Here is a 72089-nt window from a genome sequence, read left to right as displayed (position 1 = left end):
CTACGTCACAAGTTCAAGCCGTCCAACCACTCCAAGTATGATGGCAAGACCGAACCAAGACAGTGACTCAGAATTTACTCACAATCAATTGAATTGGCCGGAGGAGACGATGACATCAAGACCTTGTTCTTTCCCATGGCCCTCGAAACCATGCCTCTTCAATGGTTTGACAAATTGAATCCAGGATCAATCAGAAATTGGGAGGACTTGCAAAGAGCTTTTTGTGAAAATTTCGTGGGTATCATTACACACCCAATCACCCACGTAGAGTTAAAAGGACTCAAGTAGAAAGGAGGCGAAAGTCTCAAAAATTACTATCGATGATTTGGTGAACTACGAGCTTAGGTACATGACATCACCCAATGAGAAGTAATCAAAGCTTTCTCTCACGGAATCATGGCTAGGTGGCAATTCCAAGACTTCGGCAAAAAAAACCAAAGAAACAATGAAGAATTTAGACAAACAGTGGAAAAGATGATTACCGCAGAGGAAAAGACACGAGAAAGATTCCCGGATAGAAATAATCGAGACAACCCGGACAGGCAAAATCCTCGAAACAATAGACATTAGGAAAGAAAACATGGACCAGACAACACCATAGCAGTGATTGACAAATCAAGGAAGTTCTCCAAGCCTAGAAGGTATGACGACATTGAAAACATGCGTTGCCCTTTGCACCCCAAAGGAAGTCACACCATCGGAGATTGCTACACCTTCAAAGATCGATACACAAGGAAATATAGTAAGGACAATACCAAAGAAGGCAATCAGAAAAAAGAAGAAGACAACCATGAAGATAAAGGATTCCAAAAATCTAGGGGAACAGTAGCAGTAATCTTTGCCGGGGTTCCAGATTCCAGAAGCAAACATCAAGAAAAGCTAGCATTACGAACCATCATGGCAGCAGAACCTACTACACCGAGATATCTCAATTGGTCACAGTATCCAATCCAATTTTCAAGAGAAGACCAATGGACTAGCGTAGGAAACGTAGGCCATTACCCACTAGTTCTAGATCCAACTATTGCCGGTATGACTGTTACGAAAGTACTAATCGATGGGGGAGCTAGACTCAACATCATTTTTTTTAGAAACTTAAGGAAGATGGGACTACAACTTGTAGGGATGATTACACCAACAAGCACGCCTTTTTATGGCATAGTACCCGGCAAAACAGCAATGCCACTTGGACAAATCACTCTACCGGTTACTTTTGGGACTCCCTTGAACTACCGTACAGAGTTCATCAAGTTTGAAGTCGCGGACTTTGATTCATCATATCATGTAATCCTCGGGCGCCCAACACTAGCAAAATTCATGGCAATACCGCATTATCCGTACCTGTTACTTAAGATGCTAGGGCCTAACAGTGTCCTTTCTCTCCAGAGTGATTTGAAGCACTTTTTGACTGCGATGTTCAGGCAATCCAAATCGCATCAAAGGCACAAGCCACCGATGGAAGAAAAGAAATAGCCACTGTTGCAGCAGAAATGAGCCCAGAAGAGCTAGAGATACCGGCTAAAAAACCTAGCATCTTAGCACCACCAAAAGAAGCCAACGTCAAGCAAATCGACCTGGGCACCGGTGATCCCTCCAAAACAGCAACCATCAGCGCTCACCTCTCGGCAAAATAGGAACTCGTGCTCACCAACTTTCTTCGGGACAATAAAGATATCTTCGCTTGGAAGCCGGCCGACATGCCAGGGGTCCCAAGAGAGTTGGCTGAGCACAGAATTGATATGAATGAAGGCTCCAAGCCTATGAAGCAACGACTACGATGATTCTCACCCAACAAGAAGGCAGCAATTAAAAAGGAAATTACAAAACTAATGGCAGCCAGATTCATCAGTGAAATCCTCCATCCAAATTGGCTAGCAAACCCAGTTCTGGTATAGAAAAAGAATACGAATGAGTGACGCATGTGTGTCGACTACACAGATCTCAATAAACACTGCCCAAAAGATCTGTTCGGGCTACCACGCATTGATCAGATAGTTGATTCAACAGCAGGATCTGCCCTATTATCCTTCCTTGATTGCTATTCAGGATATCACCAGATTGCATTAAAGGAACAAGACTAGAGCAAGACATCTTTCATCACTCCATTCGGTGCCTACTGCTACAAAACCATGTCATTTGGACTCAAGAATGCTGGTGCAACTTACCAAAGAGCTATCCAAACATGCCTTGGTGATCAGATCAGCGAAAACTTAGAAGCATATGTGGATGACGTAGTGGTAAAGACAAAGAACCCAGATACACTCATTCAAGACCTAAAGCAAACCTTCAAAAACCTGAAAAGATGGAGGTGGAAATTGAATCCAAACAAGTGTGTATTCAGAGTTCCTTCGGGACAACTACTCGGATTCTTGGTCAGTCATCGCGGAATCAAAGCAAGCGCCAAGCAAATTCGAGCCATAACAGAGATGGGCCCTCCACGAAGTGTCAAAGATGTGCAAAAACTAATAGGCTGCATGGCGGCCCTCAATCGTTTCATATCAAGACTAGGCAAAAAAGGGTTACCTTTCTTTAAATTGCTAAAGAAGACAGACAAGTTCAAGTGGACAGAAGAAGCCAACGAAGCTTTCAAGAAGCTCAAGGCGTATCTCACATCCTCACCCATTCTCCCACCTCCGAAGAAATACGAAGACATGATGTTGTACATTGCGGCAACTTCTACTGTGATCAGCACTGCGATTGTCGTAGAAAGAGAAGAAGAAGGGCATGTATATAAAGTACAACGCCCCGTATACTACATCAGCGAAGTACTGTCAGAATAAAAAATCCGGTACCCGCATGTGCAAAAGCTACTCTACGCCCTCCTGATCACTTCACGCAAGCTTCACCACTATTTTGAAAGCCACAAGATTACCGTGGTAACAAATTTCCCACTCGAAGACATCCTACACAACAGAGACGCAACAGGGCGCATATCTAAGTGGGCAGTTGAACTTGGTGCTCTCAATATCGATTTCACTCCACGAAAGGCAATTAAATCTCAAGCCCTGGCTGATTTTATTGCCGAGTGGACAGAAATTCAACAACCCATGTCAAATACCATCCTTGATCATTGGAAGATGTACTTTGATGGATCACTCAAGCTAGGCGGAGCCAGGGCAGGCGTCCTCCTAATTTCTCTAGACAGAAAACAACTCAAGTATGTCCTTCAGATATTATGGCAAGCTACAAACAATGAAGCATAATACGAAGCCCTCATCCACGGGCTACGAGTGGCAATTACCCTTGGAATCAAGATTTACTCATTTATGGTGATTCAGCAGTGGCAATCAATCAAGTCAACAAAGATTGGGACTGCACCAAAGAAAACATGGGCGCTTACTGTGCTGAAATACGAAAGCTCAAAAAACATTTTCAAGGATTAGAAATTCTACACGTCCTATGCGATTCTAATATTGCGGCAGACATCCTCGCCAAGCTTGGATTAGACAGGGCAAAGGTCCCACCCAGTGTATTCATAGAGGAGTTATCAGCTCCCTCTATCAAACAACCCAGTGAGATAACCCCTGAAATCTCAGCCAAAGGCACCCAGATTTTGGTAATCACCACTTCATGGACCCAGGTTTTTATTGATTACATCAAAGAGGATAAGTTGCCAGCAGAAAAAGAAGAAGCTACCCGAGTTGTTCGCAGAAGCAAGAATTACGTACTAGTAGGAGACAAGCTCTACAGAAGAGCCGCATCATCAGGAGTACTCCTAAAATGCATCTCATTTGAAGAGGGCAAAGAGATCCTAGATGAAATACACTCGGGTTGCTGTGGAAATCACACCGCTTCAAGAACACTAGTCGGAAAAGCATTCCACACCGGTTACTACTGGCCAACCGCTTTGAAAGATGCAAAAGAACTCGTCAGAAGATGCAAAGGTTGTCAAATGTTCGCAAGACAAGCTCATGTGCTAGCTCACAACCTCATCTACATCCCACCCGCTTGGCCTTTCTCCTGCTGGGGGCTGGATCAAGTAGGACCTCTCAAGAAAGCAAAAGGCGGTTTTGAGTACATCTTCATAGCAATTGACAAGTTCACTAAGTGGATTGAATACAAACCACTAGCAAAATACAGCGCAGCCAAAGCAGTCGAGTTCATCCAAGACATTATGCACCGCTTCGGCATGCCCAATCGAATCATCACAGATTTGGGTTCTCCCTTCACAGCCGCTGAATTCCAAAGTTGGGCACAAGACTGCGGCTTCAGAATAGATTATGCATCAGTCGCACATCCAGAGGGCAACGGATAGGTAGAAAGGGCTAATGGACTAATACTAGCCAGATTAAAACCAAGATTGTATGAAGAACTAGTGGACTATGGATCAAAATGGATTGAAGAATTACCCAAGGTCGTATGGGGGCTACAGACTCAAATAAGCAGAGCCATCGGATACTCACCTTTCTTCCTAGTTTACGAATCAGAAGCCGTACTACCTGCTGACTTGATCTGGATGTCACCAAGGATAGAATAATATGACGAAGGAGAAGCAGAACACACTCGAAGGTTAGAACTTGACAGTATAGAAGAAGTTAGAGTAAATGCTACCCTTCAATCAGCAAGATACCTCCAAGGACTAAGACGCCACTACAACAAGAATACCTAGTCTCGATCATTACAAGTCAGAGACCTAGTGTCGGTGTTTTGGGTCTGGCAGATCCTCAACTGACTAGTGAAGTGTACTGCGTGTCCCTAATCCTGGATGGTGATGCAAAGAGACACAAGGTTTATACTGGTTCAGGCAATAGGTGCCCTACATCCAGTCTGAGAGAGTGGTCTTGTATTCCTTGCACTGAGGTGCTTGTAGTAGGGGCTTACAAGCTAAGCGAGAGAGGGAGCTAGTCCCAGGTCTCTGCGTGGAGTGGCATGGGTTGCTTGAGATGTTGATCTCTTGCAGTGAGGAAGCGTGTGTGTTATAGAGCGTTGTGCATTGCTTGCCCATGTGTCTGTGTGTCTAGAAGCGGCCCTAGTCGCTCCCTTTCATAGTTGAAGGGAGGCACAGGGGCGGTACATGTATTTGCTACGTGGCGTTTTGTGAGCGGAGGCGGTATGCCGAGCCCTGTAGCTCATCACTATGGCGGCATGGTCGGTGGAGCGACCTTGTCCTCGGTGCACTAGAGCGACGCGCCGGTCACGCCTGATCCTATGCGACGTGGGAGCTCCTGTGGCTTGGCATAGGGTATGGTGCGTACTACACATGATGTGCCGGTCGCTGTGTGTTGACAACGTAGAGAGCCGAGGCCTAGTCGGTGCAGAGGCTGAACCATTGTGGGGGGCTCGGTGGGCATGAGTCCTGAGGCTATAGGGACCCAGAAGCGGATAGCCAAGGCTTAGAGGGAGCAGTTGGTCTTTATACGTCGATTCCGAGGCTACAGGGACCTGGACATGACTCTCCATGCCGTGCTGTCCTTGGAGCAGGGGTTAGGCAGCACAGTGCAGCACAAGCGTTAGTCATGGGCACAGTGCCGAGCACAGCGGCCGGTAACCCCTGCCCCATCCTGTCCCAGACGACATGGCGTCGATGTGACTCATGTCTCATTGGCCACTCCGCTGTATTGAGCCATCGTTTGGCTGACATCGCAGGAGTGGTTGAACGAGTTAGTTGGGCGTGACGTCTTATCAGAGAAATCGGTCAAGGCGGAGGCGACGGGGTTGTTGCCGAGCCGGCCTCGAGCGAGGCGGAGAATCAGTACCTCGTTTGAGGCCTTACGGGTGGGGCCTCGGGTGAGGCGGAGAATCAGTACCTTGTCCAAGGCCTTACGGGCGGGGCCTCGGGCGAGTCAGAGAATTGGTACCTCGTCCGAGGCCTTACGGGTGGGGCCTCGAGCGAGTCGAAGAATCGGTACCTCGTCCAAGGCCTTACGTGTGGGGCCTCGAGCAAGTCAGAGAATCGGTACCTCGTCCGAAGCCTTACGGGCGGGGCCTCGAGCGAGTCAGAGAATCGGTACCTCATCCGAGGCCTCGTGGTTTCATTTTGGGCCGAGCCCGCTTTGGGTGAGTCTAGATATTGTTCGAGGTGGGCAGGGCGGTCCAGCCGAGCCTTGGATAAGGTGGGGGTTTGCTGGTGGTTGTCTCTTGGCTCCGATTTTTACAAGGTCTAAATGATTTTTTTGGTTCTTGCTTAAGGGACCCCTTTTTATGGTACTCGACAGTAGCCCCTGAGCCTCGGGGATAGTGTGATCGCTCTTCCTGAGGTTTTGCCAAGACTTGGCTCGTGGCAGCTCCTAGCGGGATAGTATTTCATACTCGAGGCCTTGGTGGGTGCGCGCGAGCGCACCCACCGGGTGTAGCCCCCGAGGCCCTGGAGGTGTGGATTTATTCCTCCAGGGGCTTTTCTCATGTTGAGCGAGGGGTTTTATCACGTTTACCGAGCCCACGAGTGCGAGTTCGGGTTGCTGGGCCTTGGCTTGGTTGTAGGAAGAGCCCCCGAGCCTCTGCTCGGAGCAAGAGGGCGATCAGGAGTTTCCCTATCTTTTTTGTGCGGCCCTCACGCATCCTTTTTGTTCAGAAGGAGGGGTGGAGTATGCCAGGCTACCCTCGGTGGGCACGAGCAGTGACACCTCTGGTGAGCTGTTATCAGGTAAGTTCGAGTGGAGGCCCATGCCCCATTCGATAGGGGTCGGCTAGCGGTCCAGAGACGCACTCCAAAAGTACCAGAGGGCTTCTCTAGTGGGTCCCAGGCCCGTTCGATTGGCGCCGGGGCTTGGTGCCTCCCTATGGTGGGATCCCATTCAGAGACCTCCCTGTCGGTCTTAGACATGACTTAGGGCATCCCAAGCAATTGCTTGCTTGGGCCTCGGCCATGTACAGGCTTGGTCATAGTCATCCCTGACTCTATTTGCCCTGGGGCGGCTGTCGAGACCTTCGGGGGCCTAGCCTTCAAACCCCTGGACCGTAACAGGCTCGGTGCCTTTTATCGCATTTGCCGAGCCCTCAAGTGCGAGTTCAGGTTGCTGGGCCTTGGCTTGTTTGTAGGAAGAGCCCCCGAGCCTCTGCACGGAGCAAGAGGGCGATCAGGAGTTTCCCTGTCTTTTTTTGCGGCCCTTGCGCATCCTTTTCATTCGGAAGGAGGGGTGGAGTATGCCAGGCTACCCTCGGTGGGCGCGAGCAGTGACACCTCCGGTGAGTTGTTGTCGGGTAAGTCCAAGTGGAGGCCCGTGCCCCATTTGATAGGGGTCAGCTAGCGGTCCAGAGACACACTCCAAAAGTACTAGAGGGCTTCTCTAGTGGGTCCTAGGGCCATTCAATTGGCCCCAGGGGCTCGGTGCCTCCCTATGGTGGGATCCCATTCAGAGACCTCCCTGTTGGTCTCGGACACGACTTAGGGCATCCTAAGCAATTGCTTGCTTGGGCCTTAGCCATGTACGGGCTTGCTCATAGTCATCCCTGACTCTGTTTGCCTTAGGACGACTGTCTAGACCTTCGGGGGCCCATCCTTCGAACCCCTAGACCATAACGGGCTCGGTGCCTTTTATCACGTTTGCCAAGCCCCCGAGTGCGAGTTCAGGTTGCTGGGCCTTGGCTTGTTTGTAGGAAGAGCCCCTGAGCCTCTACGCAGAGCAAGAGGGCGATCAGGAGTTTCCCTGTCTTTTTTGTGCGGCCCTCGTGCATCCTTTTCATTTGAAAGGAGGGGTGGAGTATGCCAGGCTACCCTCGGTGGGCATGAGCAGTGACACCTTCGGTGAGTTGTTATCGGGTAAGTCCAAGTGGAGGCCCATGCCCCATTCAATTGGGGTTGGCTAGCGGTCCAGAGACGCACTCCAAAAGTACTAGAGGGCTTCTCTAGTGGGTCCCAGGGCCGTTCGATTGGCCCTGGGGCCTCGGTGCCTCCCTATGGTGGGATCCCATTTAGAGACCTCCTTGCCGGTCTCAGACACGACTTAGGGCATCCCAAGCAATCGCTTGCTTGGGCCTTGGCCATGTATGGGCTCGCCCATAGTCATCCCTAACTCTATTTGTCCTAAGGCGGCTATCAAGACCCTCGGGGGCCTAGCCTTCGAACCCTGGACCGTAACGGGCTCGGTGCCTAGTTCCTTAGTCTGAAAGGAATTGGGTGGGGGATATTCCCCTCCCATGGGCTGACAATGGTGGGTGCGCCTTTTGAGGCGGTTCCTTGAGGAGATGAAATGGCACCTGCTGTTGCTGTGGTTGGATGCAACGCGACGTCTGCGGATGGGACATTACTATGTGCGTGTGGTTAATAAGGAAGAGGTGGACACATGGGCAGTTTAGTCGGATCTGGATTAACTGCGCTAGATCTGAGGGAAACTTCCCCGGTTTCATCACCCATCTGTTTCACCCCCTTCCCTCCCTCATAAATACGTGACGAGCCTCACCCCGCCCCTCCTTACCTTGTCTGCCTACGTTCGCCCTTTCTGCCCTCGAGCGGTTGCTAAGAATAGAGAGCGCCGAGGAGAAGAAGGGAGAAGGGGGAGGAAAGGAGAGAGAGAGAGGGATAGCGAGAGCACGCCTTACCACCAAGCCACATTCTCCACCGCACCCATGGCCGGCGGCACTGTTGTCGTCCAAGTAGATCCTTGGGGTCCGTCCGATGTGTCTGCGACGACGCTACAGTCGCTCGTCGATGATGGTCTCCTCCGCCCGTTTACCAACCCCAACAGACTAGAGTGGATTGCTCCGGGGGGCAAGCCGGAGCCGAGGCCATGCGATGGATACATCATGAGCTTCGTGGCCTTCCACGAGCGCGGTCTCGGCTTGCCGGTGGACCTATTCATGCGGGCGCTCCTGCATTACTACGGCATGGAGCTTCACAACTTCAACCCCAACTCTATCGCGTAGGTGGCCATCTTCGTCGCCATCTACGAGGGGTACCTGGGCATCACCCCCCACTAGGAGCTATGGCTCCACTTCTTTCGGGTGGGGCTCAACACCAAGCCGGCGGGCACGATGGGCATGCAGAAGGCGTTGAGGGCCGATGGCTGCACTCTCTAAGTGTGCTAAGACAGGTAGCCCTTCTACATCCCAGCCTAACTCACGTCGTCCAACCGCCGCTAGTACAACAGCTGGTTCTACCTCTGCAATGATGACGGTGGGCTTCCCCCCTATACCTGGTGGGTTGTGGAGAGCCAGTCGAAGAGGTGGAGGTACGGCGTCCTATTGGTTGATCAGCCCAAGCTATAGCCGCTCCTGAAGGCACTAGAGAGGCTGCGGAGCTATGGCCTTACGGCGGCCGTGGTTGTGGCAGCGTTCCACCACTGGAGGGTGCTACCACTGATGGCTCGGTAGCAACGCCTGTTCGAGATGACACCGGGTGAGCCAATCGACGGCATTCGATTGTCTGCCGTCGCCCTTTCTAACGAGGAGGTTCTACGTCAGGTGAGAGAGATGGTGGAGGGGCGGCAGAGGAGCAGTGATCTGATCGCATTGCCGATGCACCCGTCATGGGGGTACATCTCTCTAGTGAGTCACGCACCGCTGCAGCCCCCGAGGCCTCCTTGCTCCTTACATTTTCAATCTATTCCCTTATTTGTGTTTGTCGTTCCTGCAGGGGATGAGGGACGTGCGAGCCTCCCCGTCGCCTATTCCCGAGGACGCAAAGCGGCGGGTGGCGAACAGGGTGCATGCTGAGGCATACAAGGAGTGGAAGGATGCCGAGGAGGCAAGGTGCAAGAGGAAGAGCCTCGAGTGCGATGAGCTGGAGAAACGTCACCGACAGCAGAAGCATGATGATCTCCCGGTGGAGCCATCTCTGTCACAGTCGTCGACAGATTCTTTGAGCGATGACGACGAGAGCAAGGTGGGGCGGGGTCCTCTGGACCATCTCCTAGATGTTAGGGGGACAGCGCTCGGGGCGTCGGCGAGTGGCCCAGTGTCTCCAGGAGGAGGAGGAGAGGATGCCTTGGGGCTGGCGATCGCCCGCCCTAGGGCCAAGGCCGATACGCCCGAGACACGGGCATTGGGGAAGCGCGTCGTCAGCCCGATGGGCTTGACGGCGGAGGTGGAGCGGGTGACGGCGGGGGCAGCCCAACCGTCTCCGTAGAGGGCTGAGGAGGCACTAGGGTCCGATGAGGGCCGACCGGCACCGACGGACACGGGGGCCATGCCACCACCGCTGCCACCACCATTGCAGAGGATGAGGGACGCAGTGCGGAAGTTATTGTGTCCCCGCTTGAGGTAAGTGCTTTGTCAGTGGAGTTTGTAGCATCTTCCACTCGTTCTTTGGTTGTATGCTAACCAAGTAAGCATTTCGTCTTTAGGCGGAAGCGTCAGGCGGAAGCGCCTGCCCTAGCACCATGTAAGGCGCTCAAGGTGAGCACTAGCTCCACCGCCCAATGGGTGGTGGAGGCGCAGGCCACCATACAGCGTGGCGCGGTGTCGGCCAGGGCCGACCTGAAGGAGCCGGTCGCCCAAGGAGAGGCTACCGATGTGGCCACGAAGCCAGCGGGGGAGGAGGTGCCTACGCCTCGCGAGGCCGAGGCCCTCGAGCTAGGTGAAGTTGAGGCCGAGGTTGAGGCCCCTAGGACCTCTGAGGCTGAGGTGGCAGAGGCCGGGGCTTCCAGGGCTTCCAAAGCCGAGGTGGCAGACATCGGGGCTCTGAGGACCACCGAGGCCAAGGTGGTAGAGGCTAGAGTTCTCAGGACCACCAAGGCCGAGGTAGCAGAGGCTGGCTTGGGGGCGGTGGAGCCGGTGGCCCAGGATGCGGAGATGGAGGTGGGGCAAGCTTCGGTACCGCCCCCGGTCCAAGACCTACCGCCGTCACAGGAGAGCGCCCAGGAGGTGGAGGTTCATTCAATCTCCTCCGATGATACTTCCTAGGGGAAGGAGGTGGCGAACACCAAGGTGGCCAGCACCATGGAGCAGCCAGCTCCGACCTTTGGCAAGGGGAGCTCGGCCCTCGTCCGGGTACAACCCGAGCCCCGTGTATGGGATAGCCCGCGTGTCTTGTGGCGGAGCCAGGATGACCCTGAGGGGGAGCCTCTGTTTGCCCTTGAGGATGTGGCCGAGGGGGGGGGGGGGCGCTGGGGCTCCTTCGAGCAATTCTGCCAGCTGGCGGAGCGGTCGCTGTGGACAGCGCTATCCATCGTGGCTGACGATCTGCCCGGCGTTGCCTAGGTGCGCGCTTTCTTTCTTGGTGCTGTGTCGTCTTTTTCTGAGTTTTCTCGCAGTGCTCGACCTCTATTCTGCCTATCCAGGAGCTCAAGGTCTAGTCCCTTAGGAAGTTGATGTAGATCAAGGAGCTAGAGGAGGAGTTGACCTGGGTGGCCGACGAGCGGGACACCTTCAGGTCTCGGGCCGAACAAGTGGAGGTCTCTGCCAAGGCCGTCGCTGGGCAGCTGGGGGCAGAGCAGAGCATGCACCTGCTGACGAAAGGTGCCCTAGCAGAGGCCCTCAAGGTGGCCGAGGCCTCCTGGGTCGAGGCCTTAGCCTAGAAGGAAAAGGCCGAGGGTGAGTCCTGTTGAGCCGCGCCCCTTATTTTATTTGTTTTTCTTGCGTTCGACCCCTATCTCCCCGATGTGACGCAGAGCTGGAGAGGGAGGCTTCTAGGGTGGCCGAGGCCTCTTGGGTTGAGGTCCAAAACTAGAGGGAGAAAGCCGAGGGTGAGTCTCATAGGCTTACGCCCCTGTTTGGCTTGTGTTTCCTTCGTGCTTGACTCCATTCCGCCTGTCTTGGCACAGGGTTGGAGAAGGAGGTCACCCGAGCAGCCGAGGCCTTCGTCGCAGGGCAGGCAGTGCTCGAGGCTGAGATCCAGGAGCACAACATGCTGTAGAGCGCCACCCATACCGCTTGTGAGTCCCTAGAGGTCGGAGGGGTCGAGTTGGGTAGCTCCCTCGGTAGCCGCTTGATCACGTTGAGCGTCCGAGTCCACGAGCGGCTTTGGGGGGCGCTGCATACGGGCGTCAAGCGCGCCCTGGCCGTCGTTTCCTCGCACTACGCCGGCATCGACCTGGAGGCCATCAGCGATGGTTATGTCATGGCTGAGGATGACAAGAAGGCCGAGGAGGAGGTCATGAAACTGGTGGAGGCGGCTGAGGCCCCTGGCACGGCGCTGGCCAAGCTGTTCAAAGAGGAGGTGGTTCCTCCTACGCTGACCGTCGACACTGGCGACTCTGAGCTTTGACCTAGGCCAAAGGGGCCATGTAAATAGATTAGGACTTACATTATTGTACCATAACGCTTGTGGCCGTCGAGGCCTTTTTAAAGTACTTATGCGTATACGCTTTTTAATCATTTTTATTGTATTTCTGAGCCTCTGCCCTCTGTTTCGTCTTTGAACATATCTCTTGCAAAAAATTCCTCGGAGCCAAAGCTGCCTCTCGGGCAAAAGGTGGTGAGGGAGTTGCCGTAGCATAGAGGCATAGGCTGTCTCGCAGCTCGGCCGGCCTTTTGGCCCTGAGATAGACTTTTGGTCCTTAGGTTTTTTACATTCGATTTGCCAGAGTATGCGAGAGAGTTTGGCGTAGAATTTTTTCGAAAAACGACTAAAAACGGTGACTAGGACTTGGGGGGTCCCCCCTTCAAGCCCCCGAGGGAGGCTCGGTTCTGCAGAGGCAGAGCCGAGTCTCCCTTATAGCGTTATCGTAACGCTGATCCCCCATCGATGGGCTCGGGGGGTTTCTCAAAAAATTAGAATAACTAAAGAACGCTTCTTTATTGTATTTCGAGAAACAATTTTGTCGGGTACCATAAAATGGGGTACCCCGAGCGTATACCAAAAGAATCACTTAAACCCCGTTAATAACAGAGCCAAAGGGGAACCGATTCTCCGTCCCACCCAAGGCCCCACGCATAAAGCCTCATACGAGATGACGGTTCTCCATCTCGCTCGAAGCCGGCTCGGCAACAACCCATCGCTTCCGCCTCGACCAGTCTCCCCGATAGCGCGTCGCGTCCCATTAATGCGTCAACCACTTCCGCAATCTCAGCCGGGCGATGGCTTGACACCGTAGAATGGCCAACAGGACAGGAAGTCACATCAACGCCATACTGACTAGGACCAGGCGAAGCTAGGGTTACCGGCCACTGTGTTCCGGTGCTGTGCCCACGATCAGCGCCTGCACTACACTGTGCCACGTAACCCCCGCCCCGGAGACAACGCGGCATGGGGAGTCTAGTCTGGGTAATCATAGCCTCGAAATCAGCGTATGAGATCAACTGTCCTCTCCGAGCCTTGGCAATCTACATCAGGGTCTCGGCAATCTTGGGATTCACGTCTGTCGAGACCCCATGATGGCTCGGCCTCGGCACCAACCGAGCCTCGGCTTCTCATGTAGTCAAAACACAATGATTAGCATGCCGACCGCCACGCCCGCTTCAAGGTAACACTAGAGCTCCCACGACGCACAGGATTAGATGTGACCAGCACGTCGCCCCAGTACTTCAAGGACGAGACCACTCTGTCGCCCATGCTGCCACAGTAACAGGCTACAGGGCTCGGACATGCCGCCTCCGTTCGCACGACGCCGTGTAGCTAGTGCATGTGTCACCCTTGTCCCCCCTTCAACTATAAAAGGGAGGGATCAGGGCCGTTTCTAGGAGGGGAGATGAATGATTAGGCCTATGCCCACGCAATGAACTCACGCATGAACACACAGACGAATGCTCGAGCTTCCCCGCTGTCTGAGATCAACATCTCAAGCGATCCACGCCACTCCACGTAGAGACCTGGGACTAGCTCCCTCTCTCGCCCTGCTTGTAACCCCCTACTACAAGCACTTCGGTACAAGGAATACAACATCGATCTCTCAAACTAGACATAGGGTGCTCATTACCCGAACCAGTATAAGCCTTGTGTCTCTTTGCATCACCATCCGGGATTGGGAACACGCAGTACAAATTTACTAGTTGGCTGAGGGCCCACTGGTCCGAAACACCGACAGTTGGCACGCCAGGTAGGGGCCTCTATGTGTCAGCTTCGTCATCCCAACAAGTTTAGGATGGCAGACCCCGCACGACCACTGTGTCTTAGCACAGTGGTCTGGTTTGGGAGCCTAGAGTTCATGTCTCTAGGGCACGAGTACGACATGGTACTCCTCACACCCCGAGCCCCGCCTACCGACGACAACGTCACGCACCCACAGCCCAGGCACAGGTGGTGCCCGGGCGGCCGCTCTCATCGCGCTCGCCAGGCACGATGCGAGCGGGGCCATGCCGACACCACGCGAACCTAGGGCGACACGCCACGCTCCGCCGGTATCCCATGCCCAGCTGTTGGCACAAGGTCCCTGGTTGGGGACCTGTCTAGCCTGAGCCTGGACAAGGGAAAGACGCCGGTGGCATGCGGCAACGCCCTGTCACCAAGCTCTGCCCCGCCACCTCTTGAGGAGCTGGCTCCAGCAAAGCAGAACTCGGCGATGGCACCATCTCCGTACCCCTTCGAGTTGAGAAATGCCGCCGCCTCCTATGCTTATGCCTACGCTTCCACTCACGCGGAGCCCTCGGGACACCACCAACATTTTGCCCTCGACTTCGGTACCTCGACTTTGACTCACTCCCACACCGACTCCTCGGAGGTGGACGAGGTGTGGGACAAAGCGGATTTCTCCAGGCTTCGCGACCCTGAAGCCATACGTCGCTTCCTGGCCATGAGTGACTATTGCTTCAGCTACTCTGACTTTGACGACGAAGGTACTTACGATCCCACTCGTGAGTGCTTCCACGTCAGACTCAGGATGCCAAGCACGGGTGATGAGGACAAGGGGGCAGGCAACCATACTCTGCTTCGCCAGGGAACGGGTGATGCCACGCCCTCACGCATTGTCCCACCGACAGCGCGGAACGAGAACCTTGCCCTTGGACAACTTCGATGCCCGGACCTAGAATAGCTCCGTGAGCTTCAGGCCAAGGTCAAGCAAGATCGACTCCTTCTGCAACAGCTCCGAAACACTCTCGAGTAGGAGCAGCAGGGCCGCGGTGACGGCAGAGGAGCCCGGCGGCGGGCTCACGACGTCCACCACCGCATCAACGACGACGAAGGGGGCGATCATCCCCCAATCTTCAATCGTGCTAGCTAGAATGTCGTGGCTGTGGCTATGCTAGTGCATGCGATGCCCGAGCCCTCTACCATGGAGGGGCGACGGGTTCGTGGCGAGCTCAGGGATCTCCTCGAGACCGCTGCGGTGCAGCAGGCCGAGAGTTCTGCCTCCCCGACGCAGAGCCGCCTCGGACCTCCCCTCGGCACCACATCGGCAGGATAGGGAGGCCTCAGTTCGTCCCAAGCCTGCTCGGGCGCCAACAATCAATAGGGTCCCCTTGCTGCACGACCACCTCGACAACCGATGTGAGGCACGAGACGACCACGAGGTGGTCAGCAGGCGACGATGCCACAACAATGAGGGGCCTGCCCGTGGTTACCATCCACACCGCGGTGGCCACTACGATAGTGGGGAGGACTACAACCCCTCTCCTGAACCGCCCGGCCCCCGAGTTTTTAGCAGGGCCATCCGCAGCGCTCAGTTTCTAGCCCGATTTCACCAACCGGCCAACCTCATGAAGTATAGCAGCGAGACCAATCCTGAACTTTGGCTTGCCGATTACCACCTAGTGTGTCAGGTAGGCGGCACGGACGATGACCTGCTCATCATCCGCAACCTCCCCTTGCTCTTGTTGGACTCGTCACGAGCCTGGCTCGAACACCTTCCTCCCTCACAGATCCATGACTGGCGCGACTTGGTTAGGATCTTCATCGAGAATTTCCAGGGCACATACGTGCGCCCTGGAAACTCCTAGGACCTTAAGAGTTGTCTCCAGAAATCGGACGAGTCTCTCTGAGACTTCATCCGGCGCTTCTCCAAACAGTGCATCGAGTTGCCCAGCGTCGGCGACTCAGAAATTGTCCAGGCTTTCCTCTCTGGCACCACCTGTCGAGACTTGGTCCGAGAGTTAGGTCGAAACGTGCCACGCTCAGCTGCCGCGCTCCTCGACATCGCCACCAACTTCACCTTGGGCGAAGAGGTAGTTGGGGCCATCTTCCCCAACAATGACGCCAAAGGGAAACGGAGGGATGAGGCCAATGAGGCCTCGGCTCCCCGCCTCCCTAGGAAAAAGAAAAAGGGTCGCCAGGGGAAGCAGGAGATCCTCAAGGTTGATCTGGTCGTGGCCACGGAGCGCAAGAATCCCCGAGGCCCCATGGGCCCTAGGCTCTTCGACGACATGCTGAAGAAGCCCTGCCCTTATCACCAGGGCCTAGTGAGGCATGCCCTTGAGGATTGCACCATGCTCCAGTGTTATTACGCTAAGCTCAGGCTCCCCGACGATGATGCCAAGAAGAAGGGTGACGGTGACTGGGACGATGACAAGGACGAAGGGTTCCCTGAGGTGCACAACACCTTCATGATCTTTGGCGGACCCTCAGCATGCCTTACGGCGTGCCAGCGAAAGAGGGAACGCCGAGAGGTCTTCTCGATTAAGGTGGCCACTCCCCGATATCTCGACTGGTCTCGGGAAGCAATCACCTTTGATCGGGATGACCACCCCGACCATGTCCCGAATCCCGGGCAGTACCCACTTGTTGTCGACCTGATCATCAGCAACACCTAACTCACCAAGGTGTTGATGGACGGAGGCAGCGGCCTCAACATCCTCTATGCCAACACCCTAGAGCTCCTAGAGATCGACCGGTCGCGGCTCCGGGGTGACGTCGTGCCTTTCCACGGCATCGTGCCGGGGAAGCGCACGTGACCCCTCGGGCACATCGACCTTCCCATTTGCTTTGGCACCCCCTCCAACTACCGCAAGGAGGTCCTTACCTTCGAGGTGGTTGAGTTCAAAGGAACCTACCATGCCATCCTAGGGCAGCCGTGCTACGCCAAGTTCATGGCGGTCCCCAACTACACCTACCTCAAGCTCAAGGTATTAGGTCCCAATGGCGTCATCACGATTGAGTCCACATACAAACATGCATACGACTGCGACGTCGAGTGCATCGAGTACGCCGAGGCTCTCGTGGAGGCCGAGACCCTCATCGTCAACCTTGACCGACTCGACAGCCTGCTGCCCGAGCCCAAGCGTCGAGCCAGGACTTTCAAGCCCGCGGAGGCCATCAAACTCGTCCCAGTCGACCCCGCATGCCCCGACAACCGGGCGCTGAGAATCAGCGCCACTCTCGACATCAAATAGGAAGCTGTGCTCGTCGACTTTCTCCACGTGAATGCCGATATGTTCGCATGGAGTCCCTCAGACATGCCAGGCATACCGAGGGAGGTCGCCGAGCACGCCTTGGACATACGAGCCGGCTCCAGGCCAGTGAAGCAGCGCCTACGCCGATTCAACGAGGAAAAATGCAGGACCATCGGTGAGGAGGTGCAGAAGCTCTTAGTGGCCGGATTCATCAAGGAAGTATCCCATCCAGAGTGGTTGGCTAACCCCGTGTTGGTCAAGAAGAAAAATGGGAGGTGGAGGATGTGTGTAGACTACACCAGTTTGAATAAAGCCTGTCCGAAAGTCCCCTTCCCATTACCTTGAATCGATCAAATCGTTGACTCCACTGTGGGATGCGAGACCCTGTCTTTCCTTGATGCGTATTCTGGTTACCATCAAATTAAGATGAAAGAGTCCGACCAGCTCACGACTTCTTTTATCACACCATTCGACATGTACTGCTATGTGACTATGCCTTTCGGCCTCAGAAATGTAGGGGCCACATACCAGCGGTGCATGACCCAGGTCTTTGGTGAACACATTGGGCGAACCGTCGAGGCCTATGTGGACGACATCGTGGTCAAGTCCAAAAAGGCCGAGGATCTCATCGATGACCTAGAGATAGCCTTCAAATGCCTCAGAGAGAAGGGCATCAAGCTCAACCCCGAGAAGTGTGTGTTCAGGGTTCCCCGAGGCATGCTCTTAGGGTTCATAGTCTCGGAACGCGGCATCGAGGCCAACCCAGAGGAGGTCTCAGCCGTAACCAGCATGGGACCAATCGGAGACCTCAAGGGAGTGCAGAGGGTCATGGGATGCCTTGTGGCCCTGTGCCGCTTCATCTCATGCCTTGGCGAAAAGGGCTTGCCTCTGTACCGCCTCTTGATAAAATCTGAACGCTTTTCTTGGACCCCTAAGGCCGAAGAAGCCCTCACCAAGCTCAAGGCACTGCTCACCAGTCCTCCCGTCTTGGTACCGCTAGCCAGGGACGAGGCCCTCTTACTCTACATCGCCGCAATGACCCAAGTGGTCAGCGCGGCCATGGTAGTGGAGAGGCAGGAAGAGGGGCATGCTTTACCCATCCAACGACCTATCTACTTCATCAGCAAAGTGCTCTCTGAGACCAAAACACGCTACCCCCACATCTAGAAGTTGATCTACGCTGTATTCTTGGCTCGGCGCAAGCTGCGTGACTACTTTGAGTCCCACCCAGTGACCGTGGTATCGTCTTTCCCCTTGGGAGAGATAATCCATAACCGAGAAGCCTTAGGTAGGATAGCCAAGTGGGCCGTCGAGCTTATGGGGGAAGCCTTGACTTTTGCGCCTCGGAAAGCGATTAAGTCTCAGGTCTTGGCTGATTTTGTGGCTAAGTGGACCGACACCCAACTGCCACCTGCTCAAATTCAGAATGAGTGCTAGACCATGTACTTCGACAGGTCCCTGATGAAGACCAGGACAGGCATGGGTCTGCTCTTCATCTCGCCCCTCGGAGTACACATGCGCTACATGGTTCGGCTCCACTTCGCCGCCTCCAACAACGCAGCCGAGTACGAAGCCCTCGTCAATGGCTTGCAAATCGCCATCGAACTTGGGGTACGACGTCTCGACGTCCGGGGTGACTTGCAGCTCGTCGTCGATCAAGTCATGAAGGAGTCAAACTGCCTTGACCCCAAAATGGAGGCATACTGCAAGTTGGTACGTCGCCTAGAAGACAAGTTCGATGGTCTCGAACTCAACCACATCGCACGGAAATACAACGAGGCCGTGGATGAACTGGCAAAGATGGCGTCGGTGCGGGCTCCAGTCCCGCCAAACGTCTTCGCTAGAGACCTCCACAAGCCTTCCATCGACTATGCCTCGGTAGTGGAGGAGAGCCCACCGGCTGAACCCACCACAGGTCTCGATGCCCCCTCTGCCACCGAGACTCCTTCGACCGAGCCCGAGGTCATGGAAGTCGACATGGAGACTCCCTAGACCGACCAGGAAACGGACTGGCGAGTCCCGTTCCTTGATTGGCTCGCTCGAGGAGAGCTTCCTAGTGACAAAACCAAAGCTCGACGACTTGCGCGACAAGCCAAACTTACATCCTCTGCAATGGCGAGTTGTACAGGCGAAGTCCATCTGGCGTCCTCCAACGATGCATCACCACCGAGGCAGGCCAGGCCCTACTTGGGGACTTGCATGCAGGGGCTTGCGGGCACCATGCGGCGCCTCAGACGCTCGTCAGAAACGCCTTCCGCCAAGGGTTCTACTGGCTGACGACGGTTGCTGACGCCACCAAGTTAGTACGCTCCTACGAAGGATGCCAGTACTACACATGGCAGACACACCTCCTAGCCCAGGCCCTCCAAACCATCCCCATTACATGGCCGTTTGCCATGTGGGGGCTCGACATGGTTGGGCCTCTACAGAAGGCCCTCGGGGGCTACACCCATCTGCTGGTAGCAATCGATAAGTTCTCCAAATGGATCGAGGCTCGCCCGATCAATCAAATCAAATCCCAGCAAGCGGTGCTATTCTTAACTGACATCATCCACAGGTTCAGGGTTTCGAACACCATCATCACCGACAACGGGACACAGTTCACCGGCCAAAAATTCCTAACATTCTATGATGACCACCACATCCATGTGGCCTAGTCAGCCATAGGACACCCAAGGACAAACAGCCAGGTAGAACGTGCCAACGGCATGATCCTATAAGGCCTCAAGCCAAGAATTTACAACTGGTTGAAAAAGTTTGGCAAGAAATGGCTCGCCGAACTCCCGTTGGTCATCTGGAGCCTGAGGAACACTCCAAGCCGAGCCATGGGGTTCACACCTTTCTTCCTGGTCTATGGAGCTGAGGCTGTCCTCCCCACTGACTTGGAATATGGTTCCCCGAGGCTACAGGCCTACAACGAGCAAAGCAACCGCACCACCCGCGAAGATGCCCTCGACCAACTAGAGGAAGCCCGAGATGTGGCGCTACTACATTCGGCCAAGTACCAACAAGCCCTACGACGCTATCAGGCCCGGCGCATTTGAGGCCGAGACCTAAAGGTAGGCGACCTAGTGTTGAGGCTAAGGCAGAGCAACAAGGGCCGCCACAAGCTGACCCTGTCGTGGGAAGGACCATACATCATCGCCCAAGTGCTGAAGCACAGGACCTACAAGCTAGCCAACGAGAAGGGTGAAATTCTCAACAACGCTTGGAACATAGAATAGCTATGTCGCTTTTACCCTTAAATTTCCAAGCATTGTATACATTGTTTCTCGAAATACAATTTAGAAGCGTTCTTCAGTTGTTTTAATTCCTCGAGAAACCCCCCGAGCCCCATCACGGGCCTCGACAGTATGATAACATCACAAGGGAGACACGGCTCTGCTTCTGCAGAACCGAGCCTCCCTCGAGGGCTAGATGGGGGATTCCCCCTAAGTCCCACGCACCATTTTTAGTCGTTTTCAAAAAATTCCTACGCCAAACTCTCTAGCACGCTCTGACGAATCGGTTGTAAAAAACCCAAGGACCGAAAAGTCTGTTCCAGGGACAGAAGGCCGGTAGAGTCGCGAGACGGCCTACGCCCCTAGGCTATGGCACTCCCTCACCACCTTTCACCCAAGGGATGGCTTAGGTTCTGAGGAGGTTTTTTGCAAAAGACATCTGATCAGGGACAACAGAGGGCAGAGGCTCGGAAATACAAGAAAAATGATTAAGAAGCACGATTACTTTAAAAATGGCCTCGACGACCACAAGCGTCATGATACAAAGTTAATCCCAAGTTTATTTACATGGCCTCTTGGGCCCAGGTCAAGGCTCAGGACCTCCAGCATCAGTGGACAGTGGGGGAGGGACCACCTCCTCTTCGAACAGCTTGGCCAGCATCGTGCAGGGGCCCTCTGCTACCTCCATCAGCTTCGCGACCGCCTCATTGGCCTCCTCATCATTGTCGGGCAGGACGTAGCCATCGCTGATGGCCTAGAGGTCAACGCCAATGTAGTGCAAAGCGATGACGGCCAGCGTGCGCTTGGCACCCGTATGCAGTGCCCCTCGGAGTCGCTCGCCCACTTGGCCGCTCAACGCAATCAGGCGGCTCCCGAGAGAGCTTCCTGACTGGACCCCCTCGACTTCCAGGGCCTCGTAGGTGGTACGGGCAGCGCTCTTCAGCACATCATGCTCCCCGATCTTGGCTTCAAGCACCACCTACACTGCGGCGGAGGCCTCAGCTGCCTAGGTGACCTCCTTCTCTAGCTCTGCACCAAACGCAACAGAATGAGGATGAGAGCAAAAGAATACAAGCCAGAATAGGGGCGGAAGTCTACAGGACTCACCCTCAGCCTTCTGCCCCTAGCATCGGGCCTCGACCTGAGAGGCCTTAGCTTTCTCCTTCTAATGCTGGGCCTTGACCCGAGATGCCTCGGCCTTCTCCTTCAGGCGCTGGGCCTTGACCCGAGCAGCCTCGGCCGCCCTGGAAGCCTCTCTCCCCAGCTCTGTGTTACACTAGGGAGTTAGGGAGCGAACACAAGAAAAGCGAATAAAACAAGGGGAATAGGACTCACCCTCGGCCTTTCCCCTCTAGACCACAGCTTTGGTCCGGGAGGCCTCAGCCACCGTAAGGGCCTCATCCAAGGTGCCTTTCGTCAGCTGGTGCGCACTCTGCTTCACCCCTAGCTGCCCAGCAAGGACCTTGCCCGAGGCCGTGGCTTCTCTAGCCTGGGACCTGAAGGCGTCCCGCTCACCGGCCACACGGGTTAGCTCCTCCTCCAACTCCTTGACCCGCACCGCCAGAGGGGTGGCCTGCTCCTAGGCCGTGGCTGCCTTGACCTTTGCATCGGCACAACAAAGGCGAAGGTCCTCCACCTTCACGCTCCGTGCCACCAGAAGTTCGTTGGCGTCGGCAAGCAGGCCCTTCTGCCGCTGGAGCTGGTCCTAAATGTCCCTCTCCCACCGGAGAAAGACCGACTTCTCGAGGGACTGGGTCTCGAGCTCCTAGGTAAGCAGAACATGGGTCATTCACTACAAGAAAACTCGGAAAAAAACAACACCACATGAGAAAAGAAAGCGTGAACCTGGGTGACTCTGGGTAGATCATCGGCCACCACGGACAGCGCCATCCGCAGTGACCGCTCCGCCAGCTGGCGGTATTGCTCGAAGGTGTCTTAGCGCTTGCCCTCGGCCACATCCTCAAGGGCGAACAGAGGCTCCCCCTCAGGGTCATCCCGGCTCTGCCATAGGACACGTGGGTTATCCCACCCGTGGGGCTTGGGTCGTACCCACACGAGGGCCGAGCTTCCCTCGCCCGAGGTCAGAACCAGCTGTTCCATGGCGCCGGTCACCTTAGCGTCGACCGCCTCCTGCACCCAAAAAGTATTATCGGAGGAGATCGGATGGACCTCCACCTCCCGGGCGCTCTCCCACAACAACGGCAGGCCTTGAACTAAGGGTGCCACCGAGGCCTCCGCCGCCTTCATCTCCACTTCCGGGGCCGACGGCCTCGCCGCGATCACGTCAGCCTCGGTGGTCCTAGGGGCTCCGGCCTCCGCCATCGTGGCCTCAGTGGTCGCGGGGGCTCCGGCGCTCACCGCTGTAGCCTCGGTGGTCTTGGGTGCCCTGGCCTCCATCGCCTTGGCCTCGGAGACCCTAGGGGTCTCGACCTCCGTGGCCTCAGCAACTGAGGCACCTCGGCCCCATCCGACTCACGGGGCTCACCCTCATGGGGCGGAGGCACTCCCTCCCCCGTCTATGTCGGGGCTGCCTCCGCAGCCCCTCCTTGGGTGGCCAGCTCCTTTGGGTCGACCCTCGCCGACGCCGCGCCACGTTGTAGGGCGCCTTGTGCCTCCGCCACCCAGTGGGCGGTGGAGCCGGGGTTCACCTTGAGCGCTTTAAGGGGCACCAAGGTAGGCACCTCCGTAGGTTGCTTTTGGCTAAGGACAAAACACTTACAGGGATATCCATCGGCGCCGGTCGGTCCTCGACGGACCCCGATGCCCCCTCAGTCCTCTACGGGGGCAGTTGTGTCGCCCCCGCCGCCACCCGCTCCACCACTGCCGTCGAGCCCATCGGGCTGACGGCATGCTTGCCCAACGCCCGCTCCTCAGGCATGTTGGCCTCGGCCCTGAGGCCGGCAATCGCCGACCCCGGGGTGGCTCCTCCTCCTCCTAGGAGCACCGGGCCGCTTGCCGATGCCCCAAGCACCGTCTCCTCAATATCAGGGAGATGGTCCAGGGGACCCCGCCCCATCTCGCCCTCGTCATCTCCGTCCGAGGCATCCGTCGATAGCGACAACGATGGGGACTCCTCCAACGGGAGACCGTCCTTCCTTTGCTGCCAGCGGCGCTTATCCAGTTCCTCGCACGCAAGGATCTTCTTTGTGCGCTTCACCACCTTGGCGTCCTTCTGTCTTTTCTACGCCTCGGCGTGTGCCTGGTTGACCGCCCGCCACCTCGCGTCCTCAGGAACGGGCGGCGGGGAGGCTCGCACGTCCCTCATCCCCTGCGGGAATGGCAAACACGGATAAAAGAACAAGAAACAATGAGAAATGGGGAGGCCTCGGGGGCTGCAGTGGCACGTGACTTACCAGCAAGAGGAACCCCCATGACGGGCGCATCACGAAGGGGGTCAGGCCACCGCCCCTTAGCTTCGCCTCCACCGTCTCCCTCACTCGGCGAAGAATTTCCTCGTCAAAAAGGGCGGAGGCAGACATCTGGATGCCCTCGATTGGCTCATCCGGCCTCATCTCGAACAGGCGCCACCGCCGAGCCATCAGCGGCAGCACCCTCTAGTGGTGGAAGGTGGCCACGACCATAGCCGCAGTAAGGCCGTGGTCCCGCAGCCTCTCCAGCCCCTCCAAGAGCGGCTACAGCTTGGGCTGATCCTCCCTCGGGACGCCATACTTCCACCTCTCCGGGCAGCTCCCCACAATCCACCTGATGTAGGGGGGAAGTCCATCGTTGTCATTGCGAAGATAGAACCAGCTCGTGTACCATCGATGATTGGTTGATGCGAGCTAGGCCAGTATGTAGAGGTGCTGACGGTCCTAGCGCACTTGGAGAGTGCAGCCGCTGGCCCTCACCGCCTTCCTCATGCCCGACGTACCCGTCGGCTTGGTGGTGTGCCCCGCTCGGAAGAGGTGGAGCCACAGCTCCCAATGGGGAGCAATCCCCAGGTACCCCTCACAGACAGCAACGAAGATGGCTGCCTACACGATGGAATTGGGGTTGAAGTTGTGGAGCTCCACGCCATAGTAGTGCGGGAGCGCCCGCATGAACCGGTTCACCGGAAGGCCGAGGCCACACTCGTGAAAAGACATGAAGCTCACGATGTAACCATTGTGAGGCCTTGTCTCCGGCTCACCCGACGGAGCGATCCACTCTAGCCTGTTGGGGTCGGTAACCAGACGAAGAAGCCTACCGTCGATGAGCGACTAAAGCATCTCCACGATGACGTCGGATGGACCCCAAGGGTCCGCCTCAATGACAACAATGTCGCCGGCCATGAGTGCGGTGGAGGGTTCGACTACGGCGGTGAGTCCCTCTCTCCCTCTCTCTCTTCGCCTCGCCTCTCTCCCTTCTTCCTCCCGGGGCTCTCTGCTCTAGCGATGGCTCAAAGACGGCAAAGCTGATGCGGGCAAGGTAAGGAGGGGAGGGGCGAGGCTCGTTGCGTATTTATGTAGAATGAAGGCGAAACGGACGGGCGACAAAATCAAGGAAGTTTCCCTCAGATCCGGCGCGGTTAATCCTGATCTAATTTTACCGCCCACATGCCCACCTTTTCCTTATTAATCGCGGGAACAGTTACGTCCCATCCGCTGACACCACGTCACGTCCGACCGCTGCAGCAGCAGGCGTCATTTCGCCTCCCCGAGAAAATCACCTCAAAAGGCACACCAGCCGTTGTCAAGCCGATGGGGGAGATATCCCCCCCCCCTATTCCTTTCAGATGAAGGAACTGGGCGCTGAGCCCATTACGGTCCAGGGGTTCGAAGGCTAGGCCCCTAAGGGTTTTGACAGCCACCCCAGGGCAATAGAGTCAGGGACGACCATGGGCGAGGCCACATGGGGCCGAGGCCCAAGCAAGCGAAACGCTTGGGATGCCCTAAGTCGTGTCCGAGACCGACAGGGAGGTCTCCGAATGGGATCCCACCGTAGGGAGGCACCGAGCCACCGGGGCCCAGCGAACGGCCTCGACACCCACTAAAGAAACCCTCTAGTACTCTTGGAGTGCGTCTCTGGACCACTAGCCGACCCCTAGCGAATGGGGCACGGGCCTCCACTCAGACTCACCCGATAATAGCTCACCGGAAATGCCACCGCTTGCACCTATCGAGGGTAGCTTGGCATATTCCACCCCTCCTTTCGAACGAAAAGGAAGCGCAAGGGTCGTACGAAAAGCCAGGAGAATCCCTGATGGCCCTCTTGCTCCGTGTAGAGGCTAAGGGGCTCCACCTACAACCTTGCCGAGATCCAGCGACCCAGGCTCACATTCAAGGGGGCTCGGCAAAACAACCCCTCCTTCTGAGCGAAAAGGACACGTGAGGGTCGATTCAAAAAGTCAGGGGAACTCCCGACGGCCCTCTCGCTCCATGCAGAGGCTAGGGAGCTCTTCCTACAGATATGCCGAGACCCCACGACCCAGGCTCGCACCCGAGGGGGGCTCGGCAAACAAACCCTCACGTGTGAGGGGCGTACAAAAAGCCAGGGGAACTCCTGATCGCCCTCTTGCTCTGTGTAGAGGCTCGGGGGCTCTCCCTGCAATTTTGCCAAGACCCAGCGACCTAGGCTCGCACACGAGTGGGCTCAGCAAAAAACCCCTCCGTCCGAACGAAAAGGATGTGCGAGGGTCAAACAAAAAAGTCGGGGAGACCCCTGATTGCCCTCTTGCTCCATGCGGAGGCTCGGGGGCTCCTCCTGCACCCAAGACAAAGACAAGCGACCCAAGCCCGCACTTGAAAATTCGAGAAAATGTGACAAAGGGCATCGAGCCCGTTATGGTCCATGGGTTCGAAGGCTAGGCCCCTAAGGGTTTCGACAGCCGCCTAGGGCAACAGAGTCAGGGACGACTATGGGCGAGCCCGTACGGGGCCAAGGCTCGAGCGACCAAAACGCTTGGGATGCCCTAAGTCATGTCCGAGACCGGCAGGGAGGTCTCCAAATGGGATCCCACCGTAGGGAGGCACCGAGCCACCGGGGCCTAGTGAACAGCCTCGGCACCCACTAGAGAAACCCTCTAGTACTCTTGGAGTGCGTCTCTAGACCGCTAGCCGACCCCTAGAGAACAGGGCACGGGCCTCCACTCAGACTCACCTGATAACAGCTCACCGGAAATGTCACCGCTCACGCCCACCGAGGGTAGCCTGGCATATTCCACCCCTCCTTCCGAGCGAAAAGGAAGCGCGAGGGTCGCACAAAAGGTCAGGAGGACTCCTAATCACCTCCTCACTCTGTGAAGAGGCTCGAGGGTTCTTCCTACGATCTTGCCGAGACACCGCGACCCGAACTCACACTTGTGGGCTCGGAAATACGATAACATCCCTTGGTCAACATGAGAAAAAGACCCTGGAGGAATGAATCCACTCCCCCAGGGCCTCGGGGGCTACACCCGGCGGGTGCACTCGCGCACACCCACCGAGACCTCAAAGTATGAAACACTATTCTGCCAGGAGCTACCACAAGTCAAAACCTCAAGAAGAGCGCTCACTCTCTCCCTGAGGCTCGGGGACTACTGTCGGGTACCATAAAACTGGGTACCCCAAGCGTATACCAAAAGAATCATTAAACCCCATCAATAACAGAGCCAAAGGGTAAGCCATTTGTCAAACCCTGGCCTCGTCCGAGCCCGCCAGCTCTCCGCCTTGTTCCCGGCCTCGCACGGGAGGTCTCGGTGGCCTGCCAAACCTCCGCCTCGTGCAAGGCCTCGCACGGAGGGCCTCGACGGGGAACCGATTCTCCGTCCTGCCTGAGGCCCCAGGCGTAAAGCCTCAGACAAGATGATGGTTCTCTGTCTCGCTCGAAGCCGGCTCAGCAACAACCCATCACTTCCGCCTCGACCAGTCTCCCCGACAGCACGTCAGGTCCCATTAATGCGTCAACCACTTCTGTAATCTCAGCTGGGCGATGGCTCAACACCGTAGAATGGCTGACGGGACAGGAAGTCACATCAACGCCATACTGACTAGGACCGGGCGTGGCTGGGGTTACCGGCCACTGTGTTTCGATGCTGTGCCCACGATCAGCGCCTGCACTACACTGTGCCACGTAACCCCCCGACCTAGAGACAACGTGGCATGGGGAGTCTAGTCCGAGTCATCATAGCCTTGGAATCAGCGTACGAGATCAACTGTCCCCTCCGAGCCTCGGCAATCTACATCAGGGTCTCAGCAATCTCAGGATTCACGTCTGCTGAGACCCCCACGATGGCTCGGCCTTGGCACCAACTGAGCCTCGACTTCTCACGCAGTCAACACACAGTGATCAGCACGCCGACTGCCACGCCTGCTTCAAGGTTGTAACACCTCGGGTGTTAGCCTTGCATAACTTGACTTGCATAACATGAGCATGATCATCACGCATTCATAAACAAGCATTTACAATTGAAACATTTGATTGAAACATTTGCAACATTTACTTGTTATCGCATGTTTCATTATCATATGCAACCTTTCTCGTTATTTCATGTCTCCATGTGTATCTGCAAATGATCATGAATGAAAACATGTACTTGGTAGAAGTGAGTCACAAAAACATGTAACCACACTTGGGTTAGCAATTAGAACATTGTTCATGAAAGTCACTTTTCTAAATCAAGCCTTTAAGGCATGTTTCATGTGATTGCACTAACTAACTCTATGAGTGACTACTACATAAAATGATTGAATGACCTTGCAAATTGCTTGAACATGCTTAGGATATCATTATGAACAACTTTGGTATTTAGAGCTAGGGCTAATTTGGTCATTTAGTCATGGTTTGAGTATGTATCATAATTTCAAAGTGACATGTTTGACTAAAGTTGAACAAGGTGCTAGAGACCTTGCATGGAGGAGTTCACTAAAGCAATGTTGTAGTGTTTGACATAAGGAACAACTTTGATTTTTGGGTCTTTGACTGATTTAGCTCCTAACATGTGTGAATTTGGATTTCAAAAATCAGAGAAATCAACCATTTCAACACTTAGCAAATTTTGCTAAGTCATGAACCCTGACAGCCTGACAGGCCAACCTTGAGCATGATTTTTCTCTGTTTCTGTTGCGAATTAGAACAAGTGCCTTGAACAAGTATTGTAGCTGGTACATAGGTCTACAAATTCGGTTTAGGATGTTTGCACAATGGAGCCACAGATTTTTGGTAAAATCGTTTGCGAAACTCGTCGTCAGGCTTGGCATGTCGCGTCTGAACGAACTGAATCAAGCCATCAGTGGCCGACCACCGGTAGAACACGCGCGCCGCGTGTCCGTGGCGATGGCCACATGTTGCCAACGCCCTGATCGCGCAGGCCACGATGCGCCTGGGCGCGGCCTTAACCCCGCCAGCGTCTGCCCGAGCCATCCTGCGCCCTCACTTCACTTTTTCCGGCCTCTCTTCCTCGCCGCTGCAGCAGCCGAGCTCCCGTAGCTCCGCCGTTGCCATAACCGTGCACAAGCTCGCGCCTAGCCACTCCATCGCCACCGCCATAGCTCCACCACCACCCTAGCAGTGCACTGCCTCCTCCCGTGCCCGCTGACAGCGCTTGGTAAGCCACCGCAACGCATGCGAGCTCGCCGGAGTTCCGCCGCGAGCCCCGTCTCCGTGGCCACGTCGCCACCGTCACCCCAGGCCACGTTAGGGCGCTAGATAGCTCCGCCGTAGCTCGGTGATGCTCGGCGCAGCGTTCGTTCGAGCCACCATAGCCCCCATCGACGTATCGCCGTTGTCTAGCTCCGCCGTGCCGCCATGAGCGCCACCGCCGTGCGTAGCCCCGACGAGAGGTCCCACCGAGTGGCTCAGTAGATTCGGCAGGTCACGTAGATCACGTAGTGAAGATGTCACCGCCGGCGAACTCGCCTCCGTCGAGTTCTAGCCGCATCAGTCGAGCAGCGCCGTCGTGCTCTGCTGTGTCTCGCTGACCAGTGGGTCCCGCTTGTCAGCGACACAAGAAGAGAAAGCTAGTTCAATTTTTACAGATTTAAATCCTGATTTCATGTGTTTTGTTATTTTTGTATCTTCAGTTTGGTAGCTCCTAAATTTGTGAAATAAATTTTGTAGTGTTACTTAGGAAGTGTAGTATTTAGAAAAAAAATATGTTTTTAACATTTACAGTATAAAGTTTTGGAGATTTAAATAGGGATTTGAAATGTGCTTTTGAATGCATTCAAATTTGTTTATTTTATATCTAGAGTTCCTGTGCTCCAAAAATTATGAAATTTTTGTGGTAAGCTAATCTTAGCATATATGAGCTCTGGTAAAAATTTGAGGACCAATGCATGGGTAGGTTTATAGGTATAGATTTTTCTTTTATGGATAGTCAATCCTTGCATGAATTTTCATAAATTAATTATGAGTCCAAAATTCATGAAATTTGTTGGAGGTAATCCTAGTACCATATGGATGTTAAGAAAAATAGGAAATCTGTTGCTTGACACTTTTCAATAGGATTTTCCATTTATGCTATTTCAAGCCTTGCTTCCTTGTCATTTTTGTATAGGATGTTCTACTTGGTAAAATGACATGAAATTTTTATAGTAGTCCTTTGATAGCATTAGTAAGGCACTGTAAATTTTTGAGAATTTATTAAGTACATATGATATATGTTTATTATTTAACCGAGATATCTAAATAAAATAATAAAGGCAATTAAATAAATAGTTTGGGCTTCACCATTATATGATCTTAAATGTATTTGGTATGCTTAAACTGTTGGTAGATTCTATGTTGTCAAATTTTGAATGATTACATGAAGTAGAAGTATCGTTACTTTATATTGCATGTTGAATAGTTTCCGGACAGATTCTGTAGTTTGATGAGTTACATGTGGAAAATGATGTGTACTGTAAAAATGGTTAATAACAAAGTTGTAGAGAATTTGATAAGCTTTCCAGAAAGTCTAGGATCACTAGATTTGGATTTGTAGAACTCCAGTTATGAGTGAAACAAGTAGCTGCTATTTTATGGTATAATCAATGCCTTATGGAAGTAGATAATTAAATAACCGAGAAGAGATATGCACCTACTCAATAAACATGATGCACTTGTTAACATATATGCATTCATAATACTTATGCCATATTCATGCATCTAGGATCGGAGGAAGAGATCACGTTGCTGGAATTCGAAGAAGCAGAGGAAGGGAACCAGCAGGAGGATCCGCAAGCCGCAGCTCCCGAAGGCATGGAGCAAAACCCTGAAGAGCTTCCAGATTGTCCTGACCATCGCCCTAATTCCTTTCTGCGAGGCAAGCCCCAGAGCATTATAAGTCTCCTAGTAATTTACAAATGTTTACTTACGTATTTATGATTGATGCATTAGGTTATAAGAGTTGAATGAAACCACTTGATGCATGTACATTCCTTGTCCAAATATTACACCTTTAACCGGTATGGGTCCAGGATCGAATATATATGCTTAGCCATGCTTAGACCGGTAGAAGTCGGGTGATGTCCTGTCACCTACGAGATATAGGTGGATACCGGAGCACGGTTGGCTATATTTGCTATCGTGGAACAAGAACCATGGGGTAAAAGTAAATCGAGACCGGACTGGAAGTCGATAGAGAAGCGACAAGACATGGAGGTCTTGGGTGTGGATTTATCCCCGTCTGTGTCGATTAAGGACCGTACCGTTGTTGGCGCTTCTGACAAGATTGAACGCATGCCTCTCACTTAGCTGGCCGGATAACTCGTTCCGACCGTGAAGCCGAGTAATTCAACTCAGGCCGGGAATTGTTCTGTTGTGTGCTCCTTCCGGGGAACGATCAGACTGAGCCCAAGGGCAGGCTTGGCCTGAGCATCCTGACATCTGGTGTTCTAGATTGTGCGGCGTAGTACGGACCCGCGAAATGTGTATCGGAGTTGTACCAAAGGTGACCTAAGGCTATTGTGGCTGGTAGACCTGGGTTTGTGTTAGGAATAAATTCCCAGCTGGTTGAAATCGATTCGAATCGCCGTCTCTCCCGGATAGTGAGAAACTTGGCTAGTCCCAACATCGTAGCAACTGTGTTATGAAACATGATGGTTCAAATAAAAAGGGAATTACAATACCTGCTATGGTTACTATTGTATGCTTCTAAATGATATACCACATGTTTGGCACAGGATAGTTGCTAACCTAGAAATGGATAGTCATAATTAACCTGGTAAAGAATTTGTAACTGTACCATGATTCAATTGCTTTTATGCAAAAATGTTGTCAAGTTACATCCACTTATACAGCCTTGCATAATCCTTGGAGTCATTTTATTTCTGGTTCATGACGGGTAAGTCTAGCTGAGTACCTCCTCATACTCAGGGTTTTATTTCCCATTGTTGCAGATGGCACTGTGTATCATGGATATTGCAAGAGTTGCTTCTATCCCACCGTGGATGAGGAGTAAGCCTTGCGCAGGCTTCTTTAGTAATTTCTATCTTTGCTTTTGTGGACTGTGATCTGGTTTGGCACTGTATCAAACTATGTTGGAAACTTTATCTTCGAACTTATTTGCTTCCACTTTATTTATCAAACTTGGTTTGTAATAACTTTTATTCAAACTCTAATGACGAAATGTATCTGTGAACTTTATGTAATATGTGGCATGTATGTTGAATCCTGTACGATCTTGGTTGTTGTAAATCGTTTATCGAGACCCGTCGTGGTACTCGACGGACTACCGGGTTTATATGGGTTTAAGTATGACAGTGTGACCACTTGCAGGAGGCCATTATACTTGTACTCTTATAAATTGGTCGGTTCTGCGACAGCTGGTATCAGAGCAAGATTTAACGTTATTTGTCACAAGTGTATTTAAAACAAAAGTTTTTGTTTTCCAAAAACCCTTCTCTAGCAACTATTAGTTATATAATAGGTATTTGAAATCTAAAGTGTGCCAGTGATCACTTTCCTTATGCCCAAATTAAGGACTATTAGGTGGCTATTTAAGTACTAACATGGGGGTTTTTACTTCGTCGTCCATACGGCGTGCTATAGTATGGATACCATTCACTTGAGTGGTAATGTATGGATCAAATGCCTCTACGCCAAGGTAAGATGAGCGTATGACCGCAAGATGTGAGCGTGCGGTCGGGAAGAGTTAGCTTTGGTACAGCTATGTATGCATGCTTGCATGTGTATATGGTACGTATTTAAGTGTGGGTTTAAATTTTTGTCGGGTAGATTGATACGGAAGTATATGTATGGGTATACATATATGGAAGTATTTATAATTACATTCTGCATATTCATTATGGGTTTAGGGCTGAAATGAAATTTTATGCAGGTACACTAACAACGAAACATGTAGCTCGACTAGTTACGCTATTTATGAGAGAACGTATCTATGCCACCGTGTCTACCGTTAGAAACAAATTTTTCCTAAGTTTGTGAGGACGTACGGCACGAGCATGCATCATGTTAAGTTACCATTCACATAATTATATTGTTCCTCCCCTTATAAAATTCTTACTCAGTTATGTAACTCTTGTCTAGTATGGCATTGTCTCACCAATGGGTACATGTTAATGGTGCAAATGGCACGCACCAAGCAGACTGCTCGTAAGTCCACCGGAGGCAGAGCTCCTAGCCGTCAGCTTGCTCCACGTACCCATCAACGTCACACGTTCCTTGGAGAGTTTGGGATGCCTACACTCTTGTGGAGAGTGCTCAGCTATGTAGGCTATCCTGATGGAATGGAACCCCGCTACTTCTGGGCGAATGAGCGGTTGGGAGAAGGTCTCTTAGTTACTGTGGAGGCCATTGTTCGTCCCCGAGGTGACGATTCTAAGTGGACAGGCTGGTGTTATGAGTCAACTGGCAGGACTGCTGAAGAAGCAGCTGGCAGGGCAGCCTTTGGGATCTTAAGGAATATCATGGATCGTTTTCCTCAAGAGCTGGCAGCCGCTTTGGTTGGAGTCTTTCCAAGAGGTAACCCCTCCACTGACTCATGGCAGTAGGCAAGAGGGAGATCTTTGGAGATTGGTGCAGCAGAAGGGCAGAACAGTGACAACCCTGCCATGAGCGCCATGTTCGCAATGATGAGAGTGTTAGATGGAGTTGAAGGTAGCCTCAGACGTGTGTCTGGTGCTCTTGGTCATGCCCATGAGGATCGACGTCAGCTTCAGAGGGAGCACGACACCGAGATTGAGAGGCTCACTGAAGAGATGACTCGGTTAACTCACCAGCGAAATGTAGCCTGGACCAGGGAAGATGTCCTAAGAGCTCGACAGTTTGAGCTGGGACAGCAGCTGGCCAATGCGGAAGAATACAACGATAATCTACATGAAGAGGTTCATCTACTGAACAATCAGCTCCACCCTTATGTCCCACCTAGAGCCGCAAAAATGGATCTAGAAGGGTACGAGGAAGAAGAAGAAGTGGAGCCTGAAGAAGAAGTAGATCCTGAGGAAGGAGATGATCCTACGTCTGACCTCGATAGTGATCATGATGAGGATTAGATCACTTAGCACTTAGTGGAAGGACTAATGTATCACCTTTATTCATGTAATGGACCTATAGTTCGAATTTGGCATTAGTAACCAGACTATCATGTAATGTTGATTAATCGCACGTTTGGATGAACATCAGTGCAATTCCAATCCTTTGTCGGTAATGACGATTTAAATTTGCATGCGTCATGAGCACGATAAGTGGTCGAATTGGGGATGTCATGTTGCGAGAATGAATTGTTATGCCTCTGTTTTTATTGTGCTTTTGAGAATTTTCTCCAGTAATTTCAGTTTGGCATGAGTACCTAATTCACCTGCAATCTCTTGACATCAACCAATAATCGCTTATTGTTGCAAATTCGCAGATGACGCGCACCTGTGCTGGAGCTGGTGGTAGCCAGGATGGCAACCATGATGACTTGCCACCCCCACCACCGCCGTCTGCTCAGGAGTTCTTTACCCAGTTCCTAGGGAGCCAAAGGACAATGGAGGAAGCTTTGCGCCTCATCGCGCAAAACACTGCTCGTGGCCACCCACATCAACCAGGGGTCGAGCCAAATCAGCACAGTACATTCAAGGAGTTTCTGGACACGAAGCCTTCGATCTTTAAGGTGGCTAAGGAACCACTGCAGGCCGATGAGTGGCTGAATACCATTGAGCAGAAATTTCGTCTGCTAAGGGTCATAGAGCACCTGAAAGCTGAATATGCTTCTCATCAGCTGCAAGGACCAGCAGGGATCTGGTGGACACATTTCCTATCATCCCTGCCTGCTAATGCGCGAGTGACCTGGGAACAGTTTAAGCTGGCTTTTAGGGGACACCATATTCCCCCGGGCCTGATGCGCATGAAAGCAGCCGAATTTATGAGGCTCACTCAAGGAACAAAGTCACTCACAGAATATATGCACGCATTCAACAACTTGTCAAGATATGCTCCAAGTTTCGTGGATACCGAGGAGAAAAAGATAGAGAGTTTCAAGCGAGGTTTGGGTACCAAACTAATGAAGACTATGGCAAATTCTAGATGTGCCACTTACAATGAGTTTATTAGTGATGCCTTGACCCAAGAAAACCACAACAACATGCATGTAGTTGCTAAGGGTCGCAAAAGAACATATGAGGCCGATGCATCCGGGTCCTTCCAGTCGAAAGCACCTATCACAGCTAGGCCACAATTCCGTCCACCTGCACCCAAGTTTAGGCCTCCACCACCGAAAGCTCAGAATAATAGGCCACAGAAACCATTCCGTAAGGCGTTCACTATTGCCTTACCAAAAGGAAATGGCAATCAGGACAGCTCCACCAGATTCAGAAGTAATCAACCATGTTTCAACTGCAACCAACTGGGTCATTGGTCCAAGGTGTGCCCCCACCCCAAAAGGAATGGCAACCCAAATCAGAACAATCAGAGGCAGGCGAATGCCAGGGCACGTCAGGGACAAGTGCATTATACCGCTGTGGAGGAAGTGCCCACCGGAGAAGTTGTCACGGCTGGTATGTTTCTCGTCAACAAGCATCCTGCTGTTGTTTTATTTGATTTGGGAGCTTCTCATTCATTTATGAGTCAAGCATTTGCATCTAGACATGATCAAGAAATAATTGAAGTAAGCAAAGGGGTTTTAACATAACTTCAGCAGGGGGAACTGTTGCTACCAAAAAGATAGTAAAAAATGTACTCATCTCGATACAAGGGAGGGAGTACACAACAGATTTGATAATATTGCCGGGGTTGTCGATAAGTGTAATCTTAGGCATGAATTGGATGAAGTATCATGGTGCTCTTATTGACACTAGCACCCGCACTATTATGTTGAGAGAACCCACGGGAGGGAATGCTTTTCTAGTCCCACTCTCCCGCGATTTCGAACCCCAACATTTAGCCTGTGCTATCCAAACCACCACAATATGTGATATCCCCATGGTTTGTGAGTTTCTGGATGTATTTCCAGAGGAATTACTAGGTCTACCACCGGATAGGGACGTGGAATTTAAGATCAAATTAGTGCCAGGTACCGCACCCATATCCAGAAGGCCATATAGAATGCCACCCAATGAGTTAGCGGAACTTAAAGTTCAATTGCAAGATCTATTGGACAAGGGTCTTATCCAACCTAGCTCATCTCCGTGGGGATGTCCAGCCTTGTTTGTGAAAAAGAAGGATAAGTCACTGAGAATGTGTGTAGATTACAGACCACTCAATGCGGTGACCATCAAGAACAAATATCCATTGCCCTGCATAGACATCTTGTTCGATCAGCTAGCGAAGGCAAAGGTATTCTCCAAAATTGACTTGAGATCAGGTTACCATCAGATAAAGATCAGACCGGAGGATATACCTAAAACTGCTTTCTCTACTAGGTACGGCTTATACGAGTATTTGGTTATGTCTTTCCAACTAACAAATGCTCCAGCCTATTTCATGTACCTGATGAACTCGGTATTCATGCCCGAACTTGATAAGTTCGTGGTCGTGTTTATCGACGACATATTGATTTATTCAGAAAATGAGTCAGATCATGAGGAGCATCTGAGGATTGTCCTATCCAGACTGAGGGAGCATAAGCTTTATGCCAAGTTTAGCAAATGTGAATTTTGGATGAGCAAAGTACCTTTCTTAGGTCACATTTTATCAAGAGATGGAATCTCAGTAGACCCATCAAAAGTACAAGAGGTCATGGATTGGAAAGCCCCAACTTCGGTTCATGAAGTTCGGAGTTTTCTAGGGTTAGCAGGGTACTATCGTCGGTTTATTCTAGATTTCTCAAAGATAGCTAAGCCTATGACTAGACTACTTCAGAAAGATGACAAGTACAAATGGACACCAGAATGTGAAACAGCTTTTCACACCCTCAGAACTTTGTTGACTACCACACCTGTGCTAGCACAACCAGACATTGAAAAGCCTTTTGATCTGGAATAGGTTTAGGATGTGTGCTTATGCAAGAAGGGAGAGTAATTGCATATGCCTCTCGGCAATTGAGAAAACATGAAGTCAACTACCCTACACATGATTTGGATCTTGCAGCCATTGTTCATGCATTAAAGATATGGAGACATTACTTGTTGGGCAATGTATGTCATATCTATACTGACCACAAAAGTCTCAAGTATATCTTTACCCAGCCAGAATTGAACATGAGACAACGAAGATGGTTAGAATTGATTAAGGACTATAATTTAGAAGTGCATTACCATCCGGGTAAAGCAAATGTAGTAGCCGATGCACTTAGTTGGAAGTCCCATTGCAACACTGTGGAAGCATTGTTGGAGGATGGATTCAACTTGTTACATCCTGCTGTACTACACAATATCACAATCAGTTGTTCACTGGAGAGCAAAATCATAGAGCTACAGCAGACAGATGTAGGAATAAGTCACATCAAGAGAAAAATGCTAGAGCAGGAAACCAAACATTTTAGATTGGACGAAAGAGGTGTATTATGGTTTGAGGACCGACTGGTGGTACCAAAAGACCGTGAGCTAAGGAATCAAATTTTAGAAGAAGCTCACTCATCCAAATTGTCTATCCATCTGGGTAGTAGTAAAATGTATCAAGATTTAAGAACCCATTTTTGGTGGACTAAGATGAAGAAAGAGATCGTAGCCTATGTTGCTAGGTGTGATAACTGCAGTAGAGTGAAAGCCGTCCATATGAAAACTACTGGATTACTTCAGCCATTGCCTATTCCAGGAAGGAAATGGGAGGAAATCAGCATGGACTTTATCATAGGCCTTCCAATGACACCAAAAGGTCACGATTCAATTTGGGTCATTATTGATTGTCTCACCAAGTCAGCACACTTTATACCCGTGAACACATGGTATATAGTGGGAAAATATGCTGAGATATATGTTTCCCAGATCGTGAGATTGCATGGAGTACCCAGGACTATAATCTCAGATCGAGGACCACAGTTCATAGCTCGTTTTTGGGAGCACTTACACTAGGCTTTGGGAACCAAGCTAATCAGAAGTTTAGCTTACCATCCGCAAACTTCAGGACAGACAGAGCGAGTGAACCAAATCCTAGAAGATTTACTTAGAGCTTGTGTTATATCTTCAAAAGGTTCATGGGAGAAATGGTTACCTTTAGCTGAATTCTCCTATAACAACAGTTATCAAGCGAGTATCAAAATGGCTCCATTTGAAGCCTTGTATGGCAGAAAGTGTAGAACTCCATTGAATTGGATTGAGCCCGGTGAAAGGAGATACTTTGGTATTGATTTTGTCAATGAAGCCGAAGAGCAAGTACGTATCATCCAACAACATATGAAGGCAGCTCAATCAAGACAAAAGAGTTATGCTGAGAGAAGAAGAAGACCACTAACTTTTGAAGTGGGTGACTATGTGTACTTGAGAGTATCACCCATGAAAGGTGTGAAAAGATTTGGGATGAAAAAGAAGCTTTCACCAAGATATGTAGGGCCATACAAAATTTTGGAACGAAAAGGGAAGGTTGCGTATAAGTTACAACTTCCACCAAAGATGAGTGCAATCTTTGATGTGTTCCATGTTTCTTAGCTAAAGAAATGTCTTCGAGTACCTGAAGAAGCTATTGCACCCACCAACATGCAGCTTCAATCGGATTTGACCTATGAAGAAAAGCCAATTCGAGTAGTAGAAGAGATGGAGAGAGTGACAAGGAGTAAGATTATTAAGTTTTATAAGGTGGTGTGGAACAATCATAGTGAACAAGATGCTACGTGGGAAAGAGAAGATTATCTACGAGAAGTTTATCCCGCCTTTTTCCAAGAATGGTAGGTCTTGCAAATCTCGGGACGAGATTTTTATAAGGGGGAGGGGCTGTAACACCTCAGGTGTTAGCCTTGCATAACTTGACTTGCATAACATGAGCATGATCATCACGCATTCATAAACAAGCATTTACAATTGAAACATTTGCAACATTTACTTGTTATCGCATGTTTCATTATCATATGCAACCTTTCTCGTTATTTCATGTCTCCATGTGTATCTGCAAATGATCATGAATGAAAACATGTACTTGGTAGAAGTGAGTCACAAAAACATGTAACCACACTTGGGTTAGCAATTAGAACATTGTTCATGAAAGTCACTTTTCTAAATCAAGCCTTTAAGGCATGTTTCATGTGATTGCACTAACTAACTCTATGAGTGACTATTACATAAAATGATTGAATGACCTTGCAAATTGCTTGAACATGCTTAGGATATCATTATGAACAACTTTGGTATTTAGGGCTAGGGCTAATTTGGTCATTTAGTCATGGTTTGAGTATGTATCATAATTTCAAAGTGACATGTTTGACTAAAGTTGAACTAGGTGCTAGAGACCTTGCATGGAGGAGTTCACTAAAGCAATGTTGTAGTGTTTGACATAAGGAACAACTTTGATTTTTGGGTCTTTGACTGATTCAGCTCCTAACATGTGTGAATTTGGATTTCAAAAATCAGAGAAATCAACCATTTCAACACTTAGCAAATTTTGCTAAGTCATGAACCCTGACAGCCTGATAGGCCAACCTTGAGCATGATTTTTCTCTGTTTCTGTTGCGAATTAGAACAAGTGCCTTGAACAAGTATTGTAGCTGGTACATAGGTCTACAAATTCGGTTTAGGATGTTTGCACAACGGAGCCACAGATTTTCGGTAAAATCGTTTACGAAACTCGTTGTCAGGCTCGGCATGTCGCGTCTGAACGAACTGAATCAAGCCATCAGTGGCCGACCACCGGCAGAGCACGCGCGCCGCGTGTCCGTGGCGATGGCCGCGCGTCGCCAACGCCCTGATCGCGCAGGCCATGATGCGCCTGGGCGTGGCCTTAACCCCGCCAGCGTTTGCCCGAGCCATCTCGCGCCCTCACTTTGCTTTTTCCGGCCTCTCTTCCTTGCCGCTGCAGCAGCCGAGCTCCTGCAGCTCTACCGTCGCCATAACCGTGCACAAGCTCGTGCCTAGCCACTCCTTCACCACCGCCATAGCTCCACCACCACCCCAGCAGTGCACTGCCTCCTCCCGTGCCTGCTGACAGCGCTTGGTAAGCCACCGCAACGCATGCAAGCTCGCCGGAGTTCCGCCGCAAGCCCCGTCTCCGTGGCCACGTCGCCACCGTCCACCCCAGGCCGCGTTAGGGCGCTAGATAGCTCCGCCGTAGCTCAGTGATGCTCGGCACAGCGTTCGTTCGAGCCACCATAGCCCCCATCAACGTACCACCATTGTCCAGCTCTGCCGTGCCGCCATGAGCGCCACCGCCGTGCGTAGCCCCGACGAGAGGTCCCACCGAGTGGCTCAGTAGATTCGCCAGGTCACGTAGATCACATAGTGAAGATGTCACCGCCGGCGAACTCGCTGCCGTCGAGTTCTAGCCGCGTCAGTCGAGCAGCGCCGCCGTGCTCTGCTGTGTCTCGCTGACCAGTGGGTCCCGCTTGTCAGCGACACAAGAAGAGAAAGCTAGTTCAATTTTTACAGATTTAAATCCTAATTTCATGTGTTTTGTTATTTTTGTATCTTCAGTTTGGTAGGTCCTAAATTTGTGAAATAAATTTTGTAGTGTTACTTAGGAAGTGTAGTATTTAGAAAAAATATGTTTTTAACATTTATAGTATAAAGTTTTGGAGATTTAAATAGGGATTTGAAATGTGCTTTTGAATGCATTCAAATTTGTTTATTTTATATCTTGAGTTCTTGTGCTCCAAAAATTATGAAATTTTTGTGGTAAGCTAATCTTAGCATATATGAGCTCTGGTAAAAATTTGAGGACTAATGCATGGTTAGGTTTATAGGTATAGATTTTTCTTTTATGGATAGTCAATCCTTGCATGAATTTTCATAAATTAATTATGAGTCCAAAATTCATGAAATTTGTTGGAGGTAATCCTAGTACCATATGGATGTTAAGAAAAATAGGAAATCTGTTGCTTGACACTTTTCAATAGGATTTTCCATTTATGCTATTTCAAGCCTTGCTTCCTTGTCATTTTTGTATAGGATGTTCTACTTGGTAAAATGACATGAAATTGTTATAGTAGTCCTTTGATAGCATTAGTAAGGCACTGTAAATTTTTGAGAATTTATTAAGTATATATGATATATGTTTATTATTTAACCTAGATATCTAAATAAAATAATAAAGGCAATTAAATAAATAGTTTGGGCTTCACCATTATATGATCTTAAATGTATTTGGTATGCTTAAACTGTTGGTAGATTCTATGTTGTCAAATTTTGAATGATTACATGAAGTAGAAGTATCGTTACTTTATATTGCATGTTGAATAGTTTCTGGATAGATTCTGTAGTTTGATGAGTTACATGTGGAAAATTATGTGTACTGTAAAAATTGTTAATAACAAAGTTGTAGAGAATTTGATAAGATTTCCAGAAAGTCCAGGATCACTAGATTTGGATTTATAGAACTCTAGTTATGAGTGAAACAAGTAGCTGCTATTTTATGGTATAATCAATGCCTTATGGAAGTAGATAATTAAATAACCGAGAAGAGATATGCACCTACTCAATAAACATGATGCACTTGTTAACATATATGCATTCGTAATACTTATGCCATATTCATGCATCTAGGATCGGAGGAAGAGATCATGTTGCTGGAATTCGAAGAAGCAGAGGAAGGGAACCAGCAGGAGGATCCGCAAGCCGTAGCTCCCGAAGGCATGGAGCAGAACCCTGAAGAGCTTCCGGAGTGTCCTGACCATCGCCCTACTTCCTTTCTACGAGGCAAGCCTCAGAGCATTATAAGTCTCCTAGTAATTTACAAATGTTTACTTACGTATTTATGATTGATGCATTAGGTTATAAGAGTTGAATGAAACCACTTGATGCATGTACATTCCTTGTCCAAATATTACACCTTTAACCGGTATGGGTCCAGGATCGAATATATATGCTTAGCCATGCTTAGACCGGTAGAAGTTGGGTGATGTCCTGTCACCTGCGAGATATAGGTGGATACCGGAGCACGGTTGGCTATATTTGCTATCGTTGAACAAGAACCATGGGGTAAAAGTAAATCGAGACCGGACAGGAAGTCGATAGAGAAGCGACAAGACATGGAGGTCTTGGGTGTGGATTTATCCCCGTCTGTGTCGATTAAGGACCGTACCGTTGTTGGCGCTTCTGACAAGATTGGACGCATGCCTCTCACTTAGCTGGCCGGATAACTCGTTCCGACCGCGAAGCCGAGTAATTCAACTCAGGCCGGGAATCGTTCTGTTGTGTGCTCCTTCCGGGGAACGATCAGACTGAGCCCAAGGGCAGGCTTGGCCTGAGCATCCTGGCATCTGGTGTTCCAGATTGTGCGGCACAGTACGGACCCACGAAATGTGTACCGGAGTTGTACCAAAGGTGACCTAAGGCTATCGTGGCTGGTAGACCTAGGTTTGTGTTAGGAATAAATTCCCAACTGGTTGAAATCGATTCGAATCGTTGTCTCTCCTGGATAATGAGAAACTTGGCTAGTCCCAACATCGTAGCAACTGTGTTATGAAACATGATGGTTCGGATAAAAAGGGAATTACAATACCTGCTATGGTTACTATTGTATGCTTCTAAATGATATACCACATGTTTGGCACAGGATAGTTGCTAACCTAGAAATGGATAGTCATAATTAACCTGGTAAAGAATTTGTAATTGTACCATGATTCAATTGCTTTTACGCAAAAATGTTGTCAAGTTACGTCCACTTATACAGCCTTGCATAATCCTTGGAGTCATTTTATTTCTGGTTCATGACGGGTAAGTCTAGCTGAGTACCTCCTCATATTCAGGGTTTTATTTCCCATTGTTGCAGATGGCACTATGTATCATGGGTATTGCAAGAGTCACTTCTATCCCGCCATGGATGAGGAGTAAGCCTTGGGCAGGCTTCTTTAGTAATTTCTATCTTTGCTTTTGTGGACCGTGATCTGGTTTGGCACTGTATCAAACTATGTTGGAAACTTTATCTTCGAACTTATTTGCTTCCGCTTTATTTATCAAACTTGGTTTGTAATAACTTTTATTCGTACTCTGATGACAAAATGTATCTGTGAACTTTATGTAATATGTGGCATGTATGTTGAATCCTGTACGATCTTGGTTGTTGTAAATCGTTTATCGAGACCCATCGTGGTACTCGACGGACTACCGGGTTTATATGGGTTCAAGTATGACAGTGTGACCGCTTGCGGGAGGCCATTATACTTGTACTCTTATAAATTGGTCGGTTCTGTGACAAAGGTAACACTAGAGCTCCCACGACGCATAGGATCAGATGTGACCAGCACGTCGCCCCAGTTCTTCAAGGATGAGACCACTCCGTCGCCCACGCTGCCACAGTAACAGGCTACAGGGCTCGGACATGCCGCCTCCGTTTGCACGACGCCATGTAGCTAGCGCATGTGTCACCCTTGTCCCCCCTTCAACTATAAAAGGGAGGGATCAGGGCCATTTCTTGGAGGGGAGACAAACGATTAGGCCTATGCCCATGCAACGAACTCACGCATGAACACACAGATGAACGCTTGAGCTTCCCCACTATCTGAGATCAACATCTCAAGCAATCCATGCCACTCCACGTAGAGACCTGGGACTAGCTCCCTCTCTCGCCCTACTTGTAACCCCCTACTATGAGCACTTCGGTGCAAGAAATACAAGATCGATCTCTCAAACTAGACGTAGGGTGCTCATTACCCGAACCAGTATAAGCCTTGTGTCTCTTTGCATCACCATCCGGGATTGGGAACATGCAGTACAAATTTACTAGTTGGTTGAGGGCCCGCCGGTCCAAAACACCAACAAATGTATACAATGCTTGGAAATTTAAGGGTAGAAGCGACGTAGCTGTTCTATGTTCCAAGCGTTGGTGAGGATTTCACCCTTCTCGTTGGCTAGCTTGTAGGTCCCAGGCTTTAGCACTTGGGCGATGATGTATGGCCCTTCCCATGGCGGGGTCAGCTTGTGGCGGCCCTTATTGCTCTGCCTCAGTCTCAGCACCAGGTCGCCCACCTTCAGGTCTCAGCTTCGAATGCGCTAGGCTTGATAGTGTCGTAGGGCTTGCTAGTACTTGGCTGAGTGTAGCAGCGCAATGTCTCGGGCTTCCTCCAGTTGGTCGAGGGTGTCCTCGCGGGCAGTGCGGTTGCTCTACTCATTATAGGCCTAAAGCCTCGGGGAACCATACTCCAAGTCAGTGGGGAGGATGGCCTCAGCTCCATAGACTAGGAAGAACGGTGTGAACCCCGTGGCTCGGCTCGGAGTGTTCCTCAGGCTCTAGATGACCGACGGGAGTTCAACAAGCCATTTCTTGCCAAATTTCTTCAATTGGTTGTATATTCTTGGTTTGAGGCCCTGTAGGATCATGCTGTTGGCACGTTCTACTTGGCTGTTTGTCCTAGGATGTCCTACGGCTGACCAAGCCACATGGATGTGGTGGTCATCGCAGAATGTTAGGAACTTGTGGCCGGTGAATTGTGTCCCATTATCGGTGATGATGGTGTTTGGAACCTCGAACCTGTGGATGATATCAGTGAAGAACAACACCACTTGCTCAGATTTGATTCGAGTGATCGGACGAGCCTCGATCCACTTGGAGAACTTATCGATCGCTACCAGCAAATGGGTATAGCCCATGGGGGCCTTCTGCAGAGGCCCAACCATGTCCAGCCCCCACACGATGAATGGCCATGTAATGGGGATGGTTTGGAGGGCTTGGGCCGGGAGGTGCGTCTACCACGCATAGTACTCGCATCCCTCGTAGGAGCGTACCAGCTTGATGGCGTCAGCTACCGCCGTTGGCCAGTAGAACCCTTGGCGGAAGGCATTTCCGACGAGCGTCCGAGGTGCTGCATGGTGCCCGTAGGCTCTAATGAGGACATTCCTAGCATTCACTCATCTTCAAATGAAACTCCACTTGATATAGCTGGTCCAATTACAAGAAGTAGAGCTAAACAATTGGAGAAGGAAATTCATTCTCAGGTGAACGCTAACCTTATGTTTAATAATCAGTTTATGTTGAATGAGCCTATGCTTTTGAGTTCTTGTTCCAATGTCCTTAGGAATGATGCAGTGTATGAACCAGCATGGGATGAAGATGGATTCAAGCCTCTGGACATTTGAACCAAGAAGCCTATGGTGTGCAAGAATAAAATGGTGGTTCACCACCTTTGCATGGAAATGCAACCAGAAGCTAGATGACTGATACATGGTACGAATTCCAAGCATCACCACAGACAGAATACAAGGAGTTAGATGGTGTTCTATATGTGGATGGAAGCGTCTTCAAGTCTACTTTCTAGCCCATCAAATGGCTCATTATTTGGACTTCCCAATAAAGAGTTATGCTCATTTTAGTAACTGCTATCAGAAGCTGAAAAGACGTGCGAACCAGCCACAAAATCCACTGGTGCATACGCATGCTACCATTTACTCCAAGCTGAACATCCCTATCTCTATATATATCTTGTACTAGACAATGAAAGGTTGGATCTTGATTGGCTGAATTCAGAATACACAAACTCGTGGAGTTTTGTTTATGCGTGAGTCTTGAGAGGCTTGCAACACTTGTTCTTTCGATTCCTGATGGAGTTGTAGAACGCCGAACTGTGGTTCACCCAGTTCGTGCCTTCACATCTATAGGGCGTGATTGCGTGGGCTGTTTCGTTGGTATGTGGAAGGGTGATTGTCTCGGTAGTTCGTCGCGTGGACAGCCTCGCGGTGCACTGCCTCTTCACCAGGTCACGCAGCGACAAGTTATCAAGTTCACGGATCCTACGAGAAGATCGGGCCACACAACTTGCTACACGCGTTGCATAGGCGTGTGCGCATCATCTGGTACCAGAGCCTCCGTTTACTCGTTAGGATTGTTCTTGTTTTTGGTAGGATAGAGTTTATATACCTACTGTCCACTAATAGCCAAAAAAAAGAAAACCTACAGCCCAAATTCATACATGCTACTGATTTTGTAGTTTGCTTTATCGAGTTTTAATCCTTTAAGATTTGTCTAGTTGCTGAATTTTTCTTTTCCACATCATTCTAGTTGTTATCATTGTTCTAATCATCAAATCGCTTGCTGCATGTACCCACCCATCCCACCCTTGTTCTGATCGTCATTGCTTGCTGCATATATATAAATAAAAAAACCCCACCCATTCCACCCTTGTTTTTCTACCCGCCACAAATTCCCCACCCGAGTTTCTTGTTTTTGTGCTGCGCCATCCATCTTAGTTGATCCTTATGTGCCCCTTTAGTTGAAAGTTGTGCTGCGTTTGTCACAAAGGTTAAAAGAAAAGATGTATATGGGTCAAAAGAAGGACTGAAAACAACGAGTTCTTGTTCAAAAAAAAGGGAAAGAAAATAAATAAAAGAGAATTGTGTTCAGCACACCACAAAGGGGTTTGGGCAGTAACAAGTTTCGGTTGGTGCAATTGGTGTTCATCTATCCACTTCCTACATCTTGTTCCTTTCTTTGAGCATCTTTTCCTTTATATTCAGCAACTTAGACTTGAGTTCTTGGATTATTATTCGGTTTTGCATTACTACATTTCAGCGCATTCCATTTACATATTACCCCACCAAGCTCCACTTAAAAGCACCGTGAGCTATTGCACCGTAGTCTCTTCACTCTTCCACTACAGATTGCAGCCCTGGTTCTTGCCCTTTCCAGGAAGAGAAAGAACTTGTTCAGCAAGTGGTGAGGGAGTGATTCCACATATATTCCACATATATATTGTCCTATTTTTCCCCCTCTACTAATATGGCAGGATGTGGAGATGGTGCCACTATTTCGGTGGAGCAATTCTAGGAGCTGCGTACACAAATGAATGATTTGATGCAACAACTACAAACTCTCCAATTAAACATGCCTCATAGAGAACCACCACCAAATGAGGATGATGACAATGAGGATAACGAGGCACCACGTCGTGCCGCTGGTCATGGACATGGACGTGGTGGGTTTGGCTATGGTTTTGGTCGTGCTCGGTGCGTTCTAGTTGGAGGTAGAGATTATGATGGTGATGATGGTATGTTGTCCGACATGGATGATCATCGGCATGGTGTCCATCATGGTTATCGTGACCGCCATCGTCGTCGTGATGATGATGGTTTAAGCAAAGTGAAAGTGTCTATTCCAAAATTTAACGGAAAGGAAAGTGTCGATGATTATTTTGAGTGGGAGACCAAGGTTGATCATATCTTTGATTTCTATACTTACCCTCCTATCAAGAAAGCAAAGCTTGCTGCAATTGAGTTCATAGGTTATGCAATCACTTGGTGGAATCAAGTGTCTACTGATTTCCGCCGTGTTGGACATGATCGTATTACTTGGGATGACATGAAACAAGAAATGAGGCGGAGATTTGTTCCTGCCAATTATTCTCGTGAGCTACATTTGAGGCTGAAATGTCTTGTCCAAGGTCATCGTAGTGTGGATGGATATTTTCAGGAAATGGAAATGTGTCTACTTCGTACCGGTATCACTGAAGATGAGGAATCAACGATGGCTCGATTTCTGGTTGGTCTTAATAAACCAATCGTAGACAAGGTGGACATGACTAATTACAACACTATGGATGAATTGCTACATTTTGCAAAAAGGGCAGAACGGCAGCTTGCTGAATCTTATAAGAACCATGCTTCATTTTTAGCTCCTCATAGTTCTACTCCATGGCGCCATTCACAGCAGCACGGGTCAGAGGTGCACACACCTTCATCTCGTGCAACTTCTCGTTCAATTTCAACGTCTGCCAAACATTTTGATTCAAGAGGCAAAGCTGTAAATTCCAATCAGTCTAGCTCCTCTGTTACAGCAGCCCAACGGAAGACAAGCAAGATTGAGTGTTTTAAGTGTGGTGGTCATAGACATAAGCAAGCTGAATGTCCCAATCGGCGTACCATTATTGCACTTGCTGATGGTTCTTATGATTCTCAAAGTGAAGAGGATGAAGAGTTTAACAATGTATTTGCAGACCTAAATCTTGATACTTGTGAGTATTCAGCTGAGGTTGGTACATTTGAGCTAGGTCTGAATTGTTTAGCCATTCAACCTATTCCAACTTTTGCTCACAATAACATGCTACAAGATATTATTTCTCCATCTTCTGACGAGATTACTAGTGCTGATTTTGATGAGTTGCTTGTTGATTTTCTTAATTTGGAGCCTTCTACAATGAATACACCATCTCCTTCTTTGGTGGTTAGGAGAGTTCTTTCCACTCAGTTTGTTGCTGCTGAACAAGGACAACGCCATAATTTGTTTCAGTCCCGATGCAAAGTGAAAGGACAAGTGTGCCATTTCATCATAGATGGTGGGAGCTGCAATAATATTGTTAGTGCTTTGCTTGTTGAGAAGCTTGGTTTGCAGCCACGTTGCCATCCACATCCATACCATATGCAATGGTTGAATAATTCTGGGACAGTTAAGGTTTCAGCCATGATTTGTTTGTCATTTTCCATTGGTGATTATCATGGAGAGGTTGATTGTGATATTGTCCCCTTGCTAGCATGCCATTTGATGCTTGGTCGCCCCTGGCAATTTGATGTGGATTCGGTGCATTTTGGACGGTCTAACAAATACACTTTCATTGCCAATGACAAGAAGGTGGTTCTTGTTCCATTATCTCCAGAGGAGATACATGTTTTAGATATGGCTCGCATGAAAAGAGAGGAATCTGAAAAAAGAAAACTGAGTGAGACCCACAACACTAGTAAGGAAGATAGTTCTAAAGCATCTAGCCACATAAAGCCTCATTCCACTTTAAAACAGCCACACCAAACTGAGTGCTTATTTGTGAGCAGGAGTGATTTGAGAGATGTGACAAACACTGCAACCCCATTCTTTGTACTGTTGTACAAGGAGATTTTACTTTCCACTAACGATTTACCTTGCTCGCTGCCTAGTGTTGTTCTTGATTTGTTATAGGACTTTGAGGATGTTTTTCCTGATGAGCTACTAGCTGGACTTCCCCCGTCATCAAATTGACTTGGTCCCTAGTGCTTCTCTTCCCAACCATCCAGCATACCGCACAAACCTCGAAGACACAAAGGAAATTCAGCAACAGGTAAAAGAGCTTTTGGACAAAGGGTATGTTCGTGAATCCTTATCACCATGTGATGTTCCTGTTTTGTTAGTTCTAAAGAAAGATGGTTCTTGGCGTATATGTGTGTTGATTGTCGTGCTATCAATGCTATAACTGTTCGATATCATCACCCTATTCCAAGGCTTGATGACATGTTAGATGAGCTGAGTGGTTCAACTATTTTCACCAAGATTGATTTACGTAGTGGTTATCATCAAATTCGAATAAAAATAGGTGATGAATGGAAAACAACATTTAAAACTAAATTTGATCTCTATGAATGGCTTGTGATGCCCTTTGGTTTGACAAATGCTCCTTCAACTTTTATGCGTTTGATGAATCATGTGTTAAGAGCTTTCATTGGCAAATTTGTTGTTGTTTATTTTGATGATATCCTAATCTATAGCAGATCATTTGATGAACACCTTGATCATATTCGTCAAGTTCTTGCTATTTTGAGAGCTGACAAATTGTATGGAAACATTGCTAAATGCACATTTTGCACAGACCGTGTTGTTTTTCTTGGATTTATTGTTTCTGCAGATGGAATTCAAGTTGATGAAGAAAAGATTAAAGCAATAAAGGATTGGCCTACACCTACAAATGTGAGTCAAGTTCAAAGTTTTCATGGTCTTGCAGGTTTTTATAGGCGTTTTGTTAAAGATTTCAGCACCATCGCTGCACCCCTCAACAATTTGACAAAGAAGGATGTTCCATTCAAGTGGGGTGATGAACAAGACCAAGCCTTCAATGAGCTGAAAACAAAGCTTTGTGAAGCACCACTGCTACAACTTCCTGATTTTGGTAAGACATTTGAGATCGAATGTGATGCAAGTGGTATTGGCATAGGAGGTGTACTACTTCAAGAAGGTAAACCTGTTGCCTACTTTTCTGAAAAGTTGAATGGTCCACATCTGAATTATTCTATCTATGATAAAGAGCTTTAAGCCTTAGTTCGAGTTTTGGAAGTTTTGCAACATTATTTGTTACCTAAAGAATTTGTCATCCATTCTGATCATGAAGCTTTGAAATATCTAAAAAGTCAAGGCAAACTAAACCGTAGACATGCTAAACGGATTGAGTTCATTGAAACATTTCCCTATGTTGTAAAACATAAGCGTGGAAAAGATAACATTGTTGCTGATGCCTTATCATGGAGATGTGGTTTGGTTACACAATTAGATACAAAAGTGCTTGGTTTGGAATCCATTAAAACACTCTATGCCACTGATTCTGATTTTAAAGAACCTTTCTCTCATTGCATTGCTGGAAAAGGCTGGGACAAGTATTATGTGCATGATGGTTTTTTATTTCGGACTAACAAACTATGCGTTCCAGCCTGCTCGATTCGTCAAGTTATTTTGCAGGAAGCACATGCTGGTGGCTTAGCTAGTCATTTTGGCATAAAAAAGACATTGGACATGCTCTCCGATCATTTCTTTTAGCCACATATGCGACGTGATGTCCAACGATATGTTGCACGCTGCATAATCTGCTTGAAAGCTAAGTCCCGCCTTAATCCCCATGGTTACCTCGGTCTCAGAGGGGGAGGGATTCTATCTTTGTTGTTGTTGACCCATTCTCTAAAATGGCACATTTTATTCCATGTCATAAGAACGATGATGCTTCATATGTTGCTAATTTGTTTTTTAGGGAGATCGTTCGTTTACATGGAGTACCAAGGACTATTGTTTCAGACCAGGATACAAAATTTCTAAGCTATTTTTGGAAGACATTATGGGCTAAACTTGGTACAAAGTTGTTATTTTCCACCACTTGTCATCTGCAAACCGATGGGCAAACTGAAGTTGTCAACCGTACCTTGTCCACCATGTTGCGTGCTGTGTTGAAAAAGAATTTGAAGCAGTGGGAAGACTGCCTTCCACATGTTGAATTTGCTTATAACAGGGTAGTCCATTCCACAACAAACTTTTGTCCATTTGAAATTATTTATGGGTTTAAACCGCATACTCCCATGGATCTTTTGCCTTTACCATTGCAGGAACAAGTTAACATGGATGCATCAAAGCGATCAGACTTTATCAAAAAACTACATGATGAGACAAAAAAATATCGAGAAGAAATCAGCACAATATGCAAAGCAGGCGAACAAAGGCAAGAAGAAGGTTACATTCCAGCCGGGAGATCTTGTGTGGTTACATCTACGCAAGGATCTCCAAAAGATAAATGATAATGCTTACAAAATTGAGCTGCCACCTGAATATTCCAATGTGAGTACAACATTCAATGTCAAAGACTTGCTTCCATTTGTTGGTGAGCCTGAGTCGAGGACGACTCCTTCTCAAGAGGGGGAGGCTAATGAGGACATTCCTAGCATTCACTCATCTTCAAATGAAACTCCACTTGATATAGCTGGTCCAATTACAAGAAGTAGAGCTAAACAATTGGAGAAGGAAATTCATTCTCAGGTGAACGCTAACCTTATGTTTAATAATCAGTTTATGTTGAATGAGCCTATGTTTTTGAGTTCTTGTTCCAATGTCCTTAGGAATGATGGAGTGTATGAACTAGCATTGGATGAAGATGGATTCAAGCCTCTAGACATTTGAACCAAGAAGCCTATGGTGTGCAAGAATAAAATGGTGGTTCATCACCTTTGCATGGAAATGCAACCAGAAGCTAGATGACTGATACATGGTATGAATTCCAAGCATCACCACGGACAGAATACAAGGAGTTAGATGATGTTCTATATGTGGATGGAAGCATCTTCAAGTCTACTTTCTAGCCCATCAAATGGCTCATTATTTGGACTTCGCAATAAAGAGTTATGCTCATTTTAGTAACTGCTATCAGAAGCTAAAAAGACGCGCGAACCAGCCACGAAATCCACTGGTGCATACACATGCTGCCATTTAGTCCAAGCTGAACATCCCTATCTCTATATATATCTTGTACTAGACAATGAAAGGTTGGATCTTGATTGGCTGAATTCAGAATACACAAACTCATGGAGTTTTGTTTATGCGTGAGTCTTGAGAGGCTTGCAACACTTGTTCTTTCGATTCCCGAGGGAGTTATAGCACGCCGAACTACGGTTCACCCAGTTCATGCCTTCATGTCTATAGGGCGTGATTGCGTGGGCTATTTTGTTGGTACGTGGAAGGGTGATTGTCTCGGTAGTTCATCGCGTTGACAGCCTCATGGTGCACTGCCTCATCACCAGGTCACGCAGCGACAAGTTATCAAGTTCGTGGATCCTACGAGAAGATCGGGCCACACAACTTGCTACACGCGTTGCATAGGCATGTGCGCATCAGGCTCCTGCATGCAAGTCCTAAAGTAGGGCTTGGCTTGCCTCGGTGGTGATGCACCATTGGAGGACGCCAGATGGGCTTTGCCTATACAACTCGCCGTTGCTGAGGACGTAAGTTTTGGCTCATCGCGCAAGCCATCGGGCTTCGGTCCTGTCTGTAGGAAGCTCTCCTCGAATGAGGCAATCAAGGAACAAGACCCGCCAGTCCATGCCTTGGTCGACCTTAGGAGGCTCTGCATTGATTTCCATGGCCTCGGGCTCAGCTGTAGGGGTCTCGGTGACAGAGGGGGCCTCGGGCCCTACGGTGGGCTCGACCGGTGGGCCCTCTTCTGCCACCGAGGCATAGTCGATGGAAGGCTTGTGGAGGTCTCTGGTGAAGATGTTTGGGGGGGGGGGGGGGGGGCGAGGCCTGTGTCGATGCCATCTTTGCCAGTTCGTCCGCGGCCTCGTTGAATTTTCACGCAATGTGGTTGAGTTCAAGGCCATCGAACTTGTCCTCTAGGTGACGTACCAACTTGCAGTACGCCTCCATTTTGGGGTCATGATAGTTCGACTCCTTCATCGCTTGATCGACGACGAGCTATGAATTGCCTCGTATGTCGAGATGCCATACTCCAAGTTTGGTGGCAATCTGCAAGCCATTGACGAGGGCTTTTTATTTGGCTGTGTTGTTGGAGGCGGTGAAGTGGAGCCGAATCACATAGTGCATGTGCACTCCAAGGGGTGAGATGAAGAGCAGACCCGCGCCTGCCCCAGTCTTCATCAGGGACCCGTCAAAGTGCATGGTCCTGCATTCTGCCTAGACTTGAGCAGGTGGCAGTTGGGTGTCAGTCCACTCAGCCATAAAATCAGCCAAGACATGGGATTTAATTGCTTTCTGAGGCGCAAAAGCTAGGGCTTCCCCCATGAGTTCAACGGCCCACTTGGCTATCCTACTCGAGGCCTCCCGGTTCTAGATTATCTCTCCCAAAGGTAAAGACGACACCATGATCACTGGGTGGGACTCGAAGTAGTGACGCAGCTTGCGTCTAGCCAAGACTACGACGTAGATCAGTTTCTAGATGTGGGGGTAGCATGTCTTAGTCTCGGAGAGCACCTCGCTGATGAAGTAAACAGGTCATTGGACGGGTAGAGCGTGCCCCTCTTCCTGCCTCTCGGCCACTACAGCCGCGCTGACCACTTGGGTCGTTGCGGTGACATAGAGTAAGAGGGCCTCGCCCTTGGTCGGCGGCACTAGGATGGGAGGATTGGTGAGCAGTGCCTTGAGCTTGGTGAGGGCTTCTTCGGCCTTGGGGGTCCAAGAAAAGCATTCAGATTTTCTCAAGAGGCGGTACAGAGGCAAGCCTTTTTCGCCAAGGCGCGAGATGAAATGGCTCAGGGCCGCAAGGCATCCCATAACCCTCTGCACTCCCTTGAGGGCTCAGATTGGTCCCATGTTGGTCATGGCTGAGACCTTCTCTAGGTTGGCCTTGATGCCGTGCTCCGAGACTATGAATCCCAAGAGCATGCCTCAGGGGACCCCGAAGACACACTTCTCGGGGTTGAGCTTGATGCCCTTCTCTCTGAGGCATTTGAAGGCTATCTCTAAGTCACCAACGAGATCACTGGCCTTCCTGGACTTGACCACGATGTCGTCCACGTTGGCCTCGACGGTTCACCCGATGTGCTGGCCAAAGACCTGGGTCATGCACCGCTGGTATGTGGCCCCTGTGTTTCTGAGGCCGAACGGCATAGTCACATAGCAGTACATGCCGAATGGGGTGATGAAAGAAGTTGCGAGCTGGTCGGATTCTTTCATCTTGATTTGATGGTAACCGGAATATGCATCAAGGAAAGATAGGGTTTCACATCCCGTAGTGGAGTCGATGATTTGGTCAATTTGAAGTAATGGGAATGGAACTTTTGGACATGCTTTATTCAAACCGGTGTAGTCTACACACATCCTCCACTTCCCATTTTTCTTCTTAACTAATATGGGATTAGCTAACCACTCTAGATGGGACACTTCCTTGATGAATCCGGCCGCCAAGAGCTTCTGCACCTCCTCGCCGATGGCCCTACGCTTTTCCTCGTCGAATCAGCGCAGGCGCTGCTTCACCGGTCTGGAGCCGGCCCGAATGTCCAAGGCATGCTCGGTGACCTCCCTCGGTATGCCTAGCATGTCCGAGGGACTCCATGCGAATACATCGGCATTCGCGTAGAGAAAGTCGACGAGCATGGCTTCCTATTTGCTATCGAGGGTGGCGCTGATCCTCAGCGCCCGGTCCTTGGAGTAGGTGGGGTCGACCGGGATGAGCTTGATGGCCTCTGTGGGCTTGAAAGTCCCGGCATGATGCTTGGAGTCAGGCGCCTCACTACCAAGTCGGTCAAGGTTGACGATGAGGGTCTTAGCCTCCATGAGAGCCTCGGCGTACTTGATGCATTCGACATCGCAGTCGTATGCATGCTCGTACGTGGACTCGATAATGATGACATCGTTGGGGCCCGGCATCTTGAGCTTGAGGTAGGTGTAGTTGGGGACCACCATGAACTTGGCGTAGCACGACCGCCCCAGGATGGCATGATAGGTCCCCTTGAACCTAACCACCTCGAAGGTGAGGACCTCCTTGCGGTAGTTGGAGGGAGTGCTGAAGCAGATGGGCAAGTCGATGCGCCCAAGGGGTCACGTGCGTTTCCCTAGCACGATGTCGTGGAAGGGCGCGACATCGCCTTGGAGCCATGACTGGTCGAGCTCTAGGAGCTCCAGGGTGTTGGCATAGAGGATGTTGAGGCCGCTGCCTCCGTCCATCAACACCTTGGTGAGCCGAGTGTTGCCAATGATCGGGTCAACGACGAGTGGGTACTGCCCGGGGTTTGGGACATAATTAGGGTGGTCATCCCGATCAAAGGTGATCACCTCCTAAGACCAGTCGAGGTACCGGGGAGTGGCCACCTTCACTGAGAAGACCTCCCGGTGCTCCTTTCACTGATGCGCCATGAGGCATGCTGAAGGCCCGCCAAAGATCATGAAGGCATTATGCACCTCGGGGAACCCATCGTCCTTGTCGTTGTCCCTATCGCTGGCGTCCTTCTTCTTGGCATCATCGTTGGGGAGCCTGAGCTTGGTGTAGTAACGCCGGAGCATGGTGCACTCTTTGAGGGTGTGCATCACGGGGCCCTAGTGGTAAGGGTAGGGCTTCTTAAGCATGTTGTCGAAGAGCCCGAGGCCTCTAGTGGGGCCTCGAGGATTCTTGCAATCCGTGGCCGCGACTAGACCGACCTCGAGGACCTCCTGCTTCCCCTGGTGAACCTTTTTCTTTTTCTTGGGGAGGTGGGGGGATGAGGCCCCGGGGGCCTCGTCCCTCTGCTTCCCCTTGGCGTCGTTGTTGGGGAAGATGGCCCCGACAACCTCTTCGCCCAAGGCAAAGTTGGTGGTGATGTCGAGGAGCGTGGCCGCCGTTGTTAGTACATTCTGGCCTAACTCTCAGACCAGGTCTCGGCAGGAAGTGCCAGAGAGGAATGCCTGGACAATTTCCGAGTCGTTGACGCGAGGCAACTCGGTGCATTGCTTGGAGAAGCGTTGGATGAAGTCTCGGAGAGACTCGTCCGGCCTCTGGCGACAACTCTTGAGGTCCCAGGAGTTCCCGAGGCGCACGTATGTGCCCTGGAAATTCTTGACAAAGACCTTTACCAAGTTGTGCCAGTTGTGGATCTACAAGGGAGGGAGGTGTTCGAGCTAGGCTCGCACCAAGTCTGACAGGAACAAGGGGAGGTTGTGGATGATGAGTAGGTCATCGTCCACGCCACCTAGCTGACAAGCTAGGCGGTAATTGGCCAGCCAGAGCTTGGGGTTTGTCTCACCATTGTACTTCGAGAGGTTGGCCGGTTGCTGAAACTGGGTTAGGAAGTGGACGCCATGGATGGCCTTGCTGAAGACTTGAGGGCTAGGTGGCCTAGGAGAAGGACTGTGGTCCTCCCCACTGTCTTAGCGACCGCCTCGGTGCGGGTGATAGCCTCGGGTGGGCCCATCGTTGTCGTGGCGCCGTCGCCTGCTGACCACATTGTGGTCGCCTTGCGCCTCGCATCGGTCGCTAAGGCGATCGTGCACTAAGGGGGCCTTGTTGGCTATCGGTGCTCGAGCAGGCTCAGGACGAACTGAGGCCTCTCTATCCTACTGAGGTGGTGCCGTGGGTAGTTCCGAGGCTCCTCCACGCCGTCGAGAGGCGGAACTTTCAGCCTGCTGTACCGTGGCGGTCTCAAGGAGGTCTCAGAGCTCACCGTGGACCCGTCGCCCCTCCGAGGTAGAGGGCTCGGGCATTGTCCGGAGTAGCATCACTGCTACTGCGACGTTCTGGCTGGTGCGATTGAAGATAGGGGGTTGCTCGCCCCCATCGTCGTTGTAGATGCGGCGGTTGACGTCGCGAGCCCTCCGCCGGGCTGCTCCGCCATCACCGCAACCCAGCTCCTCTTGCTCGAGAGTGTCTCGGAGCTGCTGTAGAAGGAGTCAGTCTTGTTCGACCTTGGCCTGAAGCTCACAGAGCTGCTCTAGGTCCAGGCGTCGAAGTTCCTCGGGGGCAAGGTTCTCGTTCTGCGCTGCCCGAGGCTCGACGCGTGGAGGTGCAGCGCCGCCTGGCCCCTCGCGGGGCAGGGAGTGATTGCCTGCCCCTTCATCCTCATCGTCCTCGCTTGGCATCCTGAGCTCGATGTTGAAGCACTCACGAGTGGGATCATAAGTGCCTCCGTCATCATAGTTGGAGTAGCCAAAGCAGTAGTCACTTGCGGCCATGAAGCGGCACATGGCTTCCGGGTCACGAAGACTAGAGAATCCTGCTCTAGCCCACGCCTTGTCCTCCTCTGAGGAGTCAGCGTGGGTGTGGGTCAGGGTTGTGGCGATGAGGTCGAGGGCAAAACATTGGTAGGTGGCGGTGGCATTACCCAACCCAAAGGGGTACGTGGATGGTGCCATCGCCGAGCTCCGCTCCACCAGAGCCGACTCCTTAGGAGGTGGCGGGGCAGAGCTTGATGACGGGGCATCGCTGCACGCCACCAGCATCTTTCGCTTGCCTAGGCTTAAGCTAGACAGGTCCCCAACTAGGGACCCTATACCAACAGCTGGGCATGGGATACCGGCGGAGCACGGTGCGTCGTCCTGAGCTCGCACGGTGTCGGGGTGGTTCCGCTCGCATCGTGCCTGGCGAGCACAACGAGAGCGGCGACCTAGGCTGCTGGTGCATGATGTCATTGTCGGTCGATGGGTGTGGGGGTATTAACCCCTATACCCTTATGGCTGGGCCTAGGCCAGCCCGGATCAGGGGGTCCAGTCCACTAGAAGACGACGCACGGCCCGGCCAACCTGTTCGGAATCCTGCGCAAGGAATCAAGGTAGATTTGGAGATCAAGCAAGATCCTGGTCGGTTAGAATAGGAATCCTTATTCGGCCATCTATGGCAATTGTAACTGGCTAGGATTAGTTTCTAGATCTGTAACCCTGCCCCCCGGACTATATAAGGTGGGCAGGGGACCCCTCTAAAAACATCTCTCATTGACATACAGTAATACAATCAGACGCAGGACGTAGGTATTATGCCTTTGCGGCGGCCGAACCTGGATAAAACCTCATGTCTATCTTGCGTCACCGTCTTGTTTGTGGCTTGCGCATCGGTCTGCCGATAATCTACTACCTTGGGCATACCCCTAGGTAGACAGCCGACCATATTTCGTCAACAGTGGCACACCAGGTAGGGGGTGTGCGTACTGCTCTCTAAGCAAACAAGATGGTCATCATCTCTGGCTCCGTGGCTACGCCGAACGGCCTCACGTTCACCGTCGGCTAGATCACCAGGACAACTGGCTCCGACGACTTCATCGCCATGATCATGGAGGAGGCGTGGACTTAATCCGCGTCGACCACTGCTTCACCTGCATCGGCTATGGCTCCGACCACAGAGGATCTGGCTCCGACCATGGTGGACCTGGCTCTGACCATGGTGGATCTGGCTCTGACCATGTCCGCATCGCCTTTAGTCATGCCGATAACCCGTCGTCCGCTTCCCCGCTACAAAGGGAAGCAAATCAACAACACCGACCTGCTCGACTCCATCGATCGGGTCGGCAACAAACTTGCTGAAACCCTAGCTCTAGTAAGTTCAATTCAAAGTCAACCTAATGAGCAGGTAACCGCTACCCACAACAGATCTACCCAACCAGCTCGGGCCAGTCATCCTGCACGACTCGGTACAGATCTCGTGGTCATATCTACTCCTGAAGGGCGCTTCGCTCGTCGCCGGCTGACCTTTGCGATGGGTCTCTGGCTCTCCGAGTACGAAGCCTCGACGGAGAACTACCAGGCCCAGCCCTATGGCCTACGAAACGCTGCCTCCAACTACGCGTACAATATACAACGCTGCTCGGATCTGTGTTTTATACTTCGACCTCGGCCAAAGCCACGCAACTTCGTCAACATGGTCCGGATTGAGGATTTTCAAGAAGGATCGGTCCACATAGTTCAAGAGGGTGGTTCAAGCTCTTCATCCGGCATCGCATCTAATGCCTCTGTTCACACTGAGCTTTAGAATAATGATGATGAAGGCGTCGAATACGATCTGGATATCCCAGACCACGCCCCAGGATACCCATGATTCCCATCCTTCCCACCAAGGCGAGAAGACTTGATCAACGTTGTCAATAATGATGAACCACCGGTAGTCAGCGAGATGGAACAAGAAAGGCTAGCACGCGAAGCACGCAATATCGATCAGTTTAATCGCCGACAAATCGAAGCCGAGGCAGAAGAGGAGGCCCGACGCATAAGGGTCCAGCCACGTGATCTTAACAATGCCTTCAACAGGGTGGGGGACAAGTAGGTCTTTAGGACTCCAAGTGCCAATGTAGCCATTGCTATGGCGACAATGCAACGACTACCCAATACTCCAGAAACTCAGGCAGTTCGTGATGATATACAAGCTTACCTGACGGCTGCTATGGCCCAGACCGCAGAAATTGTAAATCAAGCCTAGGCTCCATCCGTGTTAGTCGAATCAAGCCACAGCTGCCAGTACTCAAGTCACTCATAGCCACCCAACCAACGTGGCTCGCGCAACATTGACCCATCCGACAACCGTCAAGGTGGAAATGGTGGCCATGATGGTGGCCGGGATGACAACCGCTATCGGGATGACAACCATCGTGACTTCTGGGATGACAACCACCAAGACAACCACGATAATCGCCGTGATAACCATGGTCGCAGGGTTAATCAGGGGGGCAACCAAGATCGCCGTGATGGCAATAATGATCTCCGCCATTACCTTAGAGAACGTGATCTGTGCGATCGCATCAACCAAAGAGCCAACAATCGTGCATCCCATAAAAGCTATCGCTGTATGGAATATGATACTGCCCACGGCCCTCCGGGTTTGAAGCAGTTTACTCCACATCTTTGCCAAGTCATATGGCCCAAGAACTTCAAGCTTGAAAAACTTCAGAAGTACGACGGCAAGGAGAACCCTAAATTATGGGTCATGCTCTATGAAACCTCGTGCAGATCAGCCATGGCTGATGAGCACGTCATGTCTAACTACTTCCTAGTCGTTGTCAGTCATGCAGGTCACCAATGGCTGGTCAGCTTGCTGGCGAACTACTTCGATTCTTGGCAAGAGCTCAAGCAAGCTTTCATCGACAACTTCATTGCCACTTGCGAGCAACCCGGCAACAAATATGATTTGCAGCGGATTCGAGACCGGAAAGATGAGCCACTACGTGAGTATGTCCGATGTTTCTCAAAGATGCGCATCAAGGTCCCGTCAATCTCCGACAACGAGGCAATTGAGGCTTTCATCACTGGTCTCCGCTTCCACGATGCCCTATGGGACAAGCTCCTCCACAAGAGACTCGAATCAGTCACAGCGCTCCTGGCCACTGCCAAGAAATATGTGGACACCGACGATGCTAAAAAGATAATCATCGAAGAAGCAGCAAGGGTTCCACGCTCTGACCACCCCCCACACTGCGACGACTACCACAGCAATCGTGGTCGGAACAACAATTTTGATCGTCGCAACCAGCGCAACGACCCCCATGACTACCGCAACCAGCGTAATCAGTGGCGTAATCGTCGTGACAATTACATGGGCAAGCGTGCTCAAGAAGACAACGGCGAGGTCAACACCATTAAGAAAGGTGGCGGACGTCGCAACTACAAAGAAGACTACGCCAAAGCATTGAAAGGACCCTGCTAGCTCCACCCCAAGTCAAACCATACCATGGAGAATTGCCGCGTTCTCAAGTCTATCTACATGCGTCAACAGGCTCTAGATACGTCTGACAAGCCTGACGACGTAGGGGAACAGCGCAACAAAGACAACAATGATGAAGACGTAGATCCCCGTCACAAGGATGTCAAGCCAACTGATCGCGTCCACACCATCATTGGAGGCAAAGTGTCCATCGAGACCAAACGAGAACGCAAGCTGCTCGCCCACGCCTGCTTGAACATGGCCAACACCGACAACCTCATCGCCGATCCACGGCTCCCTCCTTGGTCTCATCACGAGATCTCCTTCAGCAGAAAGGACCAATGGGCCACAATACCGGAGCCAGGATGTTTTCCCCTAGTCCTTGATCCTTGTATCAATAGGGTCCAGTTTGACAGAGTGCTGATTGACGGTGGTAGCTCTATTGATATACTGTTCAAGAATAGTTTGCCAGCTCTAAAGATAACCCCGGCTAATCTCAAGCCATATGAGGCACAGTTCTAGGGTGTTCTCCCCAGACAGAGCTCTACTCCTCTCGGGCAGATCATGCTACCTGTGCAATTTGGTACCCTAGACCACTTTCGCACCGACTATGCCAACTTCGTGGTCGCCGACTTTGAAGGCACCTACCATGCTATCCTTGGTCGACCAGCGCTCACCAAGTTCATGGCCATACCTCACTACAGGTATTTGGTGCTCAAGATGCCTATTGAGAAGGGGGTTCTAACTCTCAAGGGCAACGTGTATGCAGCTTACACCTGCGAGGATGATAGCTTCAAAATAGCAGAGGCTCACGACCTCTCTATTTGCATGGCCGAGACCATGCTCGACGCCAAGAAGACCCCAGTCGACCACCTAGAGATCCTAGACCTTGAGGCTCCATGCAAGAACGTCAAGTCCAAAGAGCACAAAATGATCTAGCTGGTTGACGGTGATCCCAACAAAATGGCCCTTATCAGGGCCAACCTAGATCCTAAATAGGAAGACACGCTCGTCAGGTTCTTGAGGAGCAACGTGAGCGTGTTCGCATGGAAACCTGCTGACATGCCCGGTGTACCTCGGAACTTGATCGAGCACTCCTTAAATGTCGACGGCAAGGCCAAACCTATCAAGCAGAAGCTACGATGGTTCGCTCGTGATAAAAAGGAGGCGATTAGGGTAGAAGTTACACGACTTTTAGCAGCCGAATTTATTAAAGAAGTGTATCATCCGGAGTGGTTAGCCAACCCGGTTCTTGTACGCAAAAAGAATAATGAATGGAGAATGTATGTTGATTACACTGATCTCAACAAACGCTGCCCTAAAGACCCCTTCGGCTTACCTCACATAGACGAGGTCGTAGATTCAACGGCCGATTGTGAGCTGCTTTCCTTTCTCGATTGCTACTCTGGTTATCACCAGATCGCTCTCAAAAAGGATGACCAGATCAAGACATCTTTTATCACGCCTTTCGGCGCCTACTGCTACACGACCATGTCGTTCGGGCTCAAGAACACCGGGGCTACCTACCAATGTGCTATATAGGCCTGCCTCAAAGACAAGATAAAAGACGACCTCATCGAGGCTTATGTTGATGATGTAGTTATCAAAACCAAGGAAGCACATACCCTTGTTGACAACCTGGAATGCACCTTTGTAGCCCTTAACACATTCCAATGGAAATTAAACCTAAAGAAGTGCATCTTTGGTGTTCCTTCTGGCATACTACTTGGCAACGTCGTCAGTCACGACAGCATACACCCTAACCCAGAGAAAGTCAAAGCTGTCTTGGACATGAAGCCGCCCAAAAAGGTGAAGGATGTTCAGAAGCTTACCGGATGCATGGCCACTGTTAGCCGTTTCATATCAAGATTAGGCAAAAAAGGATTACCATTCTTTAAACTGCTCAAAGCATCTAAGAAGTTTGAGTGGTCGGAGGAAGCAGACACTGCCTTCACACAGTTGAAACAATACCTTACATCACCTCTGGTCCTCACTGCTCCCAGAGAAGACAAAACACTCCTGCTTTACATTGCGGCGACTAATCGAGTGGTCTCCACTGCCATGGTGGTCGAGCACGACGAGCCCGGCCACGTCTACAAGGTACAGCGACCAATCTATTTCATCAATGAGGTACTCAATGAATCCAAGATCAGGTACCCATAGATTCAGAAATTGATATACGCCATACTGATAACATCCCAAAAGTTGAAACATTACTTCGACAGATACCGTGTGGTGGTCATGACTGAGTACCCTCTGCGAGACATCATTAGCAATAAGGATGTGAGCGGGCGCATCGTCAAATGGGCAATGGAGCTATGCCCTTTCTCGTTGGAATTTGCAAGCCGAAATACAATCAAGTCTTAGGCACTTGTCGATTTCATCATCGAGTGGACAGACTTAAGCACACCTGCCTCTCAGGGGCCCGATGAGTATTAGAAGATGTACTTCGATGGCTCTCTCAACATCAATGGCACAGGAGCAGGAGTCCTTTTCGTGTCACCATCCAAGGAGTAGCTCTGGTACATCCTCAGGATTCATTTCCCAGCATCTAATAACGTCGCCGAGTATGAAGCATGCCTACATGGTTTGCGCATTGCGGTCGAGCTCGATGTCAAATGTCTCTATGTCTACGAAGACTCGGCTCTGGTCATCAACCAGCTCAACAAGGACTGGGACATGACCAGTGAAAAGATGGATGCATACTGCAAATCGATCAGAAAGCTAGAAGGGAAGTTCTACGGCATCGAGTACACACATGTGGTCCGGGACAAAAATCAAGCAATAGATGTGCTTTCAAAGTTAGGATCATCCTGAGCTAAAGTCCCACATGGCATATTTGTTCAAGACTTGCTCGTGCCTTCCATCGAAGAGGAAGATCCCACAGTCGACAAGCCTCCAGACCAGCTTTTGGTGGCTACGGTTCTGGCGTCAAACAACATCGAACCACCTCCGATCACTAAGAAGCCTGATTGGAGAGTACCTTTCATCAAGTACCTGACAGATGGTAGCGGTTACACCGATCGAACAGAAAACGAACACCTAATGCGGCGCAGTAAGCAGTATCTGCTCGTCGATGGCAAATTGTGGCACAAGAACGCAAAGGAGGAAATCTTGATGAAGTGTATAACCTAGGAGGATGGCGAACATATCCTGGACCAAATCCACTCTGGCTCCTACGGCAACCATGTGGCCTCGAGAACACTGGTTGGCCTTTCGAGCAGGGTTTTATTGGCCGTCAGCTATAGCCGATGCAGAGAAGCTAGTCCGCCATTATGAGGGTTGTTAGTTCTTCGCCAAGAGAGTCCACGTACCAGCACACGAGATTCAGACAATACCAGCCTCTTGGCCTTTCGCATGCTGGGGACTGGATATGATCGGGCCCTTCAAGCCAGCTCCTGGGAAATTTACATGTGTCTTTGTGCTGATCAACAAATTTTCTAAGTGGATAGAGTACATACCTCTGGTACAGGCATCTTTAGAAAAAGCTATCCTGTTCATCGACCAGGTCATCCACCGCTTTGGCATACCCAATAGCATCATCACTGATCTGGGTACTCAGTTCACCAGGAACGCTTTTTGGGACTTCTACGATGAAAGGAGCATAGTGGTAAAATACGTCTCGGTGGCACACCATAGAGGTAATGGACAGGTCGAGTGGGCAAACGGTATGATCTTGGACACACTTAAGAAGAGGATGTACAGAGAAAGCGACAAAGCTCCCGGAAGATGGCTCAAAGAGTTACCAGCCGTGGTCTGGGGCCTCAGAACCCAGCCCAGTCGCAATACCGGCGTATCACCATACTTTATGGTTTATGGTGCTGAGGCAGTGCTCCTAGCAGATATAGCCTTCAGATCAGCATGGGTAGAGAACTTCAACAAGGACAAGGCCAATGAAGCGAGGGAGCTAGAAGTGAATAGTGCAGAAGAGAAGCGGCTAGATTCTTGCGTACGTACAGCCAAATACCTTGCTGTTTTGCGTAGGTACTACAATAAGAACGTTAAGGAGCGGTCCTTCATGGTCGGGGACCTGGTCCTGAAGTGGAAGACGAATCAGGCTGGTGTCCACAAACTCGCAACTCCATGGGAAGGGCCCTTCATGATCAAGGAAGTTACAAGACCAACGTCTTACAGGTTAGCTCATCTAGACGGTATAGACATACCCAATTCATGGCACATCGACAAGCTTAGGCGTTTCTATGCTTAACTACTAAGATATGTACTCCCCTTGTACTTTCGATTTAATTCAATAAAGCTGTTATGATTTCTCTGACCACTCTAATGTGTCACTTCGAAGTCTACTATTATTCTAACTCAACCAGTCAAAACCGACCACCATTCCTTCCCGGGTTTTCGGAGCAGGCCCTATCTCCGGTTTCTCCCAACGCGTGCATGGGATCTGCTCTCTATGCTATGGGTGATCGGCAGGTCCCCTCTGGTTTGACTTATCTGCATCTATGTGTGCATAGGCTACGCACCTCACACTCCGACCATAGGACAAACCAGGGCCATACAAACCTATCAGGATGACGTGTCGACTAAACTAGTACAACTAAACAGAACGCTAACATATTCTCACTTAGTTACACCAACACGAGTTCCAAGATTAAATACGTTTTATACAAAACAAACAAGCTTATGAGAGATATAGTTATGTTCTTACAAGCTTGCCTAAAAAGGCCCAAGTTTACAATAACACAACTACATCTTCTTCTACAGCTACATCCTATACTATTGGCTAGTCGGGTCACGCGGCACCTGCTGCTTGCTGGGTCTAGCATCATGCTCGAGTCCCGGGGACTCTTGTATTGGTCGAGCTGAAGAAGATGGCCCCGCCGATGCCTGGCTGGTCGAGACCGCATGCTTCGTTGGCTAGCTTAAAACTGATTGCGCTTCCAGCTGACTCATTGATGGCGTACCCTATACAGGCGCTGTCCCGCCTCCACACAGGTTAATGTCACCAATTATTTTTGCCGACAAGTCCAGCTGGGTCATCCGAAGCTCCTCAGCCTTGTCTGGATCTACCTCCTTCGGGTACCCAGCCTCTAGGCGCTTGAGATCAATCAGGGGGTAGTGGGCACGCACCATGCGTAGCACATGTGCACCTGTGTACTCACCTGCCTCCTTCATGAACTCCTGGAACCATCCCCATGCCTTTTGGCATCTATCGACTAGTCCGAGCTGCGGCGTCCTTGGCACATCCTCTGTAAGCGCTGGATCGATAAGGTTGAGCACCGGCAACATGCCCGTTGCCACTTCCAAGCACTAGTTTTTCCATGTGTCTCGATCCTTGGTGATCTCCTGGCACTGTGCCTTCCAACCATCATGTTCTTTTATCACGGCTTCCAGATGCTTTTTGGCATTGACTTTTAAAGCTGCAAATTGTACAAGACATTAAAACGTCATGCCACGACAAGATAAGGCGGGCAACAATAGTGAGCAAGGGGGTCTGGAACACTTACTTTTCATTTCCTCCATCTTGGTCGTGTGGTCCTAGAGTTGCGACTGGTCGTGCGCCAGTTTCTTGTTGTCCTCCTTCAGGTGATCACACTCTACGACCACATGGCTATTCTCCTCTCGAAGACAGACTACTTCAGCTTCTAAGTCTGCACTACAGCTGTTACTACCAACAACGCAATAACACTTGTCAAGCACTCGTTGTGATAAAGTGATGACTTACTTGTTCTTTCCTACTCTTTGTTACTGAGCTGGACGACCAGGTTCCACTTCAGCCGCCAGTTCTTTGTTGCTCGCTATGATCCCCTCAATCTGGTCAAAGCACTTCTTTCGGTACCTTGCGGTCTTCATTAAGTCCTGCATGTAAAAAGCTAAGTAAGACAGTTTGCTTGTATAGCAAGATCAGGTGGTGAAGTGAAGCATACCTAGACTTCCGTCACCAGTCGTTTCGCCGCTCGTTCAACTTTCATGGTCTCTTCGACCTCTGGGATTTCTTCATGAACAACCCATTGGTTGTTCCGCCAGCGCGACACATATACATGTTGTCATTTGTCTTGTGGACGGCCTAGGACCTCCTCTACTTCGTCCTCTTCGGCCTCTTCTTCGGGTAGCGGTGCCGGTCTGGAGTTTGCAGCTTCTACGATCACTATTGCTTTCCCATGGGCTGCAGCATCGACAAGCGAGCTCTGTGCTCTCGACTCCGTCTGCCGCTCCTCGTTCTGACCCATTACCCCTGGTCCTGAGGTGTTGCCCTCTGTAGGGTTGGTGCTTGGAGCACTTGTGCTTGGCTCGGCTCTCCCCTCGACCACTTGCTCGAGGACTGTTGTCTGGCCGTTTGTTTGCTAAGGCTCCGGTAGACTTTCTGCTATGGGCTCCTCCATGGTCGGCTGTTGGGCAGATTTCTCTGACATTGATGGTGGAGCCACGCCGGTCCCAGCTAGTTGGTCTGGATTTTCGGTGGATGCCGACCTAATATGTCTGAGATAAGTTCAAAAGGCAACCGTAATCAATATAAATTGTAAGCTTACATCAAGGTTACAAATACTTACATATTGGAAGCATGAAATGATGTGGTGAAGGCGCGTCTCTTCGGCCGTGCTTGCTCCACGAGCTCTGCGGGTAACACCTGGTCTCCCTCTGAGACCAGTGCCGACGCTGGGGCTTGGTGCTCGACTCCTCTACCGCTTGTCCTCGGAGCTGTAGGGGTATGCGATGTGAGTCCCACTGGCATGGAGGAGCCACCTTGCTCCATCGACTCCAGTTGCCTCCTCCTCTTTCGAGGGATGAGCCAAAAGATGTCTGCATCCTCTGTGTCGGCGTCCGACAAAGTCAAGATCACTTGACGACACTTGCTGGTCATCGGCTGCTTACCAGCAGCTCTGGCCGCTGCTTCCTCCCCAACTCCGAGCATGACCCAGTCCACATCCTCGCCCCCGGTGCTGGTCTAGGTGGTTGAGTCAGCAACTTGCGGCCAATCTACACCAGGGGGTGGTGACACAAACACTATCGCTCTATCCTGACCATTAACCTAGGAAACAAATAGGTGATCACACAGTAAGTTTCTACTACAAAATGATACTACGGGTACAAGGCAAGTTGAGTTACCTTTGGGGGAGGTCGGGCGAGCTTGAAAGCGTGCTCGATGGCGCTCAATCTAACATAATTTGGATCAGCTAAGTTGAATAGCTCTCCAATTCTGGCTCTGATTTCGATCTTGTCAAGCGCCTCCTACCTCATCCTCGTTGGATCTACGCTACCTTGGTACTCATAGCCAGGATATACCCTCCTCTAGTAGGGCTAGATCCTTTGACTGATGAAGTTCCCGACCACACTCGGACCATCCAGTTTCTTCCATGGGATCATCCCAAGAAGTTCTAGGATCTGTTCCAAGTGCTCAGGCTTCTCCAACCAGCTATTCTTCTTCTCTGAAACGAACCCCACGTCGCACAGTGTGATCATGTTTGGCTCTTTGTGGATGTAGAACCACTTCTTGTACCAGTCGTCAAGCGATGTGTTCCAAGGGTAGTGCAGGTACTGGGCCTTCATCCCATCATGAAGATTGAGGTACACACCTCTGGCTATCTTTGAGCCGCCGCTTCCTTTCTTCCACGGACAGAAAAGATGGCAAAAGAAGTCAAAATGGGGCTGGAAGCCGCCATATTCTTCGCAAAGATGAATGAAGGTGGAGACAAGAAGAATTGAGTTGGGATGCAGATTGCAAATCCCAATCTCGTAATACAGATAGAGCCCCTGAAAGAAAGGGTGCACGGGAACCCCAAAACCCCACTTGAAGAAATCTTCGAAAACCACAATCTCACCTGGTTGTGGATCGGGGTACCCCTCGCCCTCTGGCGCACGCCATCCTGCGAGTTCCTTGTTGTGGAGTACTCCCATGATGACGAGGTCGTCGATGGTCTGCTCGTTGCTTCTTGACTTCCACCACTCCTTCGCCATGACTTTGGTTTTCTTCTGGGCGTCACCTTTCGCCATGAATCCGGCCTTGCTGATGAAAGTAGATACGGTGGAGGAGTGTTTGGTGATGATTTCGGAGGTATTAGGGTTGGCCAGAGGAAGAAGAAGGCTGCGGCGGTGAATGGTAATGGGGTTCGGTAAAAAGTAACTTACCAATTCTATATTATAAATAGCCAAGAGTTCCACCGTTTCGTCTGCCCGAGATTCTTAGGAGACATGCGCACGCGCTGCAGACAGTTGTTTTCACAACCTCGAGATCTATGCCAATATATGCGCCTCTTCGTTATCAGTGTATGCGCCTCTTCGTTACCAGTGTGAGAGGGCCCACACTGACGCACCTTCCTTACAGGTGCCACATGACTGTTTGCTTGAAAGGACAAGAAGGTAGTATGGCGTGCTATACCCATCCACTTTTTTGACCAGACGTGTCAGATTGGACTTGACAGAGTAAGAAGATAAATAAATACACCAAATAATAGTACAAGTGGCATTTGGTTGTTCGCCACACGACTCGTGCTTAGTGATCGTCCAGACCACTATCGTGCTCGTGGACTGCCCAGACCACTACCGTGCTCGGGGGCTGTCCCGACCACTACCGTGCTCGGGGACTATCCCGACCACTACCATGCTCGAGGACTGTCCAGACCACTATCGTGTTCGGGGACTGCTCCGACTACTTCTGTGCTCGGGGACTGTTCCGACCACTGCTTGGTGACCGCTCTCCTTGGCTACATGTGATTTGTACTCACATACAGTCGAGAGGCATTTATTTGGACCTTGCTACAAGGCTTATACTTTGCCTTCCAGCAAGCTCGGGGACTACATCGGTACGATGCACTTGCCGGTGCATCTCGTATTGCTTGTACGACGATTGGATTCTTAACTTCAGTAGAAATTCTTTTTAGACCCTAGCACCACGTGCCTACGTCACCTACTACCAGGCTCAGGGACTAAGTGGGCACACTTCACCTTGCGGTGAATGTGTTTATCTTATCGACCCCTACGCTTTGACTGATTGCTAGAATTATTATTGTCCAAAGGTCACTTACATTTCTTATTAGAAATACAAGTGGGCACACTTGATAAGGAAAGAAATCTTTTTCTTTTTTCTTTAAGAGCACCATGTATTCTTCGGACAACCAGAATCTTCGGCTATAATCATGGTATGCTGCTCTCTGTTCTGACCAGAATGCTGGGACATTCGGTTGGTCAATGTTCCAATTAGTTGGAGATGACATGAAGACAGATCGCATTAGTCGAAGGAGATTGAACGGCGTGTCGTAGCATAATACATGGAGCTCAGAGACTAGCTATGGGGGTATTAACCCCTATACCCTTATGGCTAGGCCTAGGCCGGCCCGGATCAGGGGGTCCGGTCCACTAGAAGATGACGTGTGGCCTGACCAACTTGTTCAGAATCCTACGCAAGGAATCAAGGCAGATTCGGAGATCAAGCAAGATCCTGGTTGGTTAGAATAGGAATCCTTATCCGGCCATCTATGGCAATTGTAACTGGCTAGGATTAGTTTCCAGATCTGTAACCCTGCCCTCGGACTATATAAGGCGGGCAGGGGACCCCTCTAAAAAACATCTCTCATTGACATACAGCAATACAATCAGACGTAGGACGTAGGTATTACGCCTTCGCGGTGGCCGAACCTGGATAAAACCTCATGTCTGTCTTACGTCACCATCTTGTTTGTGGCTTGAGCATCTGTCTGCCAACAATCTACTACCTTAGGCATACCCTAGGTAGACTGTCGACCATATTTCATCGACAATAGGGCTCTAGGTGGGAGGAGTACCATATCATACTCATTTCCTAGAGACATGAACTCTAGGCTCCTGAACCAAATCACCATGCCATGACGCAGTGGTCGCACGGGGTCTGCCATCCAGAACTTGTTGGGATGACTAAGCTGACACGCAGTAGCTCCCCTACCTGGTGCGCCAACTATCGGTGTTTTGGGTCTGGCGAATCCTCAACCGACTAGTGAAAGTGTACTACATGTCCCTAATCCCGGATGGGGATGCAAAGAGACACAAGGTTTATACTAGTTCAGGCAATAGGTGCCCTACGTCTAGTCTAAGAGAGCGGTCTTGTATTCCTTGCACTGAGGTGCTTGTAGTAGGGGCTTACAAGCTGAGTGAGAGAGGGAGCTAGTCCTAGGTCTCTGCGTGGAGTGGCATGGGTTGCTTAGATGTTGATCTCTTGCAGTGAGGAAGCGTGTGTGTTATAGAGCATTGTACGTTGCTTGCCCGTGTGTCTGTGTGTCTAGAAGCAGCCCTGGTCGCTTCCTTTTATAGTTGAAGGGAGGCACAGGGGCAGTACATGTATTTGCTACGTGGCATTTTATGAGCGGAGGCGGTATGCCGAGCCCTGTAGCTTGTCACTGTGGTGGCATGGTCGGTGGAGCGGCCTTGTCCTCGGTGCACAGGAGCGATGCACCGGTCACGCCTGATCCTGTGCGATGTGGGAGCTCTTGTGGCTTGGCATAGGGTATGGTGCGTACTGCAGATGACATGCCGGTCGCTGTATGTTGACAACGTAGAGAGCCAAGGCCGAGTCGGTGTAGAGGCTGAACCAGTGGGGGGGGGCTCGGTGGGCGCGAGTCCCGAGGCTATAGGGACCCGAAAGCGGATAGCCGAGGCTCGGAGGGAGCAGTTGGTCTTTATACATCGATTCTGAGGCTACAGGGACCCAAACATGACTCTCCACGCCGTGCTGTCCTTGGAGCAGGGGTTAGGCAGCATAGTGTAGCCCGAGCGTCAGTCATGGGCATAGTGCCGAGCACAGCGGCCGGTAACCCCTGCCCCGTCTTGTCCCGGACGGCATGGCGTTGATGTGACTCATGTCTTGTTAGCCACTTCGCTGTATCGAGCCGTCGTTCGGCTGACATCGCGGGAGTGGTTGAATGAGTTAGTTGGGCGTGATGTCCTGTCAGAGAAATCAGTCAAGGCGGAGGCGACGGGGTTATTGCTGAGCTGGCCTCAAGCGAGGCTGAGAATTGGTACCTCGTCCGAGGCCTTACGGGCGGGGCCTCGGGTGAGGCAGAGAATCGGTACCTCATCTGAGGCCTTACGGATAGGGCCTCGGGCGAGTCAGAGAATCGGTACCTCATCCGAGGCCTTACGGGCAGGGCCTCGAGCGAGTCAGAGAATCGGTACCTCGTCTGAGGCCTTACGGGCGTGGCCTCGAGCGAGTCAGAGAATCGGTACCTCGTCCGAGGCCTTACGGGCGGGGCCTCGAGCGAGTCAGAGAATCGGTACCTCGTCCGAGGCCTTACGGGCGGGGCCTCGAGCGAGTCAGAGAATCGGTACCTCGTCTGAGGCCTCATGGTTTCATTTTGGGCCGAGCCCACTTTGGGTGAGTCCAGATATTGTTCAAGGTGGGCGGGGCAGTCCAGCTGAGCCTCGGATAAGGTGGGGGTTTGCTGGTGGTTGTCTCTTAGCTCCGATTTTTACAAGGTCTAAGCGATTTTTTTGGTTCTTGCTTAGGGGACCCCTTTTTATGGTACCCGACACCTAGTACTAAGAAGAATACAAAAAACTAACAGACGCCATAAATTACTCAATCCATGGGAAGGTCCGTTTATCGTCACAAAAGTCACCGGACCAGGCACATACAAGTTGATAACCGAAGATGGAAGAGAAGTCAACAATACATGGCACATCAGCCAGCTACAAAGATTCTAAGCATGAAAACAACTCAAGGGAAAAAATATATACAAACCACAAGAGATCAATGTTCGTGATCAGTAAAGATAGCGCGCATCAACAACATATGTAGTATTATGACCCATCAGTATTCATGATCAATAAAGATGGTTCTTTCTCGACAAACACATGTCTTATTATGGCTTTCCTAGAGTTGTTTCCAATGAGAACCAAAAAGCAAAATGGCTAAAAAGATGCCTGAGCATACCGGCCGAGAGCAA

General features: G+C 50.5%; 3 protein-coding genes across 3 annotated transcripts; 2 read left to right on the top strand and 1 right to left on the bottom strand.

The window, feature by feature from the left end:
* Positions 1–16776: 16776 nt before the first annotated feature.
* LOC136543864 (uncharacterized) lies at positions 16777–17079 on the top strand. Its single transcript, XM_066536201.1, has one exon. The coding sequence runs from the start codon at positions 16777–16779 to the stop codon at positions 17077–17079; it is 303 nt and encodes a 100-aa protein (XP_066392298.1).
* A 29435-nt stretch (positions 17080–46514) lies between these two features.
* On the top strand, positions 46515–49679 carry LOC136543863 (uncharacterized). The gene is made up of 2 exons (XM_066536199.1): positions 46515–48360; positions 49276–49679. Exons 1-2 carry the CDS (start codon positions 46515–46517, stop codon positions 49677–49679), a joined length of 2250 nt encoding a protein of 749 aa, XP_066392296.1.
* A 4554-nt stretch (positions 49680–54233) lies between these two features.
* On the bottom strand, positions 54234–54536 carry LOC136543862 (uncharacterized). The gene has a single exon (XM_066536198.1). It carries the CDS (start codon positions 54534–54536, stop codon positions 54234–54236), a length of 303 nt encoding a protein of 100 aa, XP_066392295.1.
* Positions 54537–72089: the final 17553 nt, after the last annotated feature.

Source organism: Miscanthus floridulus, chromosome 3, assembly GCF_019320115.1.
Source record: "Miscanthus floridulus cultivar M001 chromosome 3, ASM1932011v1, whole genome shotgun sequence".
Classification (NCBI taxonomy): domain Eukaryota; kingdom Viridiplantae; phylum Streptophyta; class Magnoliopsida; order Poales; family Poaceae; genus Miscanthus; species Miscanthus floridulus.
Note: the sequence above shows the minus strand (reverse complement) of the source record. Positions and strands in the feature narration are given on the sequence as shown.

Excerpts from the sequence above, each read along its gene's own strand:
- LOC136543864 (XM_066536201.1), top strand. The coding sequence starts at position 16,777 with ATGGCGGTCCCCAACTACACCTACCTCAAGCTCAAGGTATTAGGTCCC.
- LOC136543863 (XM_066536199.1), top strand. The coding sequence starts at position 46,515 with ATGCCTCATAGAGAACCACCACCAAATGAGGATGATGACAATGAGGAT. Across the intron at positions 48,361-49,275 it reads GAGTGAGACCCACAACACTA|ATGGAATTCAAGTTGATGAA; the intron begins GTAAGGAAGATA and ends TTGTTTCTGCAG.
- LOC136543862 (XM_066536198.1), bottom strand. The coding sequence starts at position 54,536 with ATGGTGGTCCCCAACTACACCTACCTCAAGCTCAAGATGCCGGGCCCC.